The sequence below is a fragment of the Onychomys torridus genome, chromosome 5 (assembly GCF_903995425.1).
Source record: "Onychomys torridus chromosome 5, mOncTor1.1, whole genome shotgun sequence".
In the NCBI taxonomy this organism is placed as follows: Eukaryota; Metazoa; Chordata; class Mammalia; order Rodentia; family Cricetidae; genus Onychomys; species Onychomys torridus.
In genome coordinates, this window is record NC_050447.1 from 27,972,870 (window position 1) to 28,044,958 (window position 72,089).

The window sequence follows — 72,089 nt, forward strand, 5'->3', positions numbered from 1 at the left end:
GCATGTTTATTATTTTTTTAAGGATTTATTTATTTGTTATGTATACAGCATATATGACTGCATGCCAGAAGAGGGCACCAGGTCTCATTACAGATAGTTGTGAGCCACCATGTGATTGCTGGGAATTGAACTCAGGACCTCTGGAAGAGCAGTCAGTGCTCTTAACCTCTGAGCCATCTCTCCAGTCCCCAGCATGTTTATTATTGGTACATATAAAAATTTTAAAATTTCTGCTCAACAAAATAAAGAGTTCATCCAGTAAAAGGAAAGCTTACAGATTTGGAGAAAAAATATTTTTTATCTGAACATATGAATAAGAGGATTAATATCTAAAACATACAAAGAGCTAAAAAAAACTAATACAAAAATTAAAAAAAAGAAACTGCAAGAAATCAAACACTCTAAACAATATATAGGCTAATGGAATAAACAAACAGTTCTCAAAAGATGTATATAAATGGCCAATAAGCTTACAAATGTATTTGCAACATCATTATCTGTCAGAGAAGTGACAATTAAAACATATTGTATTTCACACAGATACATGCAATCCATTGTTTATATATGGCATGAGAGTAGAGGTGGAGCTGTCTGGTAGACAAAAGCATTAAGGATGGAGAGTTGGTGAAAATAGTGAAGTCAGAAATATACTGAGAGGACACATTCTATACACAATATACATTTACTTACATGAGAAAGTTAAAAGGAATTTTAAAGAATTTCATTTCATTATAAGTGTAGAGAAGTTTTTATTTATTTTTTTTATTCTGGCTTCAACATTGTCTATTTCAGAATGTGCAAACAATCCAGATACTTTTTCTTCTTACTAGTGTTCACTACATATGACAGTTTTTAATGGAAAGTCTTTCAACTACTGTATTCATATATTATTTTCAGAAAATGTTGAAGAAATCAGGTGATAAGGCAGTATCTTTATCAATATGGCTCACTTGTAAGACTTTATCAGGATATACAAACCTCTGATATACCATGAACAAAATGTTGAAACACCTTATTATGTATGTTATATTTGTATTGTTATACTCATGAATATTGGCATATATTTCTAAGTTGATATTACTTCATGCCACCCAACTCTCTAGGAAATATAAGTTGGATAACAGGAAATTAATGACAACCAGTTCTCAGAAACTAATGAAAACAATGACACTATTGATGAGAACAGTATAATCATAAATCAAAATGTTTTCAGCATTTTCTCACAAAATTACAGAAATATATAATACATGTATCTATTTAGAATTGATAAAGTTTTGATAATAGATGACTGTAGTACTTTTGAAAATTTGAAAGATCTTCTAATATTGAATGATATTCCATTTTTCCTTGATACTCAAATTTACTTTCATTTTTAAAGGATATTAATGGTGGTTTTCTTAATTTCACTCCACCAACAAAAGCTAGGCTGGGGATGCGGGATCTAATTGGAAGATTCTTTCACATTATCAACACATGTTCAAAATGTGTCTTAAGCATTTACTAATGACATAAAAATACAACAATACCAAATCAAAATGTTTTTTCTTTTCTTTTGTCTTGTTGTTTTGTTTTGTTTTTTTGTTTTTCTTTTTGATACAGGGTTTCTCTGTGTACCCCTGGCTGTCTTGCAACTCACTCTGAAGACAAGAATGGCCTGGAACTAAGAGATTCACAGGCCTCTGCCTCCCAAGTCCTGGGATTAAAGGTGTGTGCTGCCTCACCTGGCCCAAATTGTTTTAAATCTTGAAGGGTTTGGTGAGCATAATAAACATTATTTTGTGCAAAATTTATTTATTATGTTTTAATTTTGTTGTAAAGTTTTATTATACAGAAAAAAATGAAGCACTTTAAAATAAACCAGTTTGTCACTGTAGACTTTTAGAGGTGATAAAAAGAAAAAAAACATAAATAGGAAAAATTGCTTTAAAGTTTCTCTTAAAGCACTCTAATATACTTATAAAATAACTAGTAGGGGTTGTCAGTTTACAACTGGATTTCTATTTTATTGCATAGATTATATCAGAGTTATCTAAATAGTTTCTTTTGAGGCCATGACTTGGTATGTAGTTCAGGTCGGCCTGAAAGTCATTCTCTTCCTACCTTGGTCTCTCAAGAACTGGCATTACAGAGATATGCCACCACACCTAGAAATGTAAGTATCTTTTTAATATAAAAATATGTGAATTATGAAAAGAATTATAGTATTTGCAACTACTTTCATTGAAATCAAAATTTAAATGTCAATTTCAATATATGAACATGAGTGAGGGTTAATAATATGTAAACCAAAGTATTTGAAACAACTGTGTGAGAACATGGAAGTATCATGTAGACTCTGTCACTTTGAGGATAAATACAGAATCTGTTTTCTCTCTCACACCACTATGGTGATATTTTATTTGTGCTGAAATATGATTTTATTTGTATGTTAATAAATAAAAGTGCTGGGCTGTTTGGAAGAATAAATAAATAAATAAATAAATAAATAAATAAATAAATAAATAAATAAAGTGCCTGGGGTTAGAGCTAATAGCAAGCCATAGCGGAAGTCTGGCAGTCTTAGCACATGCCCTTAATCCCAATCACATGACAGGCAGATCTCTGTGTGTTCAAAGACACCACCAGCATAGAAATACATGCCTTTAATCTCAATACCAACCATAGAAGACCTAGAGGTCTGTATAGAAAGGAGGTCATATGGTTGGGTTTGCAACCAAGGAGAAAGCAGAACAGAAAGTCAATAAAAAGACAGACACACAGGAAGTAGGCCTCTTTCTGAGGGGAAGGACAGCAGCAGCAGCAAGAGGTAAGAAAGGGTTTTAGTCTCAGCTTTTAGCTACTGCTCTGACCTCTTGGGCTTTTAACTCTACATTTGGCTCTGTGTTTCTTATTTAATATGACTACACCCTACCTTTTGAGAGATTGCTGGTAATGAATTTCACAAAACAGAGCTTTGCCTGCTGATGCTACTTGCCATGTCAATATTGACACACAGAATAATTGGGGATTCTGAAAAGACTCCACATATTTCCTGGAGAAAGAACTGCTTCTGTATTGTGTTCATGGTCCATGTCCACTTAACTGCTTAACCTATACTACTTTACAATTACAGCTCAGTACTTCCAGCAATGACCCTGCATGCTCTTATGAAAATATGTGCATTTGTCAGCATTAGAGACTGTAGAGTGCTTAATGCTTCCCTCACCAAAATCAAAGTCTATTTACTTTTTCAGAGAAGTACCCATCCATGAGCTAATACTTTTAAACACAATGTTCTATAGAATGCATGAATGAAAGAAGAAAGAATGAAATTAAAAATAAACAAACATTGAGTCAATTTTTTAAACAATGTAAGCTTATTCATTTGTAATAACTAAGAGAGATTCGTTTCATTCCTCCCAAAATACTTAAATTTACAATTATAGAAAACTGAAGTTTAAGTTTTTAATATTTGAGGTATCTATAGGATATTCACTGCATAGAATACATGAGAGAATTATATTAGACCAATAATGGTGTAAGTAACAAAACTTTTTCTCAGTAGATGAATTTTTCTAAAATGTAGTTCTTAGCATTTTGAAACAGCTTCTCTAATGTGTTCATTTTGTAAACACTATATAGGATAATGTATGTTGTATTTATCATAACTCATATTTGCTTCTTAAATGTCTCCTGGAGTTTGAAAATCTAAATAGGATGATTTTCTTTGTTAATAAGAACTGTCAAGGTTAACAGTAATATGGTGTAAAACCTCACAATTATTAAAAAGAAAAAAAATCCTTATGCTTACCAGGCAATTATTGTCTTCTAGTGGCTGTCAAAATGGGTGATTGATTGGCAAACAGTGCCTGGCCACTACCTGATGGCTAAGAATTATTCATTTGGTCTATACTTCTCAGGAAAAAGGTTTGACCCTCAGCTGACATGATTGTTAACTAGTTAGGTGACTGGTTAATTACCTGCACGCATGGCTAGTTGCCTTCCTAGGTTTTGGGATGATTTTCGCAGTTGCCTGGTATAGTGTCTGACATGGCTGGCTAATGATTTGACTAACAGTTCACATGACTGAATTATTAACCCATAGTTGAGTTCACATTGAATCTAAGACATTTTCAGAAGCATTCTCATGCTCACCCAGATTCTACCACATTATGCAGATATAATGGCTATATCTGTGTTGTACAGGATTGCATAACATTCTCAGTTCCACATATACATGTGGGATTCAAACTTTTAATGTTTAAGAATTCACAACCAGGGATTATTAGGGAAGAATTAACAACTAAACATGAATAGTGCCATGTGCTAAAGCAAAAGTGCAAACAAGCCCTCTGTAATTGGGTGCCATCTGGAGGATCTCAGCCTTGGCAGGTCAGTGAGTACATGATCTTCAGTTAGATGTTCTGCAAATACCATTAACCTTTTTCTTATCCCATGTTAAAAATAGATAGTTAGTTATGATTCTCTAAGAAGATTCTGCTATACCTCTCAAGAAGTAAAACATAAAAATTGTCATTAATAACAACAAACAATACTCATCTTAACATTAGAAAGTTATCCATGATTTTTCATGGGCTGATGACATTAGCCTCCTCAGGGCCTTTCCTGCCTTATGTTTCTGGTTCAAACACTCTTTCCAAAGAATAAGTGATCAATTTATTAATATCTATTATGATACTTGTTCTTAGTGGCAACTCTCAGCTGTGAGAATTATTTTGGTGTTGGGCTTCTGGAGGCTTCTTATTACAGATAAAAGTTATATGGACACAGCAAATTAGGCCAATGAAAAGCAATAAGGGCAGGTTGGTGAGATGAGAAAGACAGCAAAGAACACAGTGAAACCAGAAGTTCCTGTGTCTCACTTCTGGTCTTTGATTAGGACATACTCAAATCTGCTATGGGAGTTTTCCATGATGTGATTGAATACTTTCTTCTTATCCTTAGAGAGTTTTAAGTCTGCTTACTTCTCGTTAAACAATTCTAAATAAGACACAGAAGTAATGTCAGTTCTCCTGTTGATGTTTATAGATCAACAAGCTGCAGATGAAGAACTATATCAACAGAAAAAGCATTAAAAATCACAACGAGCATGCTTTATTAACAGTTCTCAGTTAACCCAGAATTCAGAAGAGCTGTCTCAACCAGACTCAGAGCAAGTTGAAGGAGTTGATATCCCTTACCACCACATGAAAAATTTTCCTTGAAGTCCTAAGTAGATAACTAGGGCAAGGAAAATAAAAATAATGTATGAAGATTGACTGAAAAGAAATAAAATATCTACATTTGTTTACAATGTATTAAACAGAGATACAGAAGTCAATTGGCAGAAATCCCGGTGATGAAATTGGAAAAACAAGGAGAAAGAAAATAAATAAAAATAGAAGCTGGAGAAATGGCTCAGTGTTTAAGAGGACTTGATGCTCTTCCAGAGAACTTACATTCAGTTCCCAGCACCCACATGGCAGCTCACAACCATCTATACCTCAAATTGAAGGAGATCAATGTTCTCTTATAGTCTCTGAATGTTCCAGGCACACACTTGGTATGTAGACATTTATTTAGGCAAACCATCCTGAACACAGAGTGAATAATAAATAAATTGGCATTGCATAAATTTGGCAAGGCCATACTAACATAAAATGAGACAACACTGTACGAGGAAGAATATGTAAATAATTATTATATGAAACAGTCAATAGTACTCGTTGATAAGGATTCTATGTCTTTTATATGCCACTATATAAATTATGTTCTCTTTTCTCTTATGGGCCTCCTTCCCCAAACCCAAGTGATGAAGGAAGCATTACATGAAGTTGTCAACTGAAAGTCATTCTGTAAAATGACAGGCAGCAGCCCTAATGACTGTCCATACCTAAAAACCAGGGAAGTATGAGGAAGTCTTGAAGCAGAGAGGGGTTCCATAATGTGCCTCCTGATGCTGCTGTCTTCTCCACTGGCCTTTGAATGGTAAAGGATATGGGAAAGTAGGAAATCTTAATAAGGTGCTGGCTACTGCTTGTAATAATGTATCAATATCAACCCATTTTTGTGAGTAATGTAACATGCTAAGATAAAGTTTTAAAAACAGGAGACAATGGGTGTGAAATATTGTCTTTCAGTACTATCTTCACAGTAATTTAACAAATCTATAACAGTTGTAGATTTTATCAATCTTTTTATCTATCATCTTTCTAGTGTTCTATGGATCCATTAACAGAGATGAATGTGAGTGAGCAACAAGATGAATGCATAAGGCAATACTAGGGAATAGAGATGGATACATTAAGAGAAGTGTGCAGATACATTTTAATGCAAAAGCATGCCACAAGAATAGAGAAAGTTTGTTAAGTTTATAGTGGAAATGCTGGAAAACTTCTTGACAAAATACATGTCTGGTGGTGCAGGGAGGAGCAACTTCTCTAAGTGTTTTTAAATCCCCGTTTTTGAGGCATAGGCTTCGTTTCTTAAGGGAATAGAATGGTTTCTGAGTTGGAATCAGATAGGCAACCCAAGCAGAGAGCTGCAGTAGAAGGAGAGCTCTACCTTCATGTGTTTGAAACAGGAAAGACTGGGCTCCATATGGTTCCAGCTAAATGTGACAGTCTCCAAGGTTTAAAAAGAAGCAGTAGTCACAGAAGAGATTGGGTACAGATGAAAAAACACTAGTGATTTTTTTTTTCAAATATCATAAAAAAAAAGGCAGGAGACTTGGAATAATCAAAGATGATGTCCTGATTTCTTAGGCAACTAAATTCAAGTCAATTTTGTTACTCTTCTTGCTCTCATTTGTGATGACTATATCTAATCTGTGTGGATCATTATAACCATTTTACCATAAGGTTTATGAGTGTGATGGGGTTGATAATGGGAGTAGGTGGTGGACTGTGTTTATTTCTGGATTCCCAGAACACATCATTTCTCTGTTTCATAGCACCGAGGAGATTTGAAAGTAAACTGCCTCAGATGTAGAATTTTCCCCAAAAGAAAGTCAACTACCATCAGGGCAATGTGTCCTAAGTGAGAGGAGAGACATTTGGAAACATGCCTGCATTTCATTTTGCAAGAGGCTTTACAAAACAAATATTACACATCCTTATTTATAAAGAAAACAATTCTAGAAGTGGATAAACAAAATGCACAGAAATGAAATTGTTAAATGTTATAAAATTTTGATATGAGTAGGTTTTCTTAGCTCTGCACTGGGATCTTTCATAAAATATCACATTAATTTTCTGAAATAAAATTACTTTTATTATAAGATCACTGAATTCAAAGGAAAGGAATTGTTCCATAGTAATAAAAAAAGATTTTTGGGTGCGGTTTTGTGTTTTTGTAAGGAAAGTTGAATCAGAACTATGAATGCAGTTTTCTTCCCTTCTCTTTAAAGATAGTTTCTTAAGGCTGCTCCTGCAAAGTGCTGGAGTCATTTCTAGCTGAGTGGTTCTTGGCGGAAAGAAGGGAAGAGCTTTCAGATGACACCCTTCAAGAGGTGCTGAATAAATCAGCCAGCCCGAATGATCCCATTATCTGGTCATGGATCCCTGGCTCTGAGGGATTTGGCTAAAGGTAAATTTACAAATGCATCAGCATGGGTGGGGGAATGTTCTAAAAGTCAATGCCCAATCCCAGTAGAAGATGATGGGATGTGTGCAGTGACATGGGACAGATTGCAGGCCTCTGTGGTTCAAATTTATCTCTTCATATATGACTCTCCATGCTCTGATATAAAGGTGACAACAAAATGTCACAAACAAGGTAGGGGCAAAAAGTCCCAGCAGTATAATGCAGACTATGTGATATTCAGTGGGCTGGAAGTATATCAGCTCAAGTCATCTGGCCCTTCTGGGAAGACAGAGTATCACACCATTAATTATTGAGGTCTAAGGGATAGATTGCTGGTATCTTGATAAACCTTGATTAAATAATTTTAAAGAGATTTATTTATTTATTTATTTATTTATTTATTTATCTGTCTATTTATTTAGTCTGTGTGTGTGAGTGTGTGTGTGTGTGTGTGTGTGTGTGTGTGTGTGTGTGTGAGAGTGCATGTGGTGTGTGTAATGTGAGTGCCAGAAGAAGGCTTTGGATCTCTTAGAATTGGAGTTAGTGAGAGTTGTAAACTGACTTCATGGTAGAAACCAAACCCAGGTCCTCTGCTAGTGCACTAAGTGCTGTTAATCACTGAGCCATATCTATAGGCCCCTATTTATCTTTCCATTTAAAAATACAAATATAACTGGACACAAGGAAGCAGCATAAGCACAGTCAAGTGTCTCATAGGAAACAGACATTTTTTATATACTATTACATGATAGCATGGGCATAGATTTGGAAATATTAATAATAATTAGTTTTCTACTAGATAAACATACCTCTCCATGTTAGTAAATTATTAATTATGAGCATCATCCACTAATCTGAAAAAGGGGATCTGTTCTAACTGCAATGAAAGCTTGAAGTAACTTAAATTACTCTAAGACTCAATTTTTATTCCTTAGCGTAGTAAGGCCATAAATAGGAATGGTTATCAGGTTTAATTATAAATCCCAGAACGAATCCAATTAACCTGACATAGCTTGGGTTCACACTATTTAGCTGTAACTCCAGTTCAGAGTCCTATAGATTCCATGGCATTGGCACAAACATGTTCATAAACCCAAGTAAACATAAACACAAAGATCAAAGAATAAGTCTTTCTTGTTTAATGATGGGGAAAAAAGCAGTATGGCCATGGACGTAGGTAGACTGATTATAGATCATCACCTCTCCCTCAGCCACTTCAAATCCAATCCTCCAGTGGCATTCCCAGCTCTGTAGCAGATGACCCATCCCAGGCTCACCTTGCTCCATAACGCAATCTTGTGGACTCCACAGACATTCATCACAACCTGTCTCCCCCAACTCTGCTTTATCTCAGCTCCCAGCTCCTTCAGGTATTCCCTGTGAACCTGCAGGCCACAACTCTAAGGAAGAAGGTATCCTCTCCTCCAAATCTAATCCCCAAGTCTCACCCACATCTCTGTAGCAGACCACCTGCCATGCCCTCCTCCCCAGCCCTGTTTCCAGTGGACCACACAGACCTCTTCCAACCTTCTTCTTCACTCATCTTGTTATCCCACTCCCTATCTCCAGCAGATATTTCCTGAGAACCCGCCAGCCAAACCTTTGAGAGAAGCAAGTAGGTCAGTGAGGAGGCAGGTAGGCAAACTTCATTTCATCACTCTTCATGGTCTCCACTATATTCAGTGCCTTAGTCTCATCCCCAGCTCAGTAGCAGACTACTTATTATTGCCTCTCCTCATTCTTTGCCATTTCCGGGGAACAAAGTAGATCCCAGTGGACCACTCTGCTTTCATCCCTCCTGTATACCCACCAACCCCCATCCTAGATGATTCCATTTCCTAAATGCCAGTACCCAATACTTATACATTTTACCCAGAACCCCCAGTGGCCACACCTTTCAGGATCCCAGAAGCAACCCATAGCCACCACACTCTTCTAGGAGCAAGGACAAGACCAGATATAAGAACCTAGAATAGCCAGGCAGTGGTGTCGCATGCCTTTAATCCCAGCACTCGGTAGCCAGCACTCAAGAGGTAGAGACAGGTGGATCTCTGTGAGTTTGAGGCCTACAGAGTGAGTGAGACCCAGGACAGGCACCAAAACTACAGAAAAACCATATCTCGAAAAACAAAAACAAACAAACAAACAAAAAAGAACCTAGAATACAAATTTGCCCAAATCCAGATGCCTAGATAGCAGCAAAATCACAGTCAACAACAACCAGGACAATGTCTCCACTAGAAAGTTGAGTATGTGGAATGAAGTGAAGTTGAACACTCGATTGGCCAAGGTTTAGGTTAGTTGTAACTCTAGTTCAATGGCGGAGCATCCTTCTTTGTGAGCATTTTGGATTTATTTTACTGTATGTGTAGCTTTTAGAAAGTTAACATGGGTCCTGATTTTTTTTTATTGTTCTAAAAAAAATTTAAATCATTCTAGCACATCCAATTTCTCGTTTAGTGTATGTGCCAATTTGAAAGACCTTACTGTAATGATAATGGTTTCTTTTTATAGTGTTATTTTTTTTTTTTTTTTGCAAAATAACCAAAACTCCTTTTGTGTGTGTGTGGTAGTAGGAATTGAGCCCAAGGTTTAATTTATAGTATGCTAGCAAAACATGTATCTAACATTTCCGATTTTAATGAATAGTTTAATAAAAGATAAAGATGTCAACATGAAAATTTATAACATTCAGGTTTTCTCCTTAGTAAATATTTTTTTTATTAGGAAATAAGAACAGCAGTGGAGGCTCAGATTACACTGGGAGATGGTGAAGGCTAATAACATTCATCTCTGAGATTGGATTTCTTCTATCTTCTGAAATGTTTGACATTAGTTGTGACCTCTGTAAATCAACTTTCTTCTTTGTAAAACAGATTTGACTGTAGCAACTAAGCTGAGGGACAAATTTGATACTACATATAAAGTATCTAAAATAGTTCCTAGTTCAATGTACTCAATAGACTTTCGATGTATCACTAGCCCCAATAGAAACAAGCAACAATTATTGTAATTTAATCACATTAACCTAGTATGATGGATTTCTACCCTTGCTAATATGTAGTATATATTTAAATTTCTAACTCTAAAACTAAGGTTGAATAATTATTTTTATTTGAGTTTATTGGTATAATCTGAATAAGACTACATTAACTATATTCTTTAGTCTATAGTTGATCATGGCGTTGTGAACATGTATATTTTTATTTATCTTTTTCCTTAGAGTCTAATCTTCCTTGAAATAAATCAATGGCAAATAGCATGTAAAACTGAAAATGATTTATTTGAAATTGTTACTCATTGACTGATTGACACGGGGTCTTGCACTATAGACCAGACTGGCCTAATACTCAAGCTTATAGACATCCTCAAACCTGGACCTCCTGAGTGATGGGAAGCACTGATGCTATTTGCAACATTTTTATATTCACACAAGAGCTAAACATGTAGAGAAATCCTGGTTATTTTGGCCTGCTTCTCTTGTTTGCTGCTGCTGCTGCAGTTCAGGGCTGTGAGCACAGGTCTGGCACAGCTGTGCCAATGTTCCTCCACTGAGTTATAGTCCCAACCTCCATAGGGCTATTGTTAAACTCTAAAATAACCAGATGTGAACTGCCAACAGTATACATAAACTAAGAACCACTTGTCATATAGTTGAAGATATGACAGTTTTCCCTTGAATCTTCTTTATCTATTTCAGAATATAATTCATGAGCTTTTTGTTTCTTTTATTAGAAGTAGATAATTAGAAAACATTAGATGTGCCTATTAGGATGGGTTGAAATTTATTCTAGATTCTCTCATGCATTTATGTTTAAAAAGAATTCATATGTATTCTCTGTAATTGATTTAAAACATACACACACACACACACACACATACCTAAAACTTGGAAAATTAGCCTACTATATTGATATTAGCTGTGTGTATAAAACCTTTTACATACAAATACCAGATGCAGTGTTTTTCTAAGGACCTTAGAGTAATTTGTTATCTGTCTTTTCATTTAACATTAGATTAAATTCTATAAATGAGACTATATGCAAATAAAATTGATTAATACAATGTTTGTTGTTTTTGTTTTTACAAATTACATGAAAAAGGATATTTTGTGATGTTGTAATTTCCTGGCTTTACTAAACAGCAGCACCAAAATAGTCCCTCAGTCTCATTTGTACAGATTCTGTGTGATACTTCAAAATACTTCTGTGTAGTATTTAAGTGAATCTATACTCCATAATTTGTTCTAATGATATAATTCATATATCTGATTGTTCTTTGTCAAAAACATGCAATTCAGACAGGGCACCACAAATACACCAAAAAGTAGAGAGAGATTGTGAAAGAACTGTTTCATCTTATCAGTAAATACCTAAATTGAAAATATACCTCATATAATTTTTATAAAATATTCCTTTGATCCACCCTGATGCCTAAATCCTTGTTGGTACTTGTAGAATGGTATATCAGAGGATATAATTTTCCTTTTCAATGTTTTATTTGTTGTATTTTCTGTGTATGAATGATTCTGCCTACCTGAATATATACGCATCTTACGTGTGCCTGATGCACACAAAGGTCAGAAGAGAGCAGCAGATCCCCTCAAATGGAGCTACAGATGGTTAGGGTGTTAGCCACCACAAGATGCTAGAAGTTGAACCCATGTCCTCTGCAAGAGTAACAAGTCCTCTACACCACCAAGCCATTTTTAGCCCCAAGGTATCATTTTGTTGATCAAGTGAAAATATACTAGTGGCTAGTGCTTTTTCAAATAGCTCTAGTCTTGAAATCTTAGCAGCACCAAGGCTTCCAATCTCTGTCCGTTCTAAAGTAGTGGACAGCTTTCTGCCCTAGCAAAATGGCAATATAACACAGTCTTTTGTTCTGAGGTTTTAAATTTATTTCCTTGTACTTATTTTTCATTTCTCTGTCACACACTTCTATTCCCTTATGTGACTTGTCTATTCATGTAATGCACCTATTTTTCTTGATTTCCTGTCATTTTGGGGATGTGTCATACACTCTTGAAAACTTCAAGTTATTAATCATTTGGAGCTTTAAATTTTTCAAATATCATGTCTCAACTTGTCACTTTTCTGTTATGTTTGTTGATGTTTTCCTTTTTTTGAATATAAATCCTAATTCAATGGAGGCCAATCTATCAATTACTTTTCCTTATGTACTTTTACATTATTTTCTTTTACTTTTGAGATTATAATATATATCTGAATCACCATGTAATTTTCTTTTCAGGGAACTGTTGTCCAAGTTTGGTCTCACATTTTATTACTTCATTTATGATTTAAAATTTTGTATTTGAATATAAGGAGTTTTATTTGTTCCCTTATTTTTTAAGTGATGAATGATCACAATTTATCCATCCCCTCTTTGGCAATTTGCCATGTGAGTTTTGATTTCCTTTATCTACTAAATTTTTACACATGTAAAGATACATTTCTGGATATCAAATGTCCTTTCTTTTTCATTAAAGCAAAAGTAACTATTTTTAGTAACATAAAATACTTTAAATATAGTAGATTTATTCCATGTTTACTAAAATTTTCCGAGGTCTTTGTGAGACTTTTGTTTCCATATATATTTTTATAAAGTGTTGCCATTAGCATTAGACTTGAAAAATTATTATTTTTGTCCTGATGAATTATTGATTAATTTTATATTAGGCAGTTTTAGATAGTATACAATATTTTTATTCATTTTATTCTTTGTTCATTTTTTCATTTTTCTAGTTATTTCAGTCTCACTTGTTTCTTGACTCTACTTATCACAACTTATCTGTTCTGCATTTCTTATGTAGTTTACCTTACATATTTAAATGTATGAATCATATTCTAATAATCATAATAAATTCAAATATTTTATTAATCCATAAATTACAATTCACATTATAATTGTTCACCATCTAGCTGTATAATTTTGAAAGAGACATTGTATGTGTATCTACATTAAAGTTCTTCTTTATATAATATATTAATAAGACATCTAAGAATTTTCATAGACTGCAATTAAAATATATTCATAGTCAACATGTGTTAAAATCTCACAGGCACCTGGTAATAATTATGTTAATAACATTCTTAACCTGAACTGCCATTGAATATCATGTACTATCAGGCTAAGTGTTCTTTCTCTCCATGAATGTCCACAAGGATATTACACAAAGAAATCTCTTTTATGGTCACTTCAGCAACATTATCATTTCTGAATACTGTAAATGAGACATATTAATTTTTGCAGTGATATATATACTTATAATAGTGATTAATATTTTTAGAGTAGTTGTTTCTTTTTCTTTTCACAAGATGATCATGTACTCATTACGTAGCCCACATTGGCCTTGGATTTCTTTTTTTTTTTTTTCCTTGCCTATGTCTCAAGAACATTGGGATGACAAACTTGTGCAACCATACCTTCATTTTGAATTTTGTATGCTGGATTTTTGGTAAGTGCCTTTTGGAAAAATTTGGTATGAATTTGTAAATACCCCATTTGTTTGATGTAAATATTCCTACTATATTACAGGTGATTAAACTTTGTTCCATCAGTTTAATTAATAAGCCCAATTTCACATAGTTTGATCTGAGAATTAAAGTTTGTTTTGCCTAAATCCAAAGCTCCTGTGTTTAAGCACTATGCAGAACTATTACACAAGATTAAGGAAGAACACTTCCTTCCTTCTATAATTATTTTGGAATAAAAGGGCACTCATATAAAGTGTTCAACAATTGATATTAAAGAAGATGTGTTCAGAGTTCATAGGCAGCAGAACATTATGAAAAACATTTCTATTTGACAGAATAGTTTCCTTGCATCACTTCTCTGTTTATGAGTCCTAGCCTGCTGCCTCAATAATCTTCCAAGGAAAGGGGGTGAGGTGAGCAGTCTGTAGAATGAAATTTGTTCATGGAGAGGCATTCTAAGGTGTTGTCAGTGAGTCTGCTTGAGTTGAAGAACTAACTATGTGAGTGCAAATTTAATGCTAGCACGTTGGGACTCATTTTGGAACCACGGTTTTGTCAGGCAAACATATGCAGCCTCAGGGAGAATGAATGTACTTTAGTAAGAACTTTTTAGAGTCATAGTTTGAAACTTTCACGCGTCTAAAAGTATCTTATGACTTTCTCCTGTACACACTGACAGCAGATATAATTCATTCATGCTCTCTGCAGCACTTACTCATGATTTGTGGTACATTTGGTCATAAACTTCTGACATACTTTTTATTAGATTTAATATAAATTACTCACTAAATATTACACACAGATGCAAAATGGTGAACATATATTGTTCCAGATGCTTATTTACCCTTCCTGCTTCCAGTTCTGGTTTTCTGTATATTGTTTTCTTTTACAGACTGAGAATAACTTAGTCAACTAATGTGAGATCATCCCTTGTGACTACCTATCTTAAAGATGATGACTAAGTCAGATTAGGAGCAAAATAACAGAAAATTGCAAAAGTAGAAAGAAAATCAGCTTTTGTCATCAGATAACTTAAGTTTTAAATTTGACTCAGCCAGCAAGTAAATGCCATAAGAAATAATTGTTACTTCTCCCTTTACAGTTTACTCCTTCCCACCCCTCCCACACAAGTGTAACAGAGATGCCAATTGACCAAATATGCACTTTAATATGTCACAAAAAGTATGTTATTAGATCCAACCTACTATGCCTGAGAGTCCTGTCAGTTCTTAAGCAGTATTTCTGTATTCTGATTACGACAGACTCTTAGGTCCTAGCTCTTACTTTTGGTTTTGTGTCATCTAGCTTCTATTTTATCTCTTGGAATTCAACCACACCTGCCACTTCTCTAATTTTGTCTATAAAATATCCAAAAGTGTTCAAGAGAAACCCTGTCTTGAAAAACAAACAAACAAAAAATACTGTTCAAATCACATACAAGTTTAACATTTTTTGAAGGGGGCAGAACTTTCCAAAACATACATCCCAAGAAAATCACATGAAAGTTAGACATTTTTGTTCTTCGTCATCTTTAGAAACACAATGCAACAGCTATCAGTTGGTCTGGTCTGTTCTTTACACTTCAGCTTCTCTTCCTACCTTCACTTTCTTTCCTTCAATTTCTTCAATTGAAGATCTCTATTATTTATCTCCCTGTATTTACTCACCACAGTATGGAATATTTCTAAAATAATAACCCATTTATTCAAGAAATTATTAGGCATACAGTGAGTGGTTCTTCACACTGCATTCCTAGGAGGGTTTAAGGACATTGAAGACAATGTCCTTTGTGCTTTTGGTATTTTCTTCAAGCATGTGTCCATACACATGTATTTACTTTCTTGTACACACCCTTACTTTATTTAGCACTATGATACAATACTAGGAAAAAGAAGCTAAGGGAAAAAAAAAGATTTACTCAGCCTTATGGTTTGAGGGGACAGAATCATTTATAGAAAGATGTTGTAGCTTGCAAGATTGAGGACTACGGCGCCAAAGACATGAGGTGTCCAATTGGCTGTCAGAAGGCAAACTGCTCCTGTGTAATGGAGTCAGGCTTTAGTCCATAAGACTCATCCCTATGGCCCTAAATCTATAATAAAGGGCCATTGTGATAAGGGCTCTACAAACTCTTGAAACAGCAACCAGATGAAAATCAAGTGTGTAAACAAGTAGTTTGGGTGAGATATTTTACACTTAAATGATAAACATCAACACTGGTAAGAACTAGTTCCTGTACTATCACTTACATTTTCTTTTTCATTCTTTATTATTATTATTATTATTATTATTATTATTATTATTATAATATTTGTGTTTTAATTTGAGTCCTCCCCACTCCCACCCCCACCTTCCCCCCATCCCTTCCCCTCCATTCCCACCTCCTCTAGGGCCAAGACTCCCCTGGGGATTCATTTCAACCTGGTGGATTCAGTGCAGGCAGGTCCAGTCCCCTCCTTCCAGGCTGAGCAAAGTGTCCCTGTGTAAGCCCCAGGTTCCACATATAGTGTTGTAACTAAAATTACCTTAAATTTGTATCCATATAATATATTCCCCTAAATGAAAACAAATATCCATAGCCCACCAAATAACCAAAGACCACCAACCCCATCTCTTGGGAATGTGTGCTTAGTATTCTCCAAACTGTTTTCTGCTGTCTCTGGACACAGTATCTTTAGGGCCCCAGAGTTAAAATTTCAGATAGTGGCCAAGTCCTGGGAAGACCAGCAGTAATCTTTGCTGATAAATATCACCTGTCAAGATTTAGGAGGTCTCAACTGATCAAACCTGATCCATATTAACCCTGAATGAATTCACAGCCTCTCATCTCCTGTGGGAACAAAACTCCAAAGCATTTTTTACTTCCATTTCACTTTTTTTTTTTTTTTTTTTTTTTACTTTTTACTCAGATTTTCTATTTCCAGCATTTCCTCCATTTGTGTCTTATAGTCCCTCCTCTTTCTCAACAATTGGACACCTGGAGCTCCACCTGGGGCCTAGCTGAGGATCTCTGCATCCACTTCCATCAGTTATTGGATGAGAGTTCCAGCACGACAGTTAGGGTGTTTGGCCATCTGATCACCAGACTAGGTCAGATCAGGCTTTCTCTCGACCATTGCCAGCAGTCTACAGAGGATGTATCATTGTGGATTTCAAGGAATGCTCAATCATACCACAAGGGCATTTGCTCAGCTATGTTCATATCAGCATTGTTTGTAATAGCCAGAACCTGGAAACAACCTAAATGCCCTTCAACTGAAGAATGGATAATGAAAATATGGTACATATACACAATGGAGTACTACTCAGCAGAGAAAAACAATGACATCATGAGGTTTGCAGGCAAATGGATGGATCTAGAAAAAATCATCCTGAGTGAGGTCACCCACTCAGAAGGACAAACGTGGTATGTACTCACTCATAGGAGGATACTAGATGTAAAACAAAGATAACTAGACTGCTACACAACTCCAGAGAGGCTACCTAAAAAACAGGACCCTAGGAAAGACACAGGGATCACCCAATGACAGAGAAATGGATGAGATCTACATGAACAACCTGGACGAGAGTGGGAGTAATGAAGGGCAAGGTTTGAGGGAAAGAAAGCTAAGGGGAGCAAGAGATCCCAGCTGGATCAAGAACAGAAAGGGAGAACAAAGAATAAGAGACCATGATAAATGATGACCACATGAGAACAGGAATAGGCAGAGTGCTGGGGAGGTCCCCAGAAATCCACAATGATACATCCTCTTTTTCATTCTTATGAGAGGACCTAAGATTCTTCAAAGTTAAGAGCAGTAATGTTAGCTCCATGATATCAAGGGTATTCTAGATATATAGATCACCTGTACTGAAAAGTTGACTTCCAAACAATATTTTCTGCACCTCCCAAGACAAAACCACGTAGTCTGATCTATTGTCTATTAATATTCAATTATATTACCAGTACATTTCCCAAATTATCTTCCCCACACCTACATACAACAGTTAGCATTAACATTATTGAGTATCTCGAACTTTTACTCTACCTATCCAAACACTGTGTTATTTAAAAGTATGGGGTTTTAAAGTTAGGGGGAAAACATTGTTTCTAGAACATTATTATGAATCAAGTGTAGGACTAATACAAATTGGGCATGTAATCCATCTACTTATCAGTTCATTAATATGTAGGATAGAGCTAATGATACTCATTGATCATGTGTATTTGCAAGAATGTGAGGAAAAGATGACACATGGAATGCTTTTAGCAATACTCCTAACACAGCAAAATCTCACTAAATGAAAGCTACTATTTTTATAAATATGCAATAAGTACTTTGCATACTCATTTTCATACTAAGGAGGTATGAGTTTTATTTTAGTTTTATCAGGCAGGGAAAGTGAAAAAGTCTGCCTATGCAACAAATGTGTGTTTCTGCATTCAAATCATCAAATGAAATAAACAACCTCAACTTAATACGTTAATAGAGAAATTTCATATGCAAAACATCAGAAGACTATTGTTTCTATCCCCTTTGATGGAATTTAAAATCCTATACAATGTATTTGAAGCAAACAAAAGAATACAAAATAATTTTGTCAATTATTATGATGACCAGCAATGTTTAATATCCAAATCATAGGATACATAGAAGATGCATTACTGAGGACTCTAATGAATGTTGCTGGATCCACACCAACTTAGGTATTTGAATTTCACTTTCAACAGTACCAAGTGCACACTGGTACATACATATTGTTTTCTTTCTGTCTTTAATTGAGTTTATTGCAACTATCTACATGTATTTAATGTAGTCTGGTTACTCTCTGTCCACTCTTCTTATCTCCCTCTCACTTCATTCAACCCAAACGCCTCCATACCTATCCCTTTCTCAAATTTCATGACTTTTGCTTTATGACTCCTTTTTGTTTCACTGGGTCTATTTGTGCTATCATTAATATGGGGCTACCTGTGGGAGCCTAGTAGGGTCACCAATAAATATACAACCAAAGGCAATGACACTCCTTTCTCTAAATGCATCAGTGGGGAATACTTCAGTATAATAGGGACACTCTTCTGGCCCCTCCTTCATCCTTGCCTGCCTGATCATGGGACCCATTCTTGTGCAGACCCAGTATAGTCACCCACAGCTCTTGAGAGTTCATGATTTCAATAGCTGTGTATTGCCCCAAAGATGGTATTTTGCAGCACCTGCCCCTATCTTTTGGTTTATGCATGCTTTCCACCATCTCTTTTGCAATATTCCATTGGCCTTATAGTGGATAGTGGACAAATCTTGTTTATGACTGATCATTCAATTATTATTTATTCTCAGTACATTATCTAGCCCTAAGTTCACCAGAAAGGGACCTTTCTAACTAAGGCAAAATGATCATTGCCTATGGCTATAAACACATATTTAGAAGGAAGTTCTCAACAATGCCAACTTATCTAGGTAATACATTAAGTTCCCCCTGAGGTCGGCAACTCCACTATGGGCTTTTGAGCATATTTACTATACTGGTTGAGGAATGCCTCCTATAGAGTGAGCCTCAAATTCAGAGTATTATTATGCCAATAATAGTCATTCCATTATTGACAAATTGACACATATATGATACTAACCTGCCAATTTAGTGTCATAGTTGATAGGGCTCATAGCTGAGTGAAATGATTGAAACATTTTCTCATCCAGCAACTTGCCTAAAACCTTCTGAATGCTAAAAACCCTAGCTGGCAGTGAGGAATATTCTACTCAATTCCATTTTTATTTTGCTATGTCATACATTTGTGGTATGTGTTATCTCCAGCAACAGGGTTTTATCATGTAGATCTGTTGGGAAACAAAGAATTTATATTGTTTGGTAGCTTGGATCTTCCCTGAGCAACAACTCATAAAGAGGTATCCACCACCTGATACTATGGGTTCTGTTTAATTTATCCATAGCTTCTAGAAGGAATATTTTTTAGCCATGCAATGGTTCTTATTTATAATTGTTTTCCTTAATAAAATAAAATTTATATTTGTATGTTATAACAGTTTTCCACATGGCTTTTCATACCTCTTCATTAATCTCTCCTATACCACAACTACTCATTTCTTATACATTTTCTGCCCCAATATTCCCCCTGTCTACTTTCAAATTAATTACTTTTTATTATGCCTTTTCCCTAAGGTATTGTCTTTTCAGGGGATTCTTTTAGATAGATTTCTGGCTCTGTAGGAACTCTTTTCCTGTCATTATGTCCTCTGTGGTTCTCTTCTTCATTTTAACTTAAGTTTGATTTATTATAACTTGAGAAAGAATGAAGAGGACACACAGGGAAGATGATATAAACCATAGAGGATTATAGAGTAAAATGACAAGCCCTGTGTTCTTGGTTCTTATGTTTAGTAAACCATGTGATATTTATTTATACTAAGATACATTATTTACTGTCCTACTTTCTTCAGTTTCATTGTTCCAAAGACTACCCTATGCTTAGGATAGGTACAAAGAATAAATGTGTTGACATTCATAGAGTTCTTTGAAAATGACCACCATAAGTAGATAATGAAAGACATCTGGTACAAATAGGGTGTACTTGATAGCCTTTATGCCAAACTTCATTTTCCCACTGACAGACTATCTCAAACAATATTGAGCTTTCAATTTTATTTCTTATTCTACATGAAATGTCAACTATTTATTTAAGATTCTTCTAAATCTCATCAATAATATACTATTTTTAATTGGAATTATATTAAACCCATAAATCAATTTGTGAAGAATCAACTTTTTCTTCCTATTAATTACTCCCACAATCTAAGAAGTCACATAGCACATCTCTCAATTTATTAAAATCTTTTTAAAGATCCCTAAGCAAATGTCATATGTCCTTTATGAGCTCCACACACTTCTCATCATTTTAATGCATGCTTTACTTTTGTAGAAAAGTCTCTTATATAAATTCTGAACTGGTTCTTGTGGATGTATAGGGAAACAATTGTTTATCCTGGGGCATATTAATGCCTCATATCTCTTCATTTCATTTGATTAATGTAATTGATTTCCAATTGACTCAGTTGCATCCTTCAAGGGGATTATCATATTATCTACAACTATTGAAATTTAGCTTGTACTCATATCTTTGCAATTTATGTCATTTTCTTTCCTCACTATAAGTTATAATTATATAAATTAGATATAGGCCGTAATTCATATTTATACATATTCCAATATAACTATTTGGCTTTTATTTTCCCCAGTTGGGTACAGTGTAGAATTTTACCACTTGATGTTCCTTGGAAATAGTCATTCTAAGACTACTAAGTAAAAAGAAAAGGAAGGAGATCCCAAATAGAACAAATTGCCCAAAGTCCTCAAAGATAAAGTCAGTGGCAGTGCATTATCCAGTTTTTCTACATTGAAGAATTCTTCATTTAATAACACAAGTTATTCTGTATTAAGATAAAAATATCAGTAATTAATATTTTCCTCTTCAGTTCCCTTTTATCTGTTAATCTTAGTGTTTTGATACACAAATGATGGTTCTAATTAAATGTTTTCAGAAAGAGAGGTAGCACTAGTGGTACTGATCTGTGTTCCAAGAACAAACGTTATGGGTTTTCCAAAGCAGAAAACGGAATGGCCAATGTGTGTGTATGTGTGTGTGTGTGTGTGTGTGTGTGTGTGTGTGTGTGTGTGTGTGTGTGTCTAGAGGGATGTGTGTGTGTGTGTGTGTGTGTGTGTGTGTGTATGTGTCTAGAGGGATGTGTGTGTGTGTATCTGTGTGTATAGGTAGATGTTTGTGTGTGTGTAGGTGTTTATGTGTGTATAGATGCATGCCTATATGTGGCTGTGCAAATACGTAAATGTGCATGTTGTGAACAGGAGACAGTCTTATTTGTTATCAGGAGCCATCTAACTTTCTGTTTGTAAAGGCAGGGTCTCTCTTTAACTTGGAACTTGCCAGCCATATAAATAAAGATGGTGGGCATGTGATCCCTGGGAATCTACCATCCTCTACTTATATAGTGTTGGAATTCAAATTTGTGTCACAATACTAGCCATTTTATTTTTTATCATGGTCTCTGGAGATCAAAATAGGACTTCATGTCTATGAAGCAATACACTTTAGTTACAAAGTCAGCTTTCCAGCTGTGAATTGTTTCTACAATTATTACAATAATAGTCCTGCAGACCCAAAGCTGCAGGGTCTTCATGACACAGGCCAACAACAGGATATCCAAGGGGAACCCCAGTGAGGAACCAGCATGGATAGTGTAGCAGAAACCAGAAGCCTTGAACCAGACCAATGACTCTTTGCAATGAACATGTACAATAAAAGTATATGGAAAAAGGGGTTTACTGCATAACTCACTGGGTCACACTACAGCTTCCATAAAGAGATTTCTTTTCTTTTTTTTTTTTTAAATTTTTTTCTCATAAATTTTATTTTATTTCAGGGAGGGGATTTCAAATGCAGAGGGAGGATATGAAGGGGGAAATGAATGAGATTGAGATGCACGAAGTGAGAGACATAAAGAGTAAATTTAAAGAAGTGAAAACACTTTAAATAAAAAAAAGAAAAGAAAATTGATATAGGGATTTTTTTAATTATTGTCTTAGTTGGAAAATGAAAAGAATTCAAAATTCAAAAGTTGTTATATAGAGAAAAATTAATTTTGTTCCATACTCATTTAAATGAATTTATTATATAGTCTTCCTAGACAGAATACCAAGCTGATTATTTCATAGTATGAAACTTCAAAGACATTTTCTGTGACTCAAAGCAATGAAGAAACCTATAGTTTCTAGGTACATCATCGACCATGTCAGAAGATGTTCCTTAGAAATGTAGTGTGAGTTCTAGTTCATATTGACTTTTGAGAATGTAGGGATGTTTAATTCAAGGACACTATTGTTTAAGAAACCAATGTTCAGTCTTAAAATAAAATGGATCTTGTGATTTAGTTCACTTAGTAGAGTACCTACATAGCATTCCTAAAGCCTTGAGGTAGATTTTCCAGCACCAATTTAACTGGATGTGAAGGCACAAGCATTTATTCACAGCATTCAGGAAGTGGAGACAGAAGAATCAGATGTTTAAGGTCAAGTTATTCTCAGGTAAGTTTGAAGTCTAAAATAGTATACATGAAATGAGAGAGAGAGACAGAGAGAAACAGAGATAGACAGAGACACAGAGACAGAGAGACAGAGAGACAGAGAGAAAGAGATAAAAATTTAAGACAAAATTTTTTTCTCTTAGATTTTATTATATTTTATTTTTTGCACAGGGAGGTTGCAAGGGCAGAGGGTGAATACAAAGGGAATGGGAAATGAATGGGATGGTGATGCATGATGTGAAAGACACAAAGAATCAACAAAAAAGGAGAAAAAATGTTTTATTATCTATTCATGTATATGTGTTTGTCTCAGTCTTTGTGCATGTGTGTGAAGATGTCCATTTAGACCAGAAGAGGATGTCAGAAATCTTGGATCTAGTGTTACAAGCAGTTGTGAAATGCTCAACATGGGTGCTAGAACCTGAACTTTAGAGTCTTCTTCAAGAATGGGCTGTATAGTTAACTGCTAATATACCTCTTCAGTGTCAACATGATGAAGCTTTTAATCATTTTAATTAATTTGTATTTACTCTACAACATGGCATTTCACTAAGACATATTCACATTCTATAAATTTTATCAAAAATTCATAAATAAAAACAAGTGGTGTGCTGAAATTAGCCAGAGCTGGTATATATCTCAGTGAATTATTATGTTGTATATAGCTTCTTAAAGGCATAGAGTCTGGGATCTGGGTAAGTTAAAACAGCATGAAGTCCCAAGGTTGGATCCTCAGAAATTTTCATGTAGGCATGACAAGGCTGTCATTCCAGCCCTGGAAGGAAGAGACATGGGGTTGTCAGAACAATCTGTCTAGTAAGATGAGCCACATTCAAGAGTGCTGGGATATTCTAAGGGACCCTGACCCAATGTACAGGGTGGAAAAATGACCAAGGTGTTTCTGAATATCCAACTTTGCCATCCACATGCATGTTTGCCTACACACATTTGCCCTTATACACACATGTATGCTACATATACATGTGTATCACACACAAAAATATGTAAACAGATAGAATAAAACTACTCAGCCTCTGTAATATGCCTACACAAATGAAAGGGTATAAATCAGCATCTAACACATTGACCTGCACATGTGTTCATTATAAAAATCACACATAGTAGCTTATGGATTCTGCCTAGAAACCTGACAAAAGGCAAATGGATACAGAAACTATAATATAAGGGCTGGAGAGATGGCTCAGTGGTTAAGAGCACTGACTGCTCTTCCCGAGGTCCTGAGTTCAATTCCCAGCAACCACAAGGTGGTTCACAACCATCTGTAATGAGATCTGGTGCCCTCTTCTGGCCTGCAGGGAGACATGCTGGCAGAATACTGTATGCATAATAAATAAATAAGTCTTTAGAAACTATAATATAGAAATACACAAGAGGTATATGTAGCCACAAAGTAGGATAAAATTGTAATAGATCCATAAAAATAGATGGAACTGGAGTTAAGACTCATCATGACAATGTTTCTTGTTTTCTCACAAATATAGAATCTATATTTCAAAGATAAATTGTTAAAATATTCATCCTATGAAAGGATAATTTCATAATAGCATTATCTTGTTCAGATGAAAAGTATGTATTAGTATACAAAGCCAGAGTCCAGGATGAGGCATAGGAAACTTTGTGGCAGATGACTAGATGTCAAAGACTCATGAGCACAGTACATGTTTTGCCATGCATGATATAGTGCTTCATTTTGTATATATCTAGCTATCTTTCTAATACCAGTCATTATCAATGATTACTGCAAATATCAACCCCAGAAAAGGAGATAAAATAAAATTAAGAAAGTGATCTTTATTTTCATTAATTTAGAACAGTTTTTAATAAAGAAAAAAAGGCTTAATTTCTCAATCACTATTTTCATATGCTAAAAGCTTTATGATGTAGTATCCACACTTGAAGTTTGAAAGGGAGAAGTGATTTTGAAATCCATAAACTAACTCTGACAGTGAACTTGAAAGGATTACAAATGTCTGTGTGAGATAGAGGGTTCCAGACAGAATGATCTTCAACTCCTTCTGGCGCATGTGCTTTCTGTCTTCATCTAGTTAAAATTGCATGCACTTAACATTAATTTGCATATTATATAGACATTCCCCTTGATATTTTTAATCTTTGACATCTCGTATCATTATTAAACCAATCACCGTAACACCTACTTCAAAAAATGATACATTACATCCCTTGAGTTTATCAATCATAGAACAATCTTAGTCCATCATCACATGAATTATTACAAAACTGTTTGATATGTGTACCAAAAAGGGGAAAGTAGTCTCTTGTCTTTGAACTTTTTAAGACAATCACATTAGGGCTGAACTGTACAGCACTCTCATGTCAATTATGAAGACATTATTCAATGGCTCTACTCAATCCATTTGACATACAGTTAACCCCACAACTTTTACTATTAACTTTCCTTTCTGCTTCTTTTTATATTTGACACTTACACATCTTAAAAGATTGGTAGGATCTTTGAAATGGAATTTGAAATCAACGAGTGCAAGGTTTGGTAGTGTGGGGGATATGAAGCTGGGGTGTAAATTGGAGAGATTTTTATTGGAACACAAGATGGTTCAGACAGTATGCTGGAAAGGCAATAATTAACCTTGAATCTTACAGCAAGAAAGTTTTTCTCATCTCGACTTTCTTCCATTCCCTCAGGATACTTCAAAGAGAATGAATCAGTAGGTTGCTAATGTGTCTTTACCACATTTTCAACACTTACCATTTTAACCAAGATAGAGGAGACTTCAGGTTTAAAACCTGTACAGCAACAGCAAGATAAAAAAGAACACATTTTGCTTTTCCATTTTTATATCTTATATTTATATTTAGTGAACATATTGTATTTCCATGTACCATGAGGATAAACTGTTTCTCTTTAAACATCACTATGCATTAAACAATTACTTGAAATAAAAGGATAAACAAATAAAAAACATTGCAAAAACATTGCAAATTATGAAAGTATTAGAATCACTAAATTTTAGTAAATCTGGAAATATCATTTTTATGATCAGGTTACTATTAGAGCATCAAAAATTCTATTTACATAATTTGTTTTGATCCTAATTGTATCTCTTTCCCCAACTCTTTATACTGAAGCTTTATTTCCTATTACTTTAGAATATTTGGATATAGGTCCTTTAAATAGACAATCCAAATGAAACAGGCCTAATAGGAAGGCCTGAACTAAGAGTGTATGATGAGTTTGTTATAAGAAAAGGACATTTATTTATCACACCAGAGATGCCTGCAAAGAGGAAGAACCCTGTGACCAACAGCTCAGTTCAGGGGCCAACTGAACACCAGGGAGATAGGAATTAGGGAAATCAAATTTAAATGCCTTCACAGAGAACTCCCTGAGTCCAGGATAGCATAAACAAAATTTCTCTTATGCATACTCCCTAAATCTTTGAAATTTTATTATGGCTGTCTTAACAGTTTAATGTAGTGGTCAATAGGTGTGGCCACAGCAGGATAATCATAATTTTAATACAGGTTAGCTGACACTTTTGTACACAGCCAATGGGCTTCTGTCTTTTTCTGTGAGTCTCAAGTTTTGAAATGAGCAAATGAAAATAAGGCAGTTTCTGTCCTTGATGATGTTGAAATATCTTAGCAATAGTTGGTAACAGTTATATGTAATAGTAATGAACATTTAAAATGTGAATATATTTATTATTTACACATTGGTTACAGGTAGGAAATAAACCCTACTAGTAATGTAGAAGAGCGATTTTTAAAAGAAAACAATATGTCACTCAAGGTTCATTTGGCAATTTCCGTTGTCATTTACAATTGTCACATTGTGTAAAAAGGAGGACACTAGTAGGACTTAATGAGTTGAGACCATGAAGAGTGGGAAACATCCTTCAGTGTACTCATCCAGTCTTCCTAACCTTCCCTCTTCCATACATACCAGATTATAAGAATGATCTGACAACAATTACCAGTAGTGTTGGGATTAAAAGAGTCTTATGTCCAAAAAGCAGAACATTTCAAAGGAACAGGACTCTCAAGTCTATACATTTAATAACTACATTGTGTATCTCACAGTAACATGTCAATAGAGAGCCAAAACATTAAATCTAAGCTTTGCCACTTTCTTTCTGCATCTACATAGTCAATATGATATAAGTATGTTATTCCAGTTTATTTAATGTTTAGCTTCAAATTCCTAGCAAAAATCTTCTGAAATACAGTGAAAGCTAAAACCATATGTGAACACTCCAAGGTTGTTACCAGTTGGGCAAAGAAAATAGATAATAAAGGAAAACCTTTCATATAAAAGTTAGATTAATAATGCTGACTATTTATTAGAGTAATGGAAGGGTCATGTCTACAACATTTATAATTATTTCCATTTATTTTATTCTTATGTCCTTACATTAAAGTTGATATTTGTAATACTTACAAATTTTGGGTCCCCTCTACCTGATTAACTCATGAATTAGCATAGGTTGTTTCAAACATTTTGTTTGACTTATGGTCAGTTTTTTTTTATTTATCTATTATTCTTCCTATACTGGTGACTGTATTATCCATCCAATTGGTCCCCCAGTAATTATCATTAAATTCTCCTCTCTTTCCTTCCATGTACCTGTATGTCTCCTATACGTCTATTGAGTAAAACTAAGTTAGTTCTAATACTTAACTCTCGAGAGCAAATTTTACAGAATATGATTTAAGGATATATGTATTTAACACTATTGTAAAAATCTCTCCACAAGTCAACATATCAGTAATTTTATAACTAATAATACATAATTTAAATGAATACAGGGCCAATGTGAATTGTGAAAATATGTACACTGGCATATATATATATATATATATATATATATATATATATATATGCATGCATTAGTATATATCAACATACTACTTATACATCTCTACCATCACTAAATTGTCGCATCTATTGAATATATATTATTTAGCTGAATCTATTGCCAAGAATGTTGTATACAACATTTCACTTATATTCTGCAATTGTCTACATGGTTAAATGATTAATATTACTTTTAAATTAAAAACATTAATCTTATAATTAGAGTCTTGCAAAGAGTAAAATTTAGATTAAGTAATAAAACTTAGTTTTAAACTCAGAATAAACAAATTTTCCTTCAATATAGCGAAAGAAGCTACTATTTATAATCATTACTGCTTAATATGACATAGATAGCATAAAAAGATAACAAAGGGGATCTCTGAAGCACATTGAGAAACATCAAAACCTCTTGTCAAGATTCTGAAGTGATGTCATACATTTAGATGTTGTCTAAATTCTCTTAGTGATGAATTTTTCTCCTTCTCTATTCTCTCTCTCTCTCTCCTTTTTTTTTTTTTTTTTTTTTGAGCTGAGGATCAAACCCAGGGCCTTGTGCTTGCTAGGCAAGCACTCTAGCACTGAGCTAAATCCCCAACCCATAAAGATTTACTTATTTATTACGTATACAGTATGTATGTCTGCAGGCCAGAAGATGGCACCAGATCATTACAGGTGGTTATGAGCCACCATGTGATTGCTGGGAATTGAACTCAGGACCTCTGGAAGAGCAGTCAGTGCTCTTAACTTCTGAGCCACCTCTCCAGACCCCTCTATTTTCTCAGTGATATGATGTTGTGCTGTTCTCTCTATAGAAGAGCACTTAAAATCACATAGATAATAGTTGTGCCATTCTCCAGCTATAGAGATATAACAGGCAAATAATCATCAAAAAATATACACAACTTGAATTTTTGAATATTGAGTTTCCAGCTTGAAGTCATCATTTCTGTGTCTTTGGAAAATGATTTTCAGGTTTCTCATATTGAAAAACTTGAAGCGATTTCCCAAAATATATTTATGTGGCAAGAACTTGGCATTTGCTATGTATGAAAGCAAAAATAGAACATAACTAAAATATAGTGTCTGAACACAAATACCCAGAAGTGAAAAAAGTACTTCCTGTTTCAATATTTCATATAATTAACTTTTGTATAAAAACCATATTACTTAAATTGAGCTTATATAATTGGCAATATTTTTCCTCAATGCAGAATACTGCCAAAATGCAAGTAACAAATCTAAAGATACAATAAACCTTAAACTAAGAGTGGTTTGTTTGGTGATTTTATATGGATTTTTAGAAAGATTTCTGTTGTTCTGAAGGAGACAAAAGACATTTAAAATAATCACCAAAGTTTCCCAGCATTATAATTTTCTTGGCATCTTTACATTTTTTTCTTAATAAAGTAAGTTAGTGTTTTCAATTTCATCATAAATTGCAAACAGTTAGTTACATTGGATATCAATGGTGAAGAGATAACTTTACATCACTCGATTAATTGTTGCTGCTAGAGAATTAAAACATGAGAAGTTCACTGAGTTAAACTTAAAATAACCTTGATAATGCTCTACTTAATGATTTATACAATAAAAGAAGAAAAATGGTGTAGGCAACAAACAGATCAATGAGTGAAAGACTGAAAAGAAGAAATAGAATTCTATATGGTCTTTAAACACATAAGGTTCTGAGGTTAGGGTGCCTAAGTAAAATACGACTTCATATATTTCTGAGGATCTTGATAAATTCCTTAATATTTCTGAGTTCAGTTTCCTCATTTCCAAAATAGCTCATATTATCTTCCTTATTATTTGTGAGTAGGATACAATAATGGATGCAGTAACTTAGGGACCTTCCCAAAACCATAGGGACACTCCATTTTAAAAACTTAAATACTATCCCTAGTTATAATTCTGATTATTGCTCAATATTACTATGTCTGAAATATAAGAAATCCTGGCTAACTGGTGTCCAAGAGTTCTTTTCACTGTTATATGTTACAATTCCTGATTTTCCATTAGACTTAAAATGTGACTTTTAGTTGTAAGAACCATTGACAATAGATGATAAAGTAGTTTCTGACTTTGAAGCCAAAAGAGGTCTGGTGGTATGTTAACTGAGTGGTATTTGAATTACCACAACTTAACAAGCAGAGAGACGAACTAATCAAACAAGAAGGTCCACCTTTGAGGTTGAGGTTCAGGATTTCTCCTTCAAGCAACCTCTCAATATTGTGTTCCTAAGGTCAATCTACAGGTTATACTTGGGAATTATTGTGGTAGGACCAATTGAGAGGAAGAGACTAGACTCTAATCATTGGTTCTTTAAGAGTGGCTCTCAGCCTTCCAAATAACTATGACCGTTTAATACAGTTTCTCACACTGTGGCAACCCCTAGCCAAAAATTATAAACTGTAAATTTGCTACTATTATAAATTGTAATTTAAATATTTGATATTCAGGGTATCTGATATGCTACCCCGGTAGGGGTTGTAACCCAAGGTTAAGAGTCACTGGGTTAGAGTGTCCATACAACTGCAAGGGTAAATTGGGATGTTAGGAAGAATCATGTCAACAAGAGAGACATTTTTTTCTGGATTTTATTCAGCAATGAGGAAACACTAAGCAAAGCTACTTACTATCAATATGATACTGCAGAGCTCATCAAGGATATGGGTGAGTTGCAGGTTTTAACCCAGCATCAGAGGATATTCACATGTAAGAGCTTTAAAAGTGTGTTGACCTTGGTGGAATATGCAAAGTCAGTGACCTGGTAAAGTTGTTTGACCCTAATTTTAATGAAGAATGAGAATATATGCATTATATGGCTCCGTGTCAAAAGTTTCTCTTTTTTTGTGTGTATACCCTCAACATCCTGAAACATCAACAATGGCCTTTTGTCTGCTGTCTTCCACCAGTCTTCATTTCAAACCTTAACTCAGAATGAGACGGCTACAGTTGTTCACACAAGTTACAATAATGTGTTTATTATCCATATGGTTGAAAAACTGACCTGAAAGTAACAAAACACTGCTAAGGAACACACCCAAATCAAGTCAACCTGCACTCAGGTTCAATCACTTATTATTTATTTGGAAAATCAAGAAAAAGACAGTGATATGCAGGTGTAAATGTATGTATTAAGTCAGCCCTCGAAAATGTCAGAAAACAATGTTTACGCTTCATGATAAGAAAGGGACAGATTCTTGACTTTCAAATCTGATTTACATTCTGTATAGTAAGAAGAACATGCATATAGGGATAATATATATATATGTATGTGTGTGTGTGTGTGTGTGTGTGTGTGTGTGTGTGTGTGTGTATGTTCAATTTTCCTTGTAATAAATTTAGTATGTATAAATGTGCTATTTTCTTCTCCCAGAAAACAGAGTAAGCTACCAGGTAGTCATAAGACAGTAAACAGCATAAAATAAAAGGAAAGGAAAGCTGGTAAAAGAGAAAGCATTCCATGCTAACTAAGCATGGCCAGGTGACAGTCAGCCACTTCTGGCATCTGGATAGTCTGTGTTTTAAAATGGAATCACCATTCCTCTAGAGTGTGTCTCTTTGTCTAGTAGCTACAAATGAACCTAAGAGTTGCCAGAATTTCTGTCTTCTGATCTCATTATTCAAAGCACTAAACTGAGCAAAGGAATAAGTCCCAGAAGCTTTCATGTCATTAATGGCAGCCTAGGGAAGTCTCTCTTTGATATTCACCTGCTCAGAATACACTCAGCATACACACCTCTCTCTGTGAATTTCTTTCAAAAGCAATATTACAGAAGAGTTATTATGCGATTTTCTCTCTCTCTCTCTCTCTCTCTCTCTCTCTCTCTCTCTCTCTCATTTTCTTTCTGTGCATGTCTGTATAAGGGCAAGAATGATAGAAGACTGTAAATACTTCTAATTTTAAAAATACTTATGATTGCACAATCGATCTTACAATTAAACCATTAAAAAAGATAGAAATACATCTATTATGTGGTGCTATATATGTGATTATCAACCTAGAGATACATGTATTTTCAAAGACATTTATTTTTTCCTAGATTTGTAATAAGGTGCTAGTCTTGACCATTAAACATTACTCTTATTTTGTGGTTTCACGTTCATTTATTTAACAAATGCTTCTTGTGCAGTTAGAATATGTCATGCCCTACTGAAGAAAAAGCACAGAGTAAATCAAGAACTGCACAAAGATACAAAAAAAAAATGCTGTCCTTATTGTCAAAGAACTTATACTGAATAGGGAGAACTATTCTGCATGTAGTTGTGATAAAATTGTGGGTGAATAACTACTAAATCCAGCTAGCCAATGAGGAGGGTAAAATAATTCTAAAAGAAGTAGAAGCCACGAGTGGCAGAAGTTCCCTCCTCCTCCTCCTCCTCTCCTCCTCCTCCTCCTCCTCTTCTCCTCCTTCTTTTTCTTCTTCTTCATTTTCTCCTACTCTTTCTTCTTTTTCTTCTTCATTTTCTCCTTCTCCTTCTTCCTCTCCCTCTTCCTACTCCTCTTCTTCATCCTCCTCTTCCTTCCACTGCTGTTTTTTTCTTACATTGGGTGTTCATTAAATAGTCAGGTATTGGTATTTTGGTATGAACTTTTTTGTTCTAGCCAAATCCTTCAAATAGTAGAAGTAAAACTTTGCCACTAGTAAGTTCATGAGGATTGAAAGAATGAGTAATATTTAAGAAGGTCAAAGGAGAGAAGAGCATTCTAAAGAGGTGTAATATAAATTTAGAGAGGGATAATAATGTTTTGGGAAAATAATATTAATTTGACTTAAATCATTCCTCTGTGAAGAAATTCACATAAGGGAATGAATTAGAATTACATCCCGTTGGATTCAAGAGATAAACGAAAACTATGGAATTACATTCATTTCTTGGTTTCAGAGTGATGTAACTGAACTTAACAAAAGACGAATATGTTAGCTTTCATCTCTTGGTCTTGAGATTCAGGGCAATGTGTCTATGAAATTTTACTTTTGTTAATTCACTAATCTCAATCTTCTGTTGATAGGTTAGTTTGCGTGAGTTTCTGTAGCAATCCTGCATAGATTCCCTTATACTTGTAAAAAATGCCCTGCTTGAGCCACATGTGGGACTTTGTTAATAAATTGAGAAAACAAATCCAAAAGCAGGAAGCTCTGGTTTCTTTCAGTAGTTTGGAACATTTGCTAGAAGTCAAACACCATTAAGAAATTGAGTGGATACTTCTTGGTACTTTATTATTCAACAACCATCTTAATTGTTAGTAATTCCTAAGAGCACTGGAGTGAATTATGAAAGGGATAGAAAAATATCAAATTCTCAACAGGAAACCGAGTCCCGGAATAATTAGTGAAAAACCTCTATAATGAAGAGCAAATTTATCATTTAAAAATAAATAAAAATTTCATTAGTATTCATTTTAATTAGGGAAGTTTACCAAATTATTACAAGCCAGAGCCTGTATGTATATGCACATATGTACACACACATATGTGAATCTGTGTATATGTCAGTATCTACATGCTCTTGCAGGTCAGAAATCCTTGTAATAGCTTCAATCAATTAGTTCACAAAAGCCCTAAGTGGAAATTGATGGTGATATTGACAATAATGATGATCATGGTGATAGAATATTTCTGAAAAGCATTATTTTGTCAGGATGTTAAAGAATTCCCACTATAGAGGGAATGACGTGTCTAGGTATTGAGCCAAGACAACTGCCTAAATTCAAAGTTACCTTGAGCTGCATCACAAAATACTGTCTAATTCTTTATAAGAAGCAATACAAAAAATATATAACCCTAGAGACTTTCACTATCTCATAAATGCTTACTACGAAAATCAAATCCTCCTTTTTCTTATTATCTGCTTATGATGTCTTCCCTGTTAGAATACTGGCATAGTTAGATTTATTTGTCTACTTGACATGTCTGAGAAGAGGGATTCTTAATTTAGACATCACTTCCTTCAGATTGGATCACTAGTCAGGTAGGCCCAGGCTTCATCAGAGAGATAACTGAGAAAGCCAGAGGAAGCAAGACAGAAGGAGATTCCACCACGATCTCTGGGTCATTTCTGCCTCTACATTCCAGCCTTGTGTTCCTGCCTTGACTCTCCTTGACAATCGATTGTTACTAGTAAGCTACATAAAGACTTTCCTGTTCAAGTTGCTTTTGGTCACAGTTTTAAACTAACACTGGAAACCTGGCAGGACAAATATGAAGCTTTAGATGGCAAGAAATGACTTTATGTTCCTTCTGCCTAACACAGGACATGCCATAGAGTAATTACTCAATACTGGAGTATTAATAATGAGGAGAGCACAACATTTCTTAGTGATAGAATTCCTTCACATATTGATTATTTTTGTGTGTTTTGTAATATTATTTTCAGCAATATATCAACATGTTGGCTTGGTTTCTAGTAAAATTGCTATATATTAAGTTTTTAATTATTATTCACCCTAACCATTCACAGGATTTCAGGTAATAAATAGTATAATCAATGACTGAGTACAAGTTTGATAAATGATGTCCAATTTCAAATCATGTTGGTGAATAAAAGTCAAACAAATCCTGCTTTGAAAAAAAAAGTATCCAGTCTTGCCAGGCATGATGGCACAGGCCTTTAATCCCAGCACTTGGTAGGCAGAGGCACCCAGACCTCTGAGTTGAAGGCCAACCTGGTCTACAAAGAAAGTTTCAGTATAGCCATGGCTACACAGAGAAAACCTGTCTCAAAAAAAAAAAAAGAAAAAAGAAAAGAAAAAAAAAAGTTATGATTTGATTGTCTGGGTACTCCTGAAATAAAATAATAATGAAACTCAAACTGTTTCAATATGCAGTAATTTATTGAAATAACTCTATAGCCACCCCAAGTACAATTTTTAAATAACCCCAAATCCATCTTGACTTATGAAGTACAGGTCAACCATTTAATAATTAGTGATAATACTGTTTCCTCATAAACTGTACCATACCAAATTTAGGCACAAAGTCAATGTATGCATAGAGAAAAATATTTTGGTCACCATCTGTTCAAGGACTACTTTGGGATATGGGATATGCTGCTTGCTGTTTAATTATTCAAGATGTACTAAGACCTTTCATATGACAAGAAGTATCAAGACCTTTCAGTTTGTTTTATATTAATTAAAAAACAACAACAACAACAACAAAAAAAAACAACAACTTGTATCTGGTTAAAGTCTTTTAAGAGTTGTTTCTTGGGGGAATCTATGTCTCCTGAGACCATAAAGTAGTAATTTACCTTGAATTATTTGCAGATACTAACTAACATTTAAGCAAATTAGGCTATTACCTAAAGTTCTAAATTAGCGAACATGGTCTTCAAACCAATGGAAAGTTCTAAATGGTTGAAGTAATCTGGTTAATCGGTGTCATTAGCATCTTTTTAGTTGTGCTCCATAGTAAAATCCAGTCATACCAACTTTGGTTTTAGCCCAAATACCTGTTGTATCATCAATTAGATTGGCATACAGATAAGTTTTTCTCCCCCATGGCATTAGTTTTGGCTTTTTACTTTTATTTTTGTTATCATAGAGAATGCTCCAGTTTCCTTCCACCAAATCCACTGCATGCTTAAAATCTTCAGTAAATTAAATTTGAGTTTGCAAATAGATAAACCAAATAAATGGCTTAAAACAACACAATCAAGTATGATAATAGCAAAGTGTTATACTTTTAATAAATGATTAGCAATGGTTGTAATGCAAAGATTTATTTCACAGAACAAAAGCACTTAAGCAGAGTTTATATTACTGCTATGCTTCAGTAGTGATAACATTGGGACTTCAACCTGCATAGCTACAATGATTAATTAACAGCCTTGTTCAGGATGAGTGAGTGCCATTATTGTTCTTAAATAGGAAAAGGCAGATAACCATTACTGATTATTCCTCAATTCCCAGTCTTACTTGTTTAAACCGAAATACTAAAGTAGGTTGTACAATTTTCAAGTTACTATGAGAAGCAGAAAATAAAAGTTTCTATAAAGATCTACATAAAAATATAGACAGACATATACATATATGAATTGATTCTTTTTTATAAAATATTCAAGTTGACAGATAGATTATGCATTATGGTTTAAGTATAAAACTTAACCATATCTGGAAGAACCAAATCATTAAATTTAGATTCCTAATGTAAGCTTCAAGCCATATTTCTCTGTCTACATACTGTGCATCCATGAAAAGATGGCACATGAATGTATCTATATGTATACACATATGTTTCACATCCTTTAATTTTATATATACACATGTGAAGTATATATTCATTGTAGACATGAACAAATAAAAACATTGCCTTGGAACAGCCAATTTAGCATATCAAATAGTTTTCCATAATCATAGATTTATTGTTTAATTTTGTATTGTCAGCAAACGTATCTGAAAGAATATGTCCCTCCCAGAATACTTTTGAAATATTTGCTTAACGTTTTCAAATTGGTAGCTGGGTCTGTTTGTGGGACCCCTAGCAGTGGGACCAGGGTCTATCCCTGGTGCAGAAGCTCATTTTTTGAGGCCCATTCCATATGGTGTGATGCCTTGCTCAACCTTGATGCCATGTCGGGGCGGGGCTTGGTCCTGCCTCATCTGAATGTGTCAGGCTTTCTTTCTGAGGCATGGATGGTGGGTTGGGGAAGGTAGGGAGGGATCAGATCGACGAGACGGGGGGGGCGGGGGGAGGGGGGAGGGGTGAAGGACGGGACTGTGGTTAGTATGTAAAATAAATTAAAAATATATAAAAAATGAATATAGAACAGATTTGGTAGAAGTGTTTCTATGACAAGAAAAATGCATACTTCAAACATCATAGAATTTATTTTAAAAGAGTGAGATCAGACAAATGCTATGGGGCCGGGCACTGGTGGCACATGCCATTAATTCCAGCACAGAGCCAAGCAGATCTCTGTGAGTTCGAGGCTAGCCTGGGCTACAGAGTGAGTTCCAGGAAAGGCACAAAGCTACACAGAGAAACCCTGTCTCAAACAAAACAAAAAGAAAAGAAAAGAAAAATGGTGGGGAATCATTTGATTAAACTATGTTCTCTATCTGATAATGGACTAGCTTAAGTCTGAGCTGACTGTCCATATCAATCTGTTTCCTCTGGAGGATATTACAAAGATGAATATTCTACTTCTGAGAATCAGGTACCATCAGTGTCTCCTGCATATGGGAACTGTTAAATTTTATACATCCGCCTGGATTACAATAAGACTACCTTGATTCAGTGCTCCCTTTCTCAGTACAGTAATCACCGAACAGATGAAATGCGAGGAGACTGACTGCTTTTTGTTAAGATAATAATGCTTTTGTCACACTTTGGCTATATTAAGGGAGCTTATTTACATGTCTCTTTGTTATTTCATCTTCAAAATTTATCAGGCTATATTGTAGATGAAGAAATAGAAGCCAAAATAAATTAATTCTCCTATGCTGTGCAGTCAATAATCAAAGAACCTAGATTCAGTCAGAGGTCACCTTGAAGTCTAAGATTAAGAATATACATTTATGTTTTCTCCAAGACATTTATCCTGAAGGGATGTTGGATTTTGTCAAAGACCTTTTCAGCATCTAATGAAATGATAATGTGTTCTTTTTTCTTTCAGGTTCTTTATATGGTGTATTACATTGACAGATTTTCATATGTTGAACCAACCTTACATCTCTGGGGTGAAGCCTACTTGATTATGGTGGATGAATTTTTTTATGTGTTATTGGATTTAGTTTGCCAATATTTTATAAATATTTTTGCATCAATGTTCATGAGGGAGATTGATGTATAATTCTCTTCAAAACAAAACAAAACAAAAAAACCAAAACCAAAACCAAAACAAAACAAAAAAACCTAATAAGGGAATTTTCCCATCTACATGCTGTTCTGTGCCAACTGCCCCTCTGCAGTATGGGAATGGCGGTTCAGGAAGCTCTTTCAGCCCAGGTGTGTGGAGGACAGTTAAAACTGAATTAAACTTAACATGCCCGGTGTTCCAAGATCCTCAGGGACAGCAGTATCATGAGCCTTTGGATTTTAAGGTGATAAAATCCTTAGCTGAGTCCGTGCAGATGTACGGAATCACAGCCTCTTTCACAGTAGCCCAAATAGAGGCCTTAAACAGACATTACATGATGCCTACGGACTGGAGCAGACTTGCACGAGTGTGCTTGAGCCCAAACCCTTAATAGCCTTTCTGCTAATGTGGCCAAGCCCTAGATGTACAAAAGGGTGTTAATACACAATTAAGAGGAGGACTCATGGTAGTCAATCAAAGGATTGATTTGGTGCAAGAACAAATTGATACCCTTTGGCAGATTGCCCAGCTCGGCTGTCAATGGAAATATGCTGGGTTGTGTGTGACTAGTATCCAGTATGAAAACTTTACCCATGCTGCAAATCTGTCTAAACAGTTGTCCAGTTATCTTTTAGGCAATTGGATGGGAGAATTCAACAACCTGATGGACCAGCTAAGAGTGGCTATCGTTACAGTGAATTCAACCCAGGTGGATGCTGGACTGGCAGAAGGATTATCTACATGGATCTCTAATGCCATGAATCATCTCAAGGAGTGGGCGGGCTTGGGATCCTTAGCAGGCCTTTTGGTGCTGGTCTCCCTGGCTTGCCTGTGGTGCATCTGCAGAGTCAGGGCCTCTCAACAGCGTAATACAGCCATGATCATACAAGCCTTTACTGCCATAGAGGCAGGACAGTCCCCTCAGGCCTGGCTGGCCACCCTTAAAGATTGTTGATGTGCAGGATGCGAGGCTGGTGCACTGCACTTGGGGCACATGCCGTGATCAAGTCCCGAGAAGAGCATGTCTGATTGCACGTGGGTTGATACCCCAGTTCCCACGTCTACAAAAAAGGGTATCAGGCAGGTCAAGTGTTCTCTGGGTGGATGACACCTGGACAAACACCAGTACACTGTCCTAAATTTTTTCCACAGAGATCAGACCTCTACTCTTGCCTGCTTGTTTATAATAAAAAAGGGGGAACTGTAGAGAGCTGCGTGCTGCACCCTAAAGATGGCACTGGCTTCCACCTTCCACCTTCCCAATGGTGAGTGCTCTCAGTTGTAAACAATTCCATATTCGGCTTGACTTTAGGATCTGGCTTGCTTCCGTATACCTGGACCTGTCTGCGATGCCCACGTGACAGTTTAGGGTTGGCTACCTAGAGGCTATTAGGACTGAGGGAGGGCTCCCCCTGGCGTCAAAAGATTTTTCAAGGTTCCTAAATAAACTACAAAAAGAAGAGCTCGGTGTTGCATCTTCCTTGCTGGTTGAGGCGGTCGCAACAAGGTAACCCAGATTCAGAAAGACAAACATCGTATGCACTCACTCATAGGTAGATACTAGATATAAAGCAAAGGATATACACTAACTCATAGGTGGATACTAGATCTAAAGGAAAGGATAACCAGACAACAAGCCACAACTCCAGAGAAGCTAGCTAACAAGGAAGACCCAAAGAAGGACACATGGATTGCCCTGGGAATGGGAAATAGATGAGAGGTAGTGAGGGTTGGGCAATGGAGGTTAGGGCATAGGGATTGAGAACAAAGACAGTGGGATGGTTGAGCTGGAGCAGGAATGGAGTGGGGAAGCAATAATAAAGATACCACGGTGTAGGGATAGAGATAAACCCACTGCTAGGAAAGTTGCCAGGAATCCCTAAGGATGATGCCAGCTTAGACTACAAGAAATAGTGAAGAGGATGCCTGAACTCAACTGGCTTGCCCCAGTGATCAGATTGGTGAATGCCATAACTGTCATCACAGAGCTTTTCTCCAGTGACTGATGGAGGCAGATGCAGATTTCCAAAGCCAAATACCAGGCAGAACTCCAGGAGCCCAATCAGAGAAAGAAGAGGGGTTCTATGAGCAAGTGTATCAGGATCATGATGGGAAAACATGCAGAGATGACCAAACCAAACCAGTGGGAACTCATGAAAGTTGGATCAATTGCTATGGAGCCTGCAAGGGACTGGACTAGGCCCTCTACAAGGCAAGACAAGTGTGTACCTTGATTTGCTTGCGGGAGGGACTGGCAGTAGAATCAGAATCCATTTGTGGTGCATGTGGAGGCTTTTTGGAGCCTACTACCTATGATGGGACACTTTGTGCAGCCTTAAGGCAGGGGGAATGGCTGGGACTTGCCTCTACTGAATGTGCCTCATTTTGTGGGGGCTATGGAGGGTAGGCTGGGGGGGCAGGTGGTGGGAAGAGGGGGACCTCTGATTGGTGTGTAAAATGAAAACAATCTTAATAAAAATTTTAAAAAATATACATTATACATTTCTTCTATTGATTTCCAGATGTCAAGGAAGGGGAGACTAGCATTTGTTTATTCAAAGGCATTATCTGTCTTGTAGGAAAATTGTTGGGATACGTTTTAATCTATGAATATTAAACATGAATGATGATTGTAAAAATAACTCCTACTTCAAAACCATTAAAGTAAATTTTAGAAGTATTGTTCATTCAAGTGCAAAACTCATAGGATGGAGTTTTTTGTTTTTTGATTAGAAGATAAGAGAAAGAGATTAATTAATATGTACAATGTTGCAGTTAGATAGGGTGAATAAATTATGATCTTCTGTGATAAGACATGGTGAATATAATTTTATATCCAAAATGGAACTTAATTTTTATTATAATCATCATAAATAAGTGATTAATTTTATGGTGAAGGATACACTAATGATCTTGAGAGATCCTTATCCCATGTATTCATTAACCAAAACACCATGCTGTATCTCATACTTATGTTCAAATGTTACATCTATTAATAAAATCAAACACAACAATAAAAATAAATAAAATAAAAGTAGATTTTCATATATTTGGTGTGAGGATCTTTTGTAACTAAGAGAAAGTTGTGAATTGAGACTGAATTCACTGGACTCCTCTACTATTTATGTAGTTTTGCATGTATTATGTACATAAATATATTTCTATATTGATTTCTGAATGGAAAATTTTAATGTTTGGCATAAATCTGTAGTTAAGTATAACACACTCAGTGCAATGTACCATGAATGTCAAATTTAGAAGACTAGAGGTATTTATCTACTTTAACATAGTTTTAATATTTTGAGAATTTCATACAAAGTATTTTGATCACATTCATCCCTTACATTTTCCCTAACCCCTCAAAGATCCAGTCCCACCCTTCTACCTATCTCCCATCTTCATGACATATTTCAAACAACCTGTTAAATCTGACTTGTGCTGTCTTTAAACTCCTGAGTGATCCTGAGGACCATTCCCTGAAGAGTGGTCAATCTATCAGAGGTCATACTCTTAAAGAAAAACGACCCTCCCTTCCTCCCACAAAACACCAACTGTTCCTAAATCCTGAGTAAAGGGTTGAGGATTAAGAAAGCCCCTTCCTCCTCCACACTGGAATGTTTCTGGCTTTATCTTGTGTATAGGTCCACACTTGCTGTGATTTGTTAGGTGAAGTGGTCCTGCCATGCCCAGAATACAGTTTTTCTTCAGTCCTCCCTAACTTCAATTTTACCCTTCCTACCCACTCTTCCAATGGTCTCTGAAGCTTCAAAGTTGTGAGAGACATAGATATCACATTTGTGGCTGAGAATTCCACTGGTACTTATTCTCTACAATTTGACCAGTAGTGAGTTTCTGCATTAGTCACCATCCACTACAAAGAGAGACTTCTCTGACGAGGTCTGTAATTTGCCATAATCTATGGGAATAAAGATGAAAAATTAGAGGGCAGTTTTATACTTTGTACATTTAGCATACTAATAGTACTAGGCTTACTCCTGAGCACTATGGCATCCCTAACCAGGAATTCTTGGTCAGATTCATAGTAGCAGTCATGTGTTTCCTCCATGTGAACAGACTTTAAATACAATCACAAAACAGTTAGTTACTCCACAACAGCAATGCTGAAACTGCACAAATGAGCATATCATGCTACTTAGGTTAATATGTAGTTCATTAGATTCAAAGACTGGAAAGAATGTTTTACTCCCAGAACCTACCTTCCAAAAATATGAAAGCTTGCTAGCAGTGAGGAATATTCCTGGTCAGTTACCACTTGATTTCTCCAAAAGAATATGATGTCTTCAGAAATAGCATTTCGCCATCAGAATCTGATGGTAAGTTTCAAGAACAATGGCAATAAACTATCCTTAGAGGGGATCTTCTTGGATACCCTTACCAACAATTCAAGGGGAGATATCCCACCACCTGGCACTGAGCTTTTTATTTGGCAAACTATAGCTTCTAGAGCATGCATGACTCCCCGGGGAAGGGCAACTCAAATTAAGTTTATTAGGTTTTAGTCTATCCCATGTTATCTGCTACTTTCAGAAAAGAGACTGTTCTGATTTGATGGTAGGATGTCTCCCACAGGCTCACATGTTTGAACCCTTTATGTTCAATGATGGGCCTGTTTGAGGATGTTACAGAAACATTTAGATTTAGCATCTCTCTAGCAGAAGGGCCAAAGAGGCAGGCAGGCTCTGAGGATTAAAGGCCACTTTGCTTCGGGTATCAGTTCTGTGTTTCCTAAGTGTTCACACCATATGAACAGTTGTCTGGTCATTGTGCCTTTTCTTCTTTGGGATTATATCTCTTCCTAAGTGATACATAACTTAAGTTTCCCCTCCTTTAACATGTTTGGGAGATACTCTGATGCAGCAAAGAAATTAAAAAATAAATAAATAAAAGAAACCAATGATTGTTTTTCAAAACCAAACCTAATGAAGACCAAGTAAAAACAAATGAAGCAGGACACTGTGAGTGTGTGTCTATAATACCAGCAACTGGGCATGAGGGCCCTTTCAAGGCCAGGCTAGGCTATAGAAGGAATTCACGGCTTTCTTGGGCTACAGCAGATTCCATCTAACACAAACAGATGCCTGTGCATGTATAGAAGTCAGAGGGTGTCTTTCCAGAATGTGTTCTCTGTACCATAAGGTTTCTAGGGATCGACCCCAGGTGTTCTGGCTTGGTGGCAGCAAATGCCTTCATCTGCTGACCCATTTGATTATCCCAACATCAGGTTTTTGAATGAATCTGGAGCTCTGCAATTGGAGTAGGTTGCCCAGCACAAGCATAGTCTAGTTTAAAGGAAATTTCTGAGAAATCTGACCTTAGCCTGGCCTGACTCCAAATTTATGGAATTTTTGTGATCCTAGGGGTGTTTAATGTCACCTATATCTCTCCATACATCAAAATTATCTGAAAATATTTTATTAAACCCCCAACACTCCTGAGAAGAATTTCAGTAATTTAAATTTTCTGGCTAAAAGGACATTGTGCAGTAATGATATTTTTTGAACACTTCCTAAAAACCACTGACTTTCAGTTATTCAAAGGATTGGATATTCTACCTTTCAGTCATTTTATTTGATAAATATTAAAACTGAAGTTCAGAGCAGTTAAGTGAATTTTCCAAGGTCACAGAGCAAGTTATTAGAAATCATTGTTACTCACATCAGGACATTTTCCTGCCTAGTTAGCAACAGGGTAATGAGTGGAATTTAATCTTCTCATGATCCTCAGGACTTTTTGCCAGGCTTGAAGTCATTATGATAAATACTGGTGATTAGCATATAAGAAAGTGATCTGAAAGATAGGTTAACTTATGGAATATTTTTCTTTCTGCTCAAGTGTAGAGGAGAAAGTCTATTCTTCATAGACACTTCTGCTGCCATTTTACTCTTCTCTCTTAAATAGAAAAGAAAAGGTAATTCTTGTGTTAATGAAAATGTGAAGTGACCATGATCTGGTCACTGCAACCTCTGCTTTTTTTTTTTTATGTGCATGAGTGTTTTGATTGCATGTATGTATGTGTACTACATAAGTATTGGTATCTATGTAGGCTAGAAGAGGGAGTCTGACCCCCTAGAACTGGAATTACAAAAGGTTCTGAGCAGTCATGTGGGTGCCAGGAACTGAACCTGTTTTCATCTACAAACAGCAGTAAGTTCTCATCAATGTTGAGCCATTTCTTCTGCATCAGGACTTCTGTTTTAAATTCAACCAATAGAGTTGAGAGCCATCACCTATAAAAATTATTTAGGAATCCTTTAGTTGTTGTAGTCCTCTTTCTTTTAGATTCTGTTTTATAAGATTTCCATATAATTATTCTTAATTTTTTTTTCATGAGTTACCTCATTTCAGGAACTATGTTGACTAGGTTGGTTAAACATGATCTGTTGTTCCTGTATGTCTTGGATCTGAAAAATCTGAATAGGGCAGCAAGAGAAAGAAGAAAGGACAGAGACACAGGCATGTATCCAGAAACACTGGAATCAGATGGGCTGTGCCTGCTCTGATGGATAGCACCAGCTGCATGACACCCTAGAAACTCAGCCTGTTTTTATAGACAGCACTGCAGGAGGAATTAGTCTTAGTAGGAGGTCACCTTAAGGCAGCTGTCTCAGTCTGCAAATATCCAGGAGTATGAAACAGTGGTTGCTAGTTTTTACACACACTGTCAACATTTGAACTCAGACCAGAGGAAGGATCTACATTGTACACACACACACACACACACACACACACACACACACACACACACACACCATAATTTAAAGTAAACATAACATAATTCCCTGTGGCTTTTTAAACACCCTAGTATTATTTATGCCTCTTATTCTCTCTTCTTCTGTAGGGTCTTGCCCACATAAATTTTCCCATTTTTCATCCCCCCTCCACCATATAGCTATGGTGTTCTATTATTTTTTTCTTGAATGCTTCTGCTCCCCTCTCCCTGCCATCAATAGCTCTTTTTCCTTCTGAGGTTACACCAGGTTATATTCTAACATCTAAAGATTGGGAGCTAGCATCCACAGATAACAGAAAACATTCAGTTTTTGTCTTTCTGGGTCTGAGTTATATCCATTTACTCTTTCGATTACCGAATTGAAAAATGAGAAATACATGCATTTGTAAACATCAAGAAAGGTCACATCTTCCTTGTGGCAGATTTTTCAGATTCTGGGATCATAGTGTCATACAAGTGAAATAAGTAGGCATTAGAAATCTACAAACCTGAATACAACTTTTTCTTTCTCTTTCACTTATTTCTTTACAGACTTTATTTAATTCACCCCTGCATTTCTTATTTTTCAAAGATAAGTGATTTCCCCTAATTACTCAAAGTAATTTTTTATGTATGCCTCTTTTGTGCAATGCTGTAGGCTATATGGCTATCTCAATTACATGACATGAGTGGACCCAAAAGTAAGGTCCTGACCTGAGTGGAGCTTGTGAGCATTTTTGGTGTCAGCTCAGAATCTATGAAAACAAAGCACACTTTTGTGTCATCTATCACACTTTGGGACGTGTTCTTTTGCTATTATTATTATTTATTTATTTATTTTTTACTTTTCTTTGTGTATTATAAGGGGATGCTTACATAAGGCAATGATTAAAGGTAGTTTTACTTCTACAAACTAGTCCATAGATATATAATGGAATACATAGTACTTCCATTGTCTGAACTTTTGTCCATCTTCAAGTAATAGACAAGGGCTATTGTCATTGCTTTAGTAATGACAATCTTGATATACTTCTATACTTAAGTATTTTAGTCTGTCATTTGGAGTCTTGAATACAGCATTAGGGGTTTCATATAAAAGACAGTATTATGGTAAATTAGATACTTTTACTGTCATGGAAAAAGTAATATTTAAGGCACCTTTAAAATTGGCCATTCATGCAGTTTGCTACAGTTGCCAAGAAAGAATGTCACTTTAAAAAAAATCCCAACAGCAAGTGGGCTGGAAATAGTCCACAGAAGATTGATTACCCCAGAGTGTAGGCACTAGAGAATCCACCTACAAGTAATGGCCTTGGTCTATTTTTCTTTTGCATCATCCATTTATAAACCACAGCGTTCTAATCAGTGGAGAACAATGAGCAATTGTGCCCAGTGTATAGTGGTGATGGGATGAGCAGGTCTGTGAATGAATAATCAGTGATGTTACTGAAAACCACAGGGCACGACATAGATGAAGTGGCAAGATGTGAGGGAACTGATTGCCTTGGTGTCCCATCAGTCTAAGAATGCTCAGGCTGGGCTCTCTCTTATTTATGTGCTTTAGCATGCAAAGGCATTTAAATCTACTGCTAAACACTCTCTACATTTCATTCTTTAACACAGAACTCAATGAAGGACAGAGCAAGATAGTTATAGAAGATATTTTTTGGATCAAATCATTTGAATTATGTGCTCTTTTGCAGTCGAGAACTCTGAGACTTGTTATGTAAAGGGTATGTGCCTTCTCTTAACTCTTAGAGTTAATCAATCTGAGAAAGACAGCCCATTCATTGACAAAGAACAGTCTCTTCCTAACTTACGCACTGTGCTTCCAACTTCATCTTCTCAAAAACCCAGCCTCTTCCCAAACCGTAGAATATCTCTAGCTTCAAGAAATTAAATCTCTATTCCACATCCTATGTTAGACTTGCTATCTGATTGTAGCTTCCTATTTACTGCCTTGGATTATTTTTCCCATGTTCAAGCACACATATATTTTAGCATAATGAATCCCAATGACTATAAAAATGCAATTTTGTTTTTGGTGCTTGTCATATGATTTGAATGGATTCACAGTGGTTCTATTTATATTCAACATTTGCATGATAGGCTAAGTGTTAAGTGCCACAGATATGAGTGTAAATAAGAAATTCAAATTATGTTAAGAAACACTTTATACTGGCTTCTGAAACCTTAGGATGATTCCAAACTTCTACATACAATCCTAAAGTTGCTAACCTTTCAGTACCCCCAAGTTGAGTTTTCTGTGACGGCTCTGAGTTCACATGCCTTTTATACAGAACTATAGAAAGAAGCTAAAGGAAGACAATGTGTTCGTATTCTGCCTACCTGCACTCACAAATTGAGGCAACTCTGCTGCGAAAATGTGAAGTGATTTTTCCACGATTATGCAAGCAATTTAAAGTGACAGTTAAAAGAGACTTGAACATTTTCTATCTAGGGCCCCATGTGTTTGAGACTCCTGATCTCGCTTCCTTGCAGCTGGAGCTTCTGTTGTATTTTCTAACTCTCCAGATTTGTGTCAGCAGCCAGCTATCCTCTGTTCTTCTTTAGCCTACTTACCTGCTAATGTGTGAATGTAAGCCTTGCTGTTCGGAACTACTGTGTCCTTTTGAACCCAGTGTCTCCTTCTGCCTCCTTCAAGCTAAGTTTGCCTGCCCTCTGATGTAGAGCAACGACCTGCTTTTCAGTTTAAGAGATTCAAACATAATAGCTTTTATGGAGTGGTACAGACATGCCATTGTGACTGATCTATGTCCTCAGTTTCTTCCTACTTCCTCTCTGATCCTTATGAAAAATGAAATAAGAATTACTGAAGAACACAGAGGATGTAGATATGAACTTTGAAATTACTGCAGCAATTGGTTCTGTGATCTTGATTAAACCTCTTAACATTAGTACAACTCAGTTTTCAGATCTGTAAAATGGGAATTTTATACACAAGAATTGGTACAGAGATGGAGTCAAAATTAAATAAGACCTGCATCACTGGGTCTTATTTAATATTACTGATGTTATTTTTTTCTTAAGCTTGTCTTTGATTTTGTTTCATGTAATAACATCTCACATACCCAGACCGGCCTCTGACTCACTATGTAGCTGAAGATGACCTAGGACTTCTCATACTTTATTCTCCTCCTCCTGGGTGCTAGGTTTATATAGGTCAGTCCCACTATGACTGCCTATTTCTTCTATTTTTAGAAAACAAGTGTGTCTTCATCTACCACCAGTCATTCTGGTACCTTTATACTCATTTTTTTTTTTGAAGCAAAGTGTGTGTGTGTGTGTGTGTGTGTTTGTTTGTTTATTTATTTATTTATTTTTAGGTTTCCTTTGATTATGTATGCTTTATTTGGATGTGGGGGTGTCTTTTCCTTATGCACAGCCATATGCTTAGATACCCCTTCTGCATTCTCCCAGGACTTTGCATGTTTTCAGTTGCTATGGTTGACTTCCATTTTTTTTTTTAATTTTTTTCTCCTTTTTTTTTATTTATTATATTTGTGTTTAAATTTTACACATCAGCCATGGGTTCCCCCGTCCTCCCCACTCCCGCCCCCGCCCCCACCTCCCCCTAGCCCCTCCCCTCCATTCCCATCTGCTCCAGAGCCAAGACTCTCCTGGGGATTCATTTAAACCTGGTAAATTCAGTCCAGACAGGTCCAGTCCCCTTCCTCCAGGCCGAGCAAAGTGTCCCTGTGTAAGCCCCAGGTTCCAAACAGCCAGCTCATGCACTAAGGACAGGTCCAGGTCCCACAGCCTGGAAGCCTCCCAAACAATTGAATCTATTCAATTGTCTCACTTATCCAGAGGGCCTGATCCAGCTCGGGGCTCCACAGCCTTTAGTTCATAATTCATGTGCTTCCATTCGTTTGGCTATTTGTCCCTGTGCTTTGCCATTCTTAAAAGACAAAATTAATTATATTTTTCCTCAAGTTTTGGCAAAATGAGCATAATTTTTGCCTTTGTCTTCTAATGCAGCATCAATTACACTTCTTATATGCACTCATAATTTTTCCTCTGTCTCTGTACCTGATCAATATTGCACTATGACAGATACATGGTTCCTAGTAACAGTACTCTACCTTGCCATTCTCTTCTGCAGTAACAGAATTAACTAGAGCTCCAAAACAAGTGGTTAAGAAGCTTCCAGGGTATTTCCCCAATGTCTTAATGGCCAATGCTATGACACTGTGTCTTAGAGTTCCCATGACCTTCTTACAGGGCTTAGATGAAACCTAACATTTCAAAACAGGGACCTCTGGAGAATGCAATCCAACCACATCTAAGACACATCATTTGGTCAGTGTACAGCTTGATATATATATGTATATATATATATATGATTACTTTCCAAGTATTCAAGAATTATTTTAATTCCATATATTGCTAACTATCAAAGACTACTATAAAAAATGTAACTGTCTTCCCTGGGAGTGAGAGGCAGAATACCAGTGTGTATATAACACATAGCTTTCCCTTTTGTGTGAACCTATTTCAGTGATGTTGTATGCCTAGGATTAAGCTGCTTCTTTAACAGTAGCTAAATCCACTCATAAAGATCAAATGCCACAGACATGTAAGTTTTGAGTTCTCCACATATGTGCATATTGAGTCCAACATAGAATATTCCAGGTGGATAGAGCTTTAATTACCTAACATGAATTTGTTATTTTCAACTTTCCAGTGTGTATCACAAATAAAAAGTACATAAACATGATTAGAAATGGTATTAAGAATATCTTAGAACAGTTTCCTTAATTTGAAAACAATGATAATGAGAGGAAAGAAGATGAGAAGGGTGATTATAATTCTCCAAATGGACTAATTTTAAAACGCAGCTTCCTGTGACTTGGCAAGAGGCTAAAGCTAAAACATAGGTATGGCAGCAGTGCCTCAGAGGGCAGAAAGCCTCACTCTTCTTGCATTTGGAGTTTGTGGCGGCTTTGAAGCGGGCCAGCAGCACCATCTAGAGGCACATGACATCCCTACACCCAGAGGGAACAAAAGAAAGCCCACCTACTTAAATTCAGCCTTGCCAAAAACACGATTATGCTTTTCAGAATATAACCCCTTACAGAAAGCCTCTGAAGGAATTGCTCCTCTCTCCCATTAACCTACCACTGCAGAGTTCATTACCTGGAGAATCCAAAGCTTACTTCAGAAGCAGCAGCTTCCCTCCTCTACTTCCCTACTGAGAGGATAGTTGCTGACTTTCACATAAGTTAATTCATTCAGCACATAGTACTGGAATCCCGCCATGCGGCAGCCTTTGTGCAAGGTTCTGGGGGACACAGTCAAAACTATATTACTATTTCTCTGTACCCCTAGCCCACATATTCACAGCTAACCACACATATAACTTTTCTCCTGTACTTATACTTTGAAACATTTTCTAGGTGATGAGAACAGAAATATTTCAAAGCACTTACTACATTTCAAAACAGTGTTCCACAGAGAACCATCAGTGTGTGTTAAATGAAATCATGGATTCAAATAAGTTTAGAACCTCAAGGGACCGCACAGTGTTAGAATACTTACTGTAGAGGGCAAAAAGGCCTTGTGCACAGATAAGCACTGGAGAAGCCAAGAAAGTTAAACACCCAACTTACCTCTTCAATGGAAGGAGGTGCACAGCTACTTTTCCTGGAATGCCAGGAATTCAGTAGTTTTACAACCTGGTGATTCTTTGCTGTCTGATGAGACAGGCACTGCCAGTATCTCCCAGAATATATGTTTTTACTGATCCATGATCCCTTCCCTTAAATCATGAGCATTGTTTTTATTTTTTTATTCATTTTACATACCAACCAAAGATCTCCCTCTCATCCCTCCTCCCGCTCCCTCCACCTTCTTCCTGTCTCCCTCATCCCCTCCTTCAACAGGGTAAGTTCTCCCATGGTGGGGACAATCAAGTATGGTACATTCAGTTGAAGCAGGACCAAGCCCCTCCAGAAAGCCAACTCATGCACCAGGGATAGATCCTGATCACACTCCCAGGGCCCCCCTCAAACAGATCCACCTACACAACTGTCTCCTGTATGCAGAGGGTCTTGTCTGGTCCCTTGTATGTTCCACAACTGTCGTTCTAAAGTTGCTGAGTTTCCTTGAGCTTGGTTCAGTTTCTCTAGATTCCCCCATTATGACCTTGATCCCCCTGATCATTGTTTTTTAGACCATAAACCACTCTAATGAGTGAGGTCACTTGTGCTTTATAGCAGCCTATGTGACTTCTGTGTTATCTTAGGGCCAGAACAATCCTGAGGCCCACAGGCATTATGTTTACCTCAGTCAAGCTCCCTAGACCTTATATCTTGGCCACTATCTCTGAGTCAACAGTATGAATTCATGTGAAAGAAGCCAGGTGTACTTTGTAAGGAATCTCACTGTAAATATGTCTTAAATTGTACACTCAGGAATGACTTACTTGTTATCTGAATACTTTTGTCAAAAAAATGTGCTGTGCTTAAATATGACTAAAGTAAAATGATCTGGGCCAGACTCTAGAAGTCCTGCTCCAGTACTAGTTACAATAAAATCTGGCTGAACCTACCTAGCTTCATTCTTATCTCTCCATGGATCATTTTTTTCCATGACTACAGGGGAATCAGCACATCTTACCAAACTAGTGTAGAGAAGTTACTTAGTAAAAATTTCACTGCAGTGCAGAGTTCAGGCCCAAGCACAAAGATATATGTATATGACCTAGGATGATGCATTTTATTTTATCATATTTATCTGTATATTTTTTATGATGGGAGTATACCACTTATTAGGTTTGAAAAGGAAAAGCTCTGATCTGGATGATTTGGGGCATGTAATCTTGATATCCTAAGTTAGAAACCTCTTTCTTTTTTAAAAATCAATTTTAAATTGTTCAATGACCTCTAATTAATTAATAAAGAAGGTCATGTATAAGAGCCACGCCAATCCTGGATATGTCATTGTCCATCCTGCTTTAAGATTACCACTTTCTTTAATTCAGTAGAAGTGAATTAAATCTAATTGTCACAACTTTACTGAAGATACATATTTTTATTAAGGTACCTTTATATAATGCTGTTAATACATAGGTCCCAAAATTTCTAATAATCACATTTCATACTAGTCTTTTTCTATCTATGTGAAATATATTCTGTAAGTATGTATCTTGTTAACTAGGTGGGAACACAGCATAATAACATATTTACATCTGCAGGGCTTTGTGGGTCCAAGAAATATGAAAGTCATAAAATTAAATGGATTTCAATGTCCTGTTCCAAACTAGGCAGATTAGAGTTGAAAATATATTTCTTTATACATTGAAAACAATTTAGTTTTAATTCTTTCTCATTTATGCAATTCTTACTTTAAAAGTTGCCTGTAGTTAGAAGTTTTTCTGTGTTGTGCCTAGCCCGTGGTCAAGACAAATCTCTTATCCACAGTCCCACAGCCTTTTATAAAATAATCACACAGAGGCTTAATAATAATTAAAACTTCTTGGCCATTTGCTCAGGCTTATTACTGATTAGCTCTTACACTTAAATTAACCCATAATTTTTTATCGATTTTTAGCCTTGTGGCTTGGTGCCTTTTTTCAGTTCTGCCTTCACATCTTGTTTCCTCTATGTCTGGATGGTGACTTCTGACTCAGCCTTCCTCTTCCCAGAATTCTCCATGTCTACTTATCCCTCCTATACTTCCATCCTGGCTACTGGCCAATCAGCATTTTATTTATCAACCAATCAGAGAAACAGTTACAGCATACAGAGCGGTATCATCCATCATTTGCCCAGTTGTTTATCTCTAGAAGAGATGGGGGGAGGGAAAGAGACTGAGATTTCTGAAGGAAACTTCTATAAATTATCTTTGAAAATAACTACTTTTCATAAGTTTATTTGTTCTTCTTTTAATTCTTGTAGAACATGTCTGCATCATATTTCACTCAGACTCAAGCCTGTGTAGTTATGAATTATCCTAACATTCTTTGTTCCAAACTCTTCTAATAAATCTTTACTGGGAAGATGATTATGAGCTTATATAATGGCATCCTTTGTATAAAAGCTTTCAAGATCCCTGACACAAGAGCAGCCAAAATGCACTGCTATCATTAGTGATTTAGCCCACTGCATTATTCAGAAATCTCATGTATATGAGATACTCCAATTCTATAACATATCCCTGATACAGCACTTTGGGACACTGGCTTTTTTCATGATGAATGGTGGGTAAGTCAAGTAAGAAATTACTTGTCTATGGAACATGTTTCTTAACTCTCCAAATTGTGGTAGTTGTCTATTCTCAGGAATTTTGCAGAGCCCTGTGCATTCTGCTATCATGGTAGCAGAGCATACGAGAAGAAAATAAGACCTTGATTTTAATCTAAGTCATCTTGAAACCCAGAAAATTTATGATTCTTACCTGTTACTACCATTAGAATGTGTGTGCCTGAAAAGCAGAGACCAAAATAAGCTTTGCACTTCCTCATTGTAAACCTATCAACTATTTGCTAACTGTAACTAAATGTACCTGTTAGCCAGGCGGTGGTGGCGCACGCCTGTAATCCCAGCACCCAGGAGGCAGAGGCAGGTGGATCTCTGTGAGTTCAAGTCCAGCCTGAGCTACCAAGTGAGTTACAGGAAGGGCATAAATCTACACAAGGAAACCCTGTCTCGAAAAACCAAAAAAAAAAAAAAAGAACTTTGTTGTATTATTTTGGAATCACTAGGACTTGAGTCAAGGTTCTTCTAAACACACTACCACTGAGTTTTATCTCCATCTGTAAGGTATTTTATTTATACAGTCATATTTGTCACAAAGATAATTTGACTGACCATTTTCATTAACAATTTCATTTCCTAAAATAAATTAGTTTCAATAACAGATTTAGAAATAAACATGAAAAAATTTAGGAAGATACTGAATTGAGAATCTGTGCATGAAAATTCAGTAAACTCCCAAAATAATTATAAAAGTGTTGTATAATTAATATTGTATTATTTAACAATTTGTCTGATCTTTTAAAATCTGATAATTAAAGTATTAATGGAATAAATTCCATGCTTGCTCTGTTTACATAATTTGAGACTGTAGAAAAGCCAGTGTCTTTTGTGTCAAATTCGCTTACACCCAACAATATTGGTATTTTTTATACACACCCTTGAGAGAGGAGGTGATACATTAGTAACCACTCTTGTTTGAAATGCAATTCTCTAGAACATCCTAGTAAGTATTTGTACCTATCTCTGTCCCCCAATTACCAACAGAGGAGCCTGTGATCCAAAACACAGGGTTAGAGAAACATGTTCTGTGCTAAATTAGAAAAACACACTCTGCGGGCAATCTTTTCACTCAGAAAAAAAAAAGAAAGGAAGGAAGGAAGGAAGGAAGGAAGGAAGGAAGGAAGGAAGAGGGGAAGGGAGGGAGGGAGGGAGGGAGGAAGGAAAGAAGGAAGGAAGAATGGGAGGGAGAAAGGAAGGAAAATAGAAAGAAAGAGGAAAAGTCATCCTGTGTTTGATTCTTTAGATTCTAGCTGGCTCTGACTTTTATGTAAATGCAAATTGGTGTTTCCTATATTTCAGTCCTAAACTTTCTGTTCAACTCTTCCCTTTATCATGGTGTTCTCTCTCTATGATCTCCTATGAGCCCAGCTTTACTTGGTTCTGTGGGTTTTCTTCAGGGGCCCTTGACTCCATTGATTCCTAAAAACCTTTCTCCCCATCTTCCTTGGGTGTAGTTAGAGTTTTCCTGCCTGGCCCAGTCAGGACAAATCTCTCTTACCCACCAGTCCCAAAGTCGCTCAGACCCAACCAAGAAAGCACACAGAAACTTACATTGTTTACAAACTGTATGGCCGTGGCAGGCTGCTTGTTATCTACTTCTTCTCTCTTAAATTAACCCATTTCTGTTAGTCTATACTTTGCCACATGGCTTGTGGCTTACCAGTGTCTTTACACGTTGCTTCTCATGGCGGCGGCTGGCGGTGTCTCCCCAGCCTTCTACTTCCCAGAATTCTCTTCTCTCTTGTCCCGCCTATACTTCCTGCCTGGCCACTGGCCAATCAGAACTTTATTTACACAGAGCGATATCCGCAGCACTTGGGATTCCTCAAGTTCCACTTAACAATTTGGCTTTGGGTCTCTGCATCTGTTTCCATAAATTGCTGGGTGAAGGCTCTGATGACAGTTGGGAATTCTAGGAAAATAGCAGAATATCATTAAGAATCATTTCATTGACTTTTTCTGCTAGTCATGTTTGGTTCTATCCAAGGTCTCTGGGGTTTCCCACTTCTGGGTCCTGGCCATCAGATGTGGGTTCCCTCTCAGGTTATGTGTCTTCAGCAAGTCCAGTTACTCATTGGTCACTCCCACAATTTCTGCACCATCTTTACCACAGCACATCTTATAGGCAGAGTAAATTGTAAGTAGTGGCTCAGTTGGTGTCTCAGTCCCTCTACTGAAAGTCTTGCCTAGTCATAAGAGATGGCTGGTCCAGGGTCCTTATCCCCTAAAGCTAGAAGTCTTAGCTAGGCTCACTCTCATATATTCCTGGGCATTTTCATTGCTCTAAATTTCTAGATCATCTCAGAGATGCTCCCAGATTCTAATCATCTCTCCCAGTAATCTCTCCCTTCATCCGCCCCCCTGATTCTTCCTGCTCCCATGTTGACCCCTCCATTCCACCCAGACCACCACTCTCCACCTGGTCCACTTTTGATGTCTATTCTATTTCTCCTTCAAAGAGAGATTCATTCTTCACTGTCCAACCCACCCCTTAGAGCTCTACTTGTTACTTAGCTTCTCTGGCTCTGTGGATTGTAGCATGGTTCTCTTTTACCTTATTGCTATGGGCTATCATAAGAATAGGCAACTTTCCAGGGACATTTAAAAACATTTTTGTCAAAAGTATCTATGCTTCACTTGGACTTCATCAGGTAACCAATGGTTTCATATATTTTTATGGGCAACAGCTTTCCATTCCTGCTGTTATAATACACCTGACACCTTTGATCTCTTTGTGGCCAGACTGTTTCTCTTCAACCATGGATAAAGATATGTGAGTCACTTAATGAATGTTGGTCAATGCCTGACAGACAAATCATTTATTTAAGCATCCCCCAATTTCTTTCCTCCCACTTCATAGGTGACAATACAAAAATATTAATGACTAAGTTATTTTCAAGATTTATATGGACACTGGGTCTAGGCCAATTTAAGACATTCATACTTCAAGTTTTATAAAATTCTGTTACAGACCAAAGAAAGATAACTAGAAATCTACCATTAGTAATCATTTCCTAGCCTGAAATATCCCCCTTTGTATATATATATATATATAAACCTTAAAGCTAATTCTGAGAGCCAAGCTTGGTGGTGAAGGCCTATGAACCCTTTTTATTGGTAGATTGAGGCAGGAGGACTGGGTTACAGAGTAAATTAAAGGTCAGTCTGACCAACTTACCAAGACACTTTTTTCAAATACATGCATACATACATACTTAAAAACATACATACCTACACACATAGCTAGGGTTCAGAGTAGAACATTTGCCTGACATTTGTATAGCCTTGATGTAAGCCCATTACTAGAAAAAATATGAAACCACCAAGCTTACCTTTGGTTAAGGTGGTCTTTCAGAAGTCTAAGCCAGCATCTTACCATCTTCATTTTGCTTACTTACAGAAGAAAAAAAAAGATATGTGCTCTGTGGAACTTGTCCTCAAACATTGGGTTTTTTGTAAAGTTTGAACAACTGGACTAGGGTTTGGGATTGATCTCTTGGTAATGCATAAACTCATTAAAGAATGAGGGGCTGGGCCTTTAAAACAACCCAGGCTCCTGGGAATTAACCAAGTTTCCTCAAGTAGTACACATCCTACTTGAAAGCAGTACTGTCAGTGGCACAGTAGCACTGACTGGGCAGAAACTTTTAATGGTTCTACAATATCAAAATCTCCACATGGAAGACAAAGACTCCAATAGTGTGGCTAAAGAGATGGCCTAATGGTTTAGATTACTGGCTGCACTTCCAAAGACCCAGGTTCAATTCCTAGAACCTATAAGGCACCCAGCAATGATTTATAACTCCAACTGAGGGAATCCAGTACCTTATCCTGTCCCCAATAAGAACCAGCTATTCACAGGGCAGAGACATACATGCACACAAATAACCCCTACACACAAAATAAATAAATAAATATTCTTAAAACGGATTTCAGTAAGTGGACATGCAGGAAAAGCAACACACCCCAAACCTGGCAAAGCTGCATATGTACTAGGCTTATATATGACAACTAGGCCAGTAGATGATGAAAGTAAAACTATAAACCAAAAACACCTCCTCAAGATAAAATTTTTATTTGGAATTTAAAAGCACAAAATATAAAAAATAAACAAATACAAAGTAAAATAAGGGAAAGTAATTAATAAATTAATGAAATGCTAAAAATGTAGCTATTATTACAGATACATTTTTTGAAAGCTAATTACAAATTCAGGTATCATGTTTTATAGCTTTGTGATATTTAAATTAGTGCCTTATATTTTTATGACATAGAACCTACATTATTCATAGAATTATTAATACTTGTATACCTATATAGTATATAGAAATCTGTCTTCAGCAATCTTTCTCATATATCTTTTTCCTTATTACTCATTGACCACAATAACTCTTCAGTCATAATTATTTTGTTGGACTGATAAATGAACCTCTATGTTAAGTGTTCATGAATTTGACTGTGCTGTATCCTATTGAAGAGTTCCTCTACCATAGAATTAGAAATCTAAACTTAAATTTCATAATATAGTAAGGTGTTTCCATGCAGCTTAATTGATGCTTCTGACATTGGAGTTTATCAACAAAACTATGGAGGGAGTAATATGTATTATTTCAAAATTAAAAAGAACATAGGCAAAAAGCAAAGAAGGAAAACAAAGCACAATAGTGATGGCAGATGTAAGTACCCATAATAAAGGTGCTATGTTGGTGAAAGAGCTAGTTTTTCTTGTTTTTTTTCCCCCCACTGGGTCCAATATGTACATAAAGTTCTATGTACATCTGGATGATCAGGTGCAGATCAAGAATTGTATCAAGAATTCCATCATATTCCATATTATGATTCATGGACAACCAGCATTGCTGTTTTGCTTTAATTTAATTTAATATAGTGCTCTTATGGTAACTTGATATCAGAAATCCAAGAGTGAGATTATTGGAGGATTTCTACCTCTTGATTTTGAGATGATAGTAAAGTCAAAACAGGAATTCTTTAGTCACTCAGAATAAGAAAAAAAAAAATGTATACATCAATGAAAGCAGAAAATACTGGTTAATGGCTAGAATTGCTTTGTTATGTGGAGAGTCAGAGAATTCTGAACCCAAATGTCATTTTCTTCTTCATAAAAATCTCTTCAGGAGAATAAATATGTGGTTCAATTTAGAATCTCTAGGGAAGGATCCCAATGAAAGGCTGTCTGCATTGGATTGGCCTGTAGTCCTGTTGGTGGAGGATATGGGAAGACTCACCCACTGGAGGCAGTACCATTCCATAGGCAAGGACAATATGTGTTTACTGAACTATATAACTGTGGAGAAATTGAACTGAGCACAAGTAAGTAAGAAAGTAAACATGCATGCGTTTGTTTCTCTCTACTCTTGTCTGAATATCATGTCTCCTGAATCATGTTCCCTGCCTTAAAGACCCTTCAACAAAAGACTATAGCTCTGAGCAAAATAAAACTTGTACACCATAAGTTGATTTTTATCAAGGCAATTTTATCACAGCAACAGAAATGTAACCAGAACAGGATTCAGAAGTCAGTTTAAGTATGGGAAAGCTGACCCTAATAGAATTGCTGAATACTCACAACTATGTTGTGATGCTTGTAACAGTATTGCTATTAATAGCAAAATTATTATCTGCCCATGGTAGCTCATACCTGCAATCCCAGCACTTGGGATGCTGGGGAAGGCGAATTGCTGTGGGTTAGAGGCAAATTATTCCAGGATAAACTGTTGTAGTTGGAAGATCCTGTCTCAAACGAAAAAAAAAAAAATAACAACACTAGCAGTAATAGTGGTGGTGGCAATTAAAAAGTAATTAAATACAATTTTAAGTGATACTCCAATAATTTAACCACTATTCATTTACATACTTACATGTTATTTGCTACTATTTTCCCCATTGTGTTCATAAACAAAAACACTGGATCTTGAGATATGCTGACTGACTGACAAGTAGTGTTAGCAGGCTTTTTGACCCTAGATAATCCATGTTTCCTTTCTATGGAAATGACAATTTTTGCTCACTAATCTATCCTGTATGGCTTGGATTCCAGAACTCTGGCTAGGGGTGACTCAGGATTGGAGAAAGGACAGAAACATGAACACATGAACAGAATATCTGACATCCAGTGGTCTGGGCTTTTGGATGGAAAAACCCTGAGCACCCTGGAAGCTGTGCACGTTTATTATATACAGTTGAACAGGGCAGTAGAGCTTTTGAATACAGCTGAACAACTATGTAGGGTTTATGTTAAACAGCTGAGTCAAAAGGGTGGGTTCTGATAGATAAATAAGGAGGCAGGGTGATTATATTCAGCTGAACAAGGAGGCAGGCATAGGATATTGGAAGGAGCGGGTTCTTTCTACAGAGGAAGAGTCTTCAGGCAGAATGCATGATGAGGCTTGGAGGAACAAAGTGGATGTTTTCTGCACACATTATCAAAGCCTAAACATGAACCAGAAGAATGTTTTGTCATCCCTCTGAGCCTCACCTTGGGAAGGTTTTGTTGTACCTACAAGGCCTAGGCCTTGGGGTCTTTGACATGACTATTTGCTCAGAATTTTACTTGCTTGCTTCAGAGCACAAATTCCCTCTTAAGTACAACAGATGCTGAAGTTTAATACAACTAACTGCCCATAAGAGAGCTTAATGGATGTCAGCAGAACAGCTGCTGTCAGACCGTATAGATCTGAAGTCAGAGGGTTGTATTTTTCAGCCTCATTAAGGCACAGTTGAAGTGTATATATTTATCGTGTGTACATTTTATCATGTGATCTAACATAGACACATATTAGAGAATGATTAAATCAAGCTAATAAATGTATCCATAAATTCATATAGTCATTTTTCTTTGATATGAGATGATTAAATATACATTTCTAGTATGAGGGGGACTTGCTGAGAAGGGTTTAAGTAGGAGAATGAGGAGGATGACAGAGTAGCATTCAAGTGAAAATTATTCAAATTAATTATATACAGGTATAAAACTGTCCAACAATATCTTTAAAATTGGTTCTATTTATCTTTATTTTATGTGTTTCAATGTTTGCCTTAATGTGTGTGTGTGTGTGTGTGTGTGTGTGTGTGTATGTGCCATAGGTGTTGAGTGCCCATAGAATCGAGAAGAGGGCATCAGATCCTCCAGGATTGGAGAACAGATGGTTATGAGCAACCAACCCTATGGGTACTGGGAATCCAACCCATGTCACCTGGAAGAACAACCAGGTCTCTTAACTGCTTAGCCATCTCTCTAGCACCTAAAAAAGGTTTTTATTAAATGATTTACTTTCTTAGCAGTTTAGAAGTATACAAAGTAATATTACTGAAATGCAACATTTGTACAGAACAGATCTCTAGAACTCATTCATTCTCTGATAAAGAATTTGTAGCCTTTAACCAGCATCTCCCCATCCCACCTCCACTCCCACCCATAGCCTCTAATCATCACTTTGCTTCATGTTTCTATGAGGGTGACGTTCTTAGATCTGTGACTCATATGTTTATGGTCAAATTATTCCATTTATAGAAACTTTATGTTTATTCATTCCCAAAATGGAGATAAGCACTAAGTGTACAAAAATAATGTAAAGATGAGGTACTATAATCCACATAAAAGCTTGACATAAATTAAATGATTACAGTCTTTGAGAAGGTAATTAATTACTATAACCTGTGTAATTAACCTGAAGGCTGAGAGCAAGCAGCTCCCCCCGCCCATCTCAGTCAAAGCACAAATGCTTTGGTGAATATATATGATCTGTATACATTTTTATAAAATTAAAGAATAAAAAAAATTGAAGGATTTTTTAAAGGACACAAAGTTGGGTTGGTAGGGAAGGGGGGGTTGGTCTTCAAAGAGTTGGGATAGATTATGATCAAAAACATATATGAAACTCCCAATGTGCAAATATAAATACTATGTAAAATTAGATATGTACTAACATTTCTGAAACTTGGGAGAAGGTACTCGAGAAATGGCTGCAGATTTACTGAGACTGAAGATATACTCCATTAAGGTTACAAGTAGAGATAGGAGTTCAAACCAAGCAATAGCAACTGGAAAACAGTAATCTTTGGGGGCCTCATTTTCTGGTAGCAAGCAACCATTGCACTTGGGATCCTATATCATCTTCTGAAGATATTCTTCCTTTATCCAGTAGAAATAATAATGCCTGTTGACTATAATTGCTTACTTTTAAGCTCTCTCACTAAGTGCTGAGTGTAAATACTGTCTGGTATACACCATGAAAAAGTCTATTCTTCATAAGAATTTTCCACAGAGGAAGGAATCATTTGCAAATAAATTAGTGGGTTCTCTTCTAAGGAGTGTTCTTGCAGCCTTCCATAGACAAACTGTATCAGAGTTAGAGAAGCACATAGAAAAGAACTGCCCTCATAGCTCCTGGTATAGTCATTAGAGGTCATCCTAAGAATGTGACTGTGAAGTTAGATTTTGATAGGAAGGTGGACATCAGGCATTGTAAAAGAAAGTAAGTGATTTGTAGAGAAAACTACATGCAATGAATAAAAACGTGACTTCATGGAAAGAGAACATCATCCATTTGGTATCAGTGTAGGTACAACAGGAAGCCCACAATGGAAGGTTAGCAGGAGACAGAATCACATGCAAGAGTGTGAGAAGAGTCAAACATATCTCCTCTTCGAATTTCAGTTAATTTATTCATTCATTACATGACAATACATGTATATAGTACATTTAGGTTACACTCATGCCTTTGATTTTTTTTTTTTTTAATCTTCGTATTCCCACTAACTCCCTACATCTTTTTTCTACTAAGTTTCCATACTTTTCCTTTCTTTCTGTTTCGTTTTTTAACTTCTGACCACTGAGTTTAAGCAAGGCCACTCACCTGGGAATGGATATGAAACAATCCATTGGAGAATGACTTCTTCACCAGTGGCTACATCATTGACAACAATGATTTCCTTTTTTCTAGCATCTGTCAATTGGCACTCCCTCCTCTGGGAAGGGTGGGACCACATGAATCCCTTGACCATCCATGACTGAATGCTTTGCAGAAAGAAACATGAGGCACATCTCTCAACTAAAGAAAATAAGACACAGCCCATTGCCCTGGAAACCCACTTATAATGCCTTACTCCTATGCCAGACTCAGCCAGATCTGCAATAGCTGAGGAATAAAGAGTGGCAGAGACATTGCACTGATTTGTTCGTTTACCAGGTGATTCTCATTCACATTGTTCACTGACCATAGTTTGTTCATAGTGGTATACAATAAGAACTTTAAAACATATTAATTTTAGCTACTTGTCTGCTCTTTGGATTTTTTTTGAAGAGGTCCATATGTATCTCACAAAATCAACAATTAATTATTTTGCTCACTTAATAAAATCAAGTGTGTTTTAAAATATTCTCACTATGCATTAGCTTGCTTTTACAAATTTCTTTCCCTTTATGTACTTCCTTTAACACAGTTGATTCTTTTTCTTACAAGTTTCCCACAAGGAAAAAGCTTGACTTTTTCCCCTTCCCTCTCACTGCCCTTTGACATATCTAAGCTTTCAATTTTCTATTGAACTGAGCTCAAATGCTATCTCTACAAATAGCCTGACCTTGCCAATCACTCTTCCTTCCTTTGGATAATATGTGACCCCTCCTCATATCTTCTCACATTCTGCTTTTGACAGACTCACCAGGGGTTTCCTTTGGACTTTGTTCCTTAACCCAGAAGATTCCTGGTACTGTACCTCTTGCATTTCTCAATGTGAAAAGCACTCTGGATGACCTGACTATATTAAGAGTGAAATGATCTCCACTTGAAGAGACACATCAATGGCACGACAATAAAATGAATATAGATGACAGAAGATAGGTTTCCAAGAGAGAATCCACCTGATATACTTCCTTGACAGTGTAATTGACCAAATCAAAACATGATTTAACCCACATTTCTATTCTAGAAGCTGTTACTGTTCTTAACATATGTATAAATGGTTTTTCACTCATTTAATCATTGGGTTTTCTTTTGGAGATTTACATAAAGTTTCTTCAATTAGGTTTCCACAGTAAATATTTTGTGTTGTCCTTAGGAAAGGATGAAAAATAGAATATTGCAAGAACTTAATACTTAATAGCATCTCAGTAAAAATTAATATAATAAATGGCTGAAATTAAGCTACTGATAATAGGATGTTGCACCTTTTATTTATTTTTTTTCACTACACTCCATCTCCCTGAACCAACACCTGAGAGTGGTCACTAATGAGTAAACATATTTTTAGCAACAGAATAATTAAGTTATATGAATTACCTATTGATGAATATGCTTATTTCATATGAAATCTTTGAATTATAAGCATTGCAAGATTATAACTATAATGTAGATATTGAGATTGCTTTATACATGATCACATACACATACTCAATATGGTATAGTCACTACTACTTCTATTTGACCTGTTTCTATTTATGGTGATATTTTTTAAGAGTAGGGAGCATTTCACAGTACTTTGAAAACATTGGAAGGAAGTAAAAAGGGGAATGTGTGTCCTGATGAGAAGGGGGCTTTAGATCAAAATTATGAAAGACAATTTAAATCAAGATAAAACTATTAGGGTTTACATTTGTAGTAGTTAGCTGTTCCAGCTTTGACCTAGAAGTAATACCCCCAGTGAGGCTTATGATAACTGTAATGCCTACCTACGACCTGCCCCTGAGGCAGGTCCAAGAGGGGAGCCCTTTAGACCCAAGCTATGGATGTGCCATATCTCTTGGTTCCTGGTGATCCTGGATGCTGGATGGTGGACTGAGCAGCATTCTCCAGAGAACAACATTGGACTGCACTTCACCTCTCCCAGATTCTGTAACCTATCCCTTTACTTGTCATAAGTTACCCCAAAATAAACCTCCCTTTTAACTACATGGAGTTGCCTTAATAAATTCTCCAATATACATTGTAAGCCAAGAAATAAATTTACTATCCATGAATATATAGAGTATGGAAAGGAATAAAGAGAAAAAAATCACTATTAAAATAATATGCCTGAAGGGCAAATAAAATCTAATGTATCAGTTTTGCAATGGGCCGATAAGAGGTCATGGAGAATGGGCTGAAATAAAGGGGGTACTATTATTTAGAATTTAAGCTTCTAGATTTTTTAAAGTAATAATAAAAAGAGTTCTTCATCATTGTATTTGCATGATCACTGGCAAAAAAGAAACACACATATTTCTTAAATTGAAGCTTTCTTACAATTTTAGGCTAAATTCTAGACTGTTTGCCAGTTCTGGCAACATACTAAACTCAACTGAAGTGTCTGGGACTTCTTTGTAGAGAAACCCAGAAATTATGAAGACAAATTCACCCTCACTTTGCAAGTAAGATTTGGCAATTCCATGTAAATTAGAGGCAGAAACAATGGCTATTTGCCATTCAGACGTGTAAAAAGAAAATGGAGAATTTGGGGATTAATATAACTTTGAAAGGGAATAACTTGTTCCAATTTCCCTCCCATATATGGAGTAAGTTTTATAATACTTAGGAAGTTGGAATCTGGATGTCTCCCTCAATTAATTCAGTAACAAAAAGCTAATAACTCCCTTATATGGAGCTGAAATTTCTTCTTAGAAATTCACTTGCTTCTTTATATTTTATTTCTCCTAAAATGGCCAGATTTCCTTTATTTTCTCTTGCAAGAGTTAAAATGATTCCTCTTCCTTAACATTTACATGGCAGTCACTTCTGGAGTTTTTACAAACCATTTTTGTTTGTTTTGCTTTGTTCTCACAGGGTCTTATCATGTAGCCCACATAGTCTAGAACTGGTTATCTTTCTGCCTCTGCCTTCCATGTCCTGGCATTACAGACAGGTACCAATATTCCCCTGCCTGGCAGAAGACTTTCTCATAACCATAAGATCCATATCATGACACTTTATTACTAATTCTGTGCCTATCACTTTGGAGGTGATGTACTGAACTTTTCATCAATCTGAAATGACCCAGATGCTCTTGTCACATTTCCTCCTTTACTTCTTCTGCCTGTTTTTCAGCACCATGCCCCATTGTCCATTGTAATTTGGAATACTTGCTCCATGGTCAATTATGTTCATCTTGGATATCTCCATGACATGAATTAAGCCACTTTCCAACCCATCACTATTATTCATTGGTCTTCATCTTCTGTCCTCTTTGCTATTGGATGATAAAAAGGATACACATTTTATAAGCTATAATTTCAATGTGTCTTAATCAAAATCAAGGTGAAATTTAATCCTGTTATGTTGGCCGCAAGAAGTCTAATTTTTTTGCAGTTTATCAAGTAAAAATTATTCTGCTGTCATGAGTTCATTATTGTCTTGAAAATCTGGAAGGAAATGGATGAGCATCCTCTTTCTCTTCATTTGTGTCCTTGTGCAACCTAAAGTAACTTAGGAGGAGATGTCAACAGCTGTGGGAAGTAGGAAATAAAACCAGGGATTTGATCTTGTACTTCATTTTGATTACTGAGACAAATGCAGTTCTTTTGTTTTTTACATCATACATTCTCATCCATTTTGTTACAGTGCCAGAAATAGACTAAAGCTTGCGTTGAGTTCTCACTGCAACCCTATCTTGACAACTTCCCTAGAGCATCACAATATTAGCTGCTGAACAGCTGTACTCTGTTTCAATGTCTTTCATTAATCCTTAGGACCTAATTGTACCACAAGAGCAATTAAAAGTTATCTTAGTACTTAAATGGGCTATAATAAGTATTTACTTCTCACTGTCAATCTAAATAACCATCAGAGAGAAGTTCTTCAAAGAATAATGGTTCTTGTTTGATAATAATGGTGTTACAATGATAATGCATGTTCTAAAAGGTAGAGGGAAATACAAAATTTAAGTCAAAAGAGTAAAAGCTCATGTGTGCAACAATCATTTGCCTTAATGATCTTTTGTATGGAGTGGTATCACTTCATTGTAGATGTGCCCTTAACTAATGAGAGTTCTACCCAGAATATATTTTTTCAATGCTACTGTCTTAAAAATATTGGAGATAAGTTTTGTTGAAGAAATATGTGCATATTCTATGGATGGTTCTATGTGGTGATATATTATGTACACTAATTGACTTACCTGAGGATCAGAGAAGAGAGCCAGCCACTGGATTAGACATAGAGGTCAGGCAATGGTGGTACACACCTTTAATCCCATCACTTGAGATCTCATGCCATTGTTTAGGAAGCACACAGGCCTTTCATCCCAGGAAGTAATATGACAGGGCAGAGAAAGCTATATAAGGCGTGAGGAAACAGGAACTGCCTCTCTTAAGGCTGAGGATTTTGTAGAGGTAAGAACTAGTGGCTGGCTGTTCTACTTCTCTGATCTTTCAATTTTCGCCCTGATAGCTGACTCTGGAATTTTCTTAATTAAAAGACCATTTCAGATTTGAACAACAGTTCTAGTTTGATTTTCTATTATAAATAAAACACTAATTGAAAGGAATCCGGGGAGGATATGGTTTATTTCATTTGCAGGTTATGGTCTCTTATGTACCATCTTTGAGGAAAGCAAGGGCAGGAACTCAAGGCAGGAATCTGGAGGAATTCTGTTTACCAGCTTCCTTTCCAGCTCATGTTTTGATCCCTTTCTTATACATGCCAGGCTCACCTGCCTAGGGATTGCACCACCAATGTGGCCTCATTCCTCCTATATCAATTAGTCATCTAGAAAAAGCCAATAGATATACCTACATTGCAATCTTATGGGGGAAATTCCTAAATTAAGGTTCCCTCTTCCCAGGTGTGTTACAGTGACAACAGAGATTGCCCATCACAAAGATATACAAAGCACATCATGTATGTAAAAGTAGAAATCTCTTTGGAGACTTTAGAAAGTCTTTGAGGAAGGGCTTAGAATAGCAAGTATAAGACTTCTTCCTTCAGAGCTTCCTGCCTCTAAATTGGTCTGGGTCTGCCAGGAACAATTTCATCTTGGTGTCTTCAATGTTCATATACCCTACTGGAATATAAGCTCTATAAATTCAGAAATAGTAAGTTTCCTTTCTCCCATGACAATCATTTATGTGATATCCAATCCCAGATGCATAGTATAAATGTGTAAATGTTTATTACATTCAATATGTCAGCAAATATTTTCCTTTATGGGTAAATATAACATAATATATAGGACTTTCAGGTGAGGGTAAAATTCTACTTAATAGTTGTGTGATTTTGAACAAAAATACTTTAACTTTAAACCTTCTTTCCATTCTTCAATAGCAAGGAATTAATAATTAAGTCTCCTTCCTCATGAAACAATTATAAGAATTGCATGTAGGTTGCTGACCACAATCCATGATACAGAATAAGAATAAGGTATAGCTAGGAATGATTAGTTGGCTTGTGGGTGTCCTCCAAGGATGGAGAAATATTACGTATTTGCTAATGGGTTGTAATAAAATGATACCTATCACAATGTTCTCATGCACAGAGAAAGCTCAAAGTGCAAACAAAGATATGCATATGCAGTTATTCTTCCATAAAACAGTGTGCTGACAAGTGGTAATACTGATGACAGATAAACCTCAGTTTCCCAAGAATAAGAAGTTAGTATGGAGTTGTTAACTGTTTCCTTCAGCAATGAAGAGTTCCAGGTCAAATATGCTTTGTAGACAAGACCTTAAATTCTGTAGTATTATTTGAGGCATGTTTGGAGTACTGGCCTAGCTCACAGATGCCCTCAGGCTCTGTTTATGCAGGCAAATTGAAGAGGAGGCATGAGGCTATTATCCAGTAGAAACTGGGGAAAAGGAGACTCATTTGACCTGTACTGTCTCCATCAATACCCTTCCTAGGGTGATCGCTCAACTCTCTATTTGACAGTGTAGACAGAGCCTGAGGAAAGTTTCAGGGCAAATACAGATTGAGATAGTGAAACTTGTAAAATACATGCTTACTGCAAACTGTTTGAAGATATGTATTGCATGCTAGCTGAAAAAAAAAATCACATTTTGATATAATGTGACTTAATTTTCCCAACTAGACTTACTTGGCTGTGTAGGCTGATGGTTTTGATCACACAATAAAAAGGAAAGTTTGCAAGAAAAGCAGCAAATTGGCATATGAAGTGCATGGATATGGAAAGTGGCTGCAGATTCCAAATCTTCTCTGTCATTCTGAATGATGGACAGAAAATGGGTTTATGAATTAACATCTTACCTATGAAAATGGAATTAAAGGTTATAGCCTACAAATAAGATTTTATGCAGACTGATCTTAGTACTTGTCAATATGTTCTGGTGTAACTTACTCTGCTAAAATATACTGAGTCAATGTTTGCGTCCTTACAATTCTTCTATGCTACTTTCCCTGCTGACACTTTCAAGGTTTTCACTGCCTCTTCTCTGTTACTGATCTAAATTCTTATTATTCTCATGTTCTGTTTATCTTTCTCTTTCTTTTTAGAGAAATGGTGTCACTATAAGCCAAAGCTGGCTTTGAATTTACTGTCTTCTTGCCTCTGTCTCTAGAGTACTAGGATTACAGGGATGTACCACCCAGCCAGGGATAATCAAGCTTTTCTTGATTTTCACATCAGCCTCAGCAAGCCCCTTATCTCATTTTAAGTTGTAATTATTCTGCCAACAGAAAGAAAACAAATTAGGCTTAAAGATTATTATATCTATAATTAGATATTTACTTATAAACTTATCTTTAGTATTCCTCTCTTTGTACTGCATGAGAACTCGTTCCAGTGCCAAGAATAATTTCCTCTTTTTCCAGAGCTTAGTGCAGTAAGATAGAAAACAGGCACAGAGACCTCCCATTCCAAAAGTATAAGACCAGATATCATATCATATCATTACCTTCCTGGGTAATTCATAAAGAACAACTGTAAAATTATTACCTAGCCAAGTCCCGTGTGAGTGTGTGTGTGTGTGTGTGTGTGTGTGTGTGTGTTTGCTTGTGTGAGAGTATTTGTGTTTGAATATATATAATATAATATAATATAATATAATGTAATGTAATGTAATGTAATATAATAATATAATATATATTTGAAGAGGATATAGAGGGAAAAGACTCCTCATATTGAGTCATTACAGAGGCTGAGGAAGTATGTACTGTCTGGGAATAATTAGTATGCATGTAAAATATGTTATCCTGTTTTCTTAATGCCCACACATATCCTATTTGGGTTTCAAATATGCTACCAAAGATCATTTTCCAAATTTCAAAAGCATAGAACAATGCATTGGAAGACATTGTAAACTTAAAATTAGAAAATACCTTACCTAAACTCAGTTCTGTCCCCAAATAACTATTTAATTTGGGAAATTACCTCCCATCCTTGGTGCTTAGGTAAAACGCATTCTGTCACACATAAAACAAAGAGAGGTGATAAAGAAAGTGCTGCTGCTTGTAAAGTTCCCAGGTTTCAAATTGCTTTGCAACTGGAACAATCATGCAGGAGGGGAAGAGCAGGGGCAGCCAGCCCTTGTTGATGGTGACAGGACCTTGGGAAGTGTCAGAAGTGAAGGACCTATTGCTAGTGAGAGGTTGCTGCTGGCAGGGCCAGGCCTCTAGGGAGGAGGACCAAGGGCTGATCTCATCATGGATATTATTTGAATTGCTGCACTGCAGGGTAGTAGGAGCACCTGTTCTCTTGGTGAGATTAAAATGTTCAATTTTTCCATCATGTTCATGTTTCTTTAATCAGGGCATAGCTTAAAAATCTTTGGAAAGGTTGGGATATTGCTTAGCATATGTATCTCCACAATAAAGACAAATTGTGTGAAGTTGAATATGCAAAGGTGCTTCTGATGGGGGAAGCTACATAGGACTTGTCAATTTCCTTATTCTTTGAAGAAATAAAAAAAATTAAATGTAATGCAAACTAAGTGAATGAGACTTTCAAATGTAAAGCCACAAAATTTTATGTTTTTAAATACACTTTTATTGGTGAAGTGGGTCCTAGCAAAGCCCTTCAGCTAATTGAAATGGTATATGGAAGGAGAAGTTTGTCACTGTGCACTAACTTGTATTCTAATATTTACACTGTGGTCTGAGTCTCTGTCTAAGAAATAAAGAGAGTGAGTGAATGCTAATATAGCTTCTTTCACTGTTTTATCCTGGAATCCATGAATCAAACGTAGGAAAATAGATACCCTAGAAGGCATGCTGAGAAGCCCAACTTGTTTATGGATGTATTATTTTAATAAATAAGAAAATCCTCTTCTTACCTCACAATAGCCTTAAAATGCCCCCAGCAGAAGCCAACAAAAACAACAACAAAAGGAAAGAAATAATAAGATTACTCATTAATAAAGAAAAAACAGATTTGAAAAGTTGTATGGTTTTCTGCTATTACAACATTGTACAAGCTCAATTGGGACTTCACTTCAAGCCTCAGTGAGTAAATTAGAACATCCACCAATGAGAGTGCTGAGAGCTGTTCATTGCATAGGGAGGGGCCTGGGAAGTATGGAAAATATGACAACTATTATTGTGCTAATGCTTGCCAGAGGTGTCCTACAAGCCCGAGCAAAGTGAATTTCATCTCTTGAAGTCTATTCTTTAATTGACACAAAATACAGTTTCTGGAATGAGATTTGGCTGCTACCTTAATGGCCGTGGGGGCCTCATCCTCATGTTTTATTGATGGGATACGGCTGTGCCCATTCCTAGGACAGCATCAGGAGACTCATTAGTGTAACTTGCTCTCAGATCCAAAGATCTTTTACCAATCATGTTGGCTGGTTTAAAATGCAGTGAGAGGAAGAGAAGCATGTGAAGGGTGGCTAAAGGGCTATTTACTTCAGGAAGACACACACTGCTCCCGCTGTTGCATTTTTGGAAACTCATATTTTATTTTATTTCTTCTTTTTTTTAAACATTACCTGTAGAGCCCTTAGAAGAAATTCTACAAATTGAGTGACCTGTCTTGACTGGATTTGGAGCTTTCTTTCTTAGATTCAAATACACTGAAATATATATGTGTGTGTTGTGTATATATATATATATATATATATATATATATATATATATATACTCTGAATATTCTACTTGGCTATATAAGAGCATTAAAACTGAGGATATTAGAGTACTACTCCAGTCCTAAACACATGTATCCCATACATTCTGTAAGAAAATGTCCTTTAATGTCTTTGAACAATCATCACTCCACATACATGTATGATTTTCAGGAGAATAAATTATTGTTTAAATTCCTTGAATACTTTCATTTTACTTAGTCTAAATCTACAGAAAAAAATCATTTAATCTCTAATTTCTGGAATTTTATTTCTAAAATTGTTGTCAGAGGATGTAATTTTATGTGAAACCTAAGATGTTTTAAGGCAGAAACACACATCATAGATGTAAAACACTCCCCCACACAAAGGCTAAGTGGCTATAGATAGCATTACAAAGTGTTATTTTCCATGTAAACATGGATTAAAATATATTCACTATTCTTTAGTATCTAGTAATTTATTACAAAAAGATGGAATGAAATATATGTGGATATGTATGGATAAAATATTAAAAGTACATAGACTGCATAGACCAATCTAAGTAATCATAGTCAGGGCAACTCAAAATGAGACTCCTCATGGATGGAAAATACTCACTGGAGGAATCCATTTTGTTAAATTTCCATAGAATAGAGTCATGTAAGCTAGTAATGCTTATGAGGTGTATTTATAATTAGAACTAAACTTTCGCCAATATACTTACTCTCTCTTTTCTTCATGGTCTTTGTTTGCATTCATGAAATGCAAATGATAATGTCACCAATTTTGTAATGTACTGATGAGAACCATTGGTCATCATCATATTATTTTCCATCTAACTGAAAAACAGAAGGCATTAAGCATATTAATTGTGGTTTGATGATGGTCGTTAGTATCAATATTACTTATCAGAACTGCTCACTAATCTTTTCTTTATATATTGATTAGGATTAATCTTTATTTCATTTACTTTCAAAACTTGTTAGAATTTTCTGGTCTTCATTTTTCTCTTTTAAACTAGAATATATTATTTCAATATTAGTTTATGCCTGAAATATTTACTAATCTCTATTTCAATGAGTCTTGATTTTTATGCAAATAGTTTGAACTGGGACTGCTGGGGAGAGAGCAAGATCCTTCATGACAGCAAAGGTTACAAATTCAGAGAGTATTAGCTAACTGGGTTTGGATTTCAAAAATATTTCAAGCACAAAACAAATCTCACAGTATTCAAGCCATTCTCTATGTTTCTGTTCTATACCTTCAGAATAACAGTGCAAAACTTAAAATATAAC